Source organism: Calypte anna, chromosome 10, assembly GCF_003957555.1.
Source record: "Calypte anna isolate BGI_N300 chromosome 10, bCalAnn1_v1.p, whole genome shotgun sequence".
NCBI classification, from domain to species: Eukaryota; Metazoa; Chordata; class Aves; order Apodiformes; family Trochilidae; genus Calypte; species Calypte anna.
This window is the reverse complement of record NC_044256.1, coordinates 13,787,649-13,845,193: the sequence shown is the minus strand read 5'-3', so window position 1 is coordinate 13,845,193 and position 57,545 is coordinate 13,787,649. Positions and strand designations below refer to the sequence as shown.

The 57,545-nt window shown below is 50.9% G+C and overlaps 2 protein-coding genes and 1 non-coding gene across 3 annotated transcripts; 2 read left to right on the top strand and 1 right to left on the bottom strand.

Annotated features, from left to right (window-relative positions):
- Nucleotides 1-2,877: 2,877 nt before the first annotated feature.
- Nucleotides 2,878-26,165, top strand: FANCI (FA complementation group I). Its single transcript, XM_008491968.2, has 37 exons — nt 2,878-2,961; nt 3,062-3,134; nt 3,689-3,819; nt 4,202-4,358; nt 4,439-4,496; nt 4,935-4,976; nt 5,427-5,550; nt 6,457-6,542; nt 6,719-6,851; nt 7,118-7,210; nt 7,695-7,831; nt 8,651-8,831; nt 9,394-9,481; nt 10,046-10,176; nt 10,820-10,890; nt 11,799-11,913; nt 12,295-12,417; nt 13,529-13,597; nt 14,844-14,945; nt 15,735-15,917; nt 16,013-16,134; nt 16,532-16,696; nt 17,200-17,379; nt 18,685-18,848; nt 19,263-19,339; nt 19,795-19,911; nt 20,647-20,698; nt 20,942-21,069; nt 21,195-21,263; nt 21,392-21,479; nt 21,767-21,951; nt 22,569-22,625; nt 22,706-22,765; nt 23,468-23,554; nt 24,565-24,660; nt 25,216-25,341; nt 26,100-26,165. Exons 1-37 carry the CDS (start codon nt 2,878-2,880, stop codon nt 26,163-26,165), a joined length of 4,020 nt encoding a protein of 1,339 aa, XP_008490190.2.
- Nucleotides 25,808-36,485, bottom strand: POLG (DNA polymerase gamma, catalytic subunit). Its single transcript, XM_030456933.1, has 23 exons — nt 36,437-36,485; nt 35,355-35,994; nt 34,871-35,066; nt 34,261-34,428; nt 33,850-33,996; nt 33,548-33,627; nt 32,905-33,087; nt 32,626-32,792; nt 32,295-32,418; nt 32,000-32,224; nt 31,746-31,866; nt 31,492-31,563; nt 31,261-31,395; nt 30,836-30,996; nt 30,666-30,719; nt 30,452-30,569; nt 29,889-30,024; nt 29,559-29,805; nt 29,357-29,479; nt 28,938-29,115; nt 28,469-28,677; nt 27,332-27,492; nt 25,808-26,600 (listed from the first exon to the last, which is right to left on the bottom strand). Exons 2-23 carry the CDS (start codon nt 35,933-35,935, stop codon nt 26,539-26,541), a joined length of 3,648 nt encoding a protein of 1,215 aa, XP_030312793.1. The 5' UTR covers nt 35,936-35,994; nt 36,437-36,485; the 3' UTR covers nt 25,808-26,538.
- A 136-nt stretch (nt 36,486-36,621) lies between these two features.
- TRNAR-UCG lies at nt 36,622-36,694 on the top strand. Its single transcript has one exon. It is a non-coding gene; the product is annotated as a tRNA-Arg (tRNA).
- The last annotated feature ends 20,851 nt before the right edge of the window (nt 36,695-57,545 follow it).

Below are 57,545 nucleotides of genomic sequence, written 5' to 3'. Positions count from 1 at the left end.
TTTCAGCTGAGGTCCAGGGGCATGAGCTCACCCAGTGCTATTTCCTCTCAGACCATTCCCATCCAGGCAGAGGCAATGCCCAGATTTGGCCAGGTGGGCAGCAGCCAGCTCTTGCTCTTACTGCGCTTTATTTCAACTGCTCCACTATCCACAAGGTGTTTCCCAAACCTTGGATCCCTGCTTCTCCAGCCCAGTCCCTGTTGCTGGCTACAGTGCTGAACCACAAGCCTCTCAGCATCTTTCTCTCCTCTCAGCATCATCTGGGTGAAACACCTTATTCCCATGCATGAGGAGGAGGAAGCCTGCCTTCATCCACTCTCCAGTACCTCACACTACCCCTGACAGGTGGTAGCACCATGTTCAAGCTCAGGCTGGCCAAGAGATGCTTGGGTCCAGTTTAGCCACTTCCCAGGATTATCCTTCTCCCCACCAGCTCCCAGGGAAGTAGTGGGCATCCTCTTTTTCCAGGCACAAAAAGCAATCCCAGACTCAGATGTGCTCAGTTAAGGGAAGGCTGGATGGTGGTCCACAGTGCAGTTATTTCAAGTGGAAAAAGTCCCAGATACTCACCAGGGAGAGGAAAAGCTGAACTGTCCACAGAGGGTGAGTGCACGGGGCTGAGATGGACACACAGATGGCGAGGCCGGAGTGGAGCAGTAGGAAAGCCAGGCAAAAGCTTTGTAGAGTCACCGGGTTGGGATTAGACCGTCACAAGGCATTAACTCAGTGCAGCTTTGTAATTAAATAAGCACAACACAGGCAAGAAACCCCATTAAAACATTACAAAAGACAGCTGAGGAGAGGGAAGGAGGGAACCAGGGCTCTACTGGCCAGCTGAAGCATGCGTGGAAGGGTGGGCTGGGATGCCGGACCCGATTAACAAAGTATAAAAGCTTCTCGTTGTGTAACTCACTCATTAGCAGGGAGCAGGGGCAGGCGGGCAGCCTGCCATCCCAGCCTGCTCCCCGTGGAGAATGGGACAGGTCTATTCCCTTGTTTCCACCCCAAAAAGCCTGGCAAGGTCGCATTGTGAATGTGGCCATGTGGGCAGGGTCCAGCTGCAGGAATATGTCCATAGCAAAGGATGGTCCTGAGGTTGGTCCTACCTGGGACTCTCCAACTCCTCCCCAGTGAAGTCACCCAAAGCAGTGTCCAGGCAGGTGCACTTCCAGCTTTTCAAATAAAAAGCCATGGGCAGATATTTTTTGTTTTATGATGCCCCCAAGTGATGAGAGTGATGGTTGCCCACTTGAAGCCTTGGGAACTGGAGCCCAGACTGCCCCTGGGTTGATGCTGCAGACCCGCAAGGGAAACCCCAGGATGCAACAGGGACTGCTCTGAGCCCACACGTGAGTGCAGCAGGACCACAAAATGAGGGGATTTGGACACCCACATCCCAGCATGCTGAAGCTGCATGGGTCAGGGGAGCCCTTGCAGCTTTGACTCGTTTTGGGGCAGGGTCTCCAGGAGCTGGGTGAGGATGTGGTAAGGATGGGGCTGTGGGAAGCTCAGTCTCCCAGCACGGGAAAGGAGCTCAGCTGGGCTCTAACTGTAATGGGGATTTTGGGGAGGTGGTGGGACCAGGCTAAGCACCAGCACAGGACTGAAGGGGCTTACACAAGGCATGTTTTGTAATGCCACCAGGATTTAAGGATTTCATTTCCATGGGGCTGCCCTGCAAACGGAGCTGAGACCCTGCTGCGAGGGAGGGAGGGGGAAGAAGGCACAAGACTCCAGATGAAGGGAAGGGGGGAGTGGGAAGGGAAAACCCATTCCCGTGCCAAGACCCTGAGCAATGCCCCCATGGCCAGGGGCTCCATGTGCTGCTCTCCATGGCAGACCTCCCACCCTCCCTGTCCCCTTCCCACCCCATCCCTGGCACAAGGCCTCATTGTGTCCCCCTTAGTGCCTCCTAGAGATCATTGGGCATTTGTCCAGAAAGCAAGATGGTGTGTGATGAAGGGACGCTGTCAGCCTGTCCCAAACAGGCCAAATATCCTGTGTGGCAGTAAGAGAGGGGACCTGCGTTCCCGTGGTCATCATACTCATCTCAGATGAAATAATTTTGCAGACTCATGCACAACCCCTGGCACTATCGAGTGGGTGCTTTGTCCTGGATAAAAGGTGTCTTGGGAAGGGGTGGCAGCCCCCAGGGGGATCCATCTCCCAAGGGGAACCCACCCCAAAAGGAACCACATCCAGATCCCTTGGGGAAGTTCTTGGCCAGGTCACGTTATCCCCCACCCCGTGTCCCCTGGTGAACCCGCTCTCCCTCGCTCAGCACCATCAGTCCCTGCTCCCCGTGAGCACGGGGTTTGGGAAAGCTCCCACGCTGAGCTGGCACCGGATCCTGGGGCTAAATCCCACTGCTTACGGGCGGGCTAAACCTCCTTGTGCACCCATGGCCACCCCTCGTGCCCCCCAGAATTAAGGGGTTTACTCAAAGGGATCCACACTCCACGTGGGTGGCACGCGTGGGGGGCTAAGCTCTGCTGCTGCCGGGGGTGGCCCTGAATGGTCACTTTATGCCAAGGGACGCAGTTCCACCCATTCCCCTCCACCTCCTCGGCTCCTCACCCCATGTGCCTGCACCCCACACTTCCTCATGACACCCTGCACCCCCTGCTGCACCCCAAACGCCTGCGTACTACACAACCCCGCACCCCACGCTGCTCTTTACCCGACGTGGGTGCACCCCACGCTGCCCGTACCAGGCGGGACTCGAACCCGCGGCCCCCGGGGGTGGCGGGCGCGGCCGATGGCGGGGACGGGAAGCGCCTGCCGGGGGCGGGCGCCGTTGCCCTGGTGACGGGACCGGCACTTCCGGGCGGGAATTTCGGGGTGGCGGCCGGGGGTGTCCAGCGGCAGCGCAGCCCCATGGCCCAGCGCATCCTGGCCCTGGCGGCCGAGGAGGCCCCGGAACGGCTCCAGGAGGCTTTGCAGAGCCTGGAGGAGGGCGAGGTGCGCGGTGTCCCGCGTTCTGGGCCCTTAGGGGAGGGGAGGACGCCCCGGAGGGCCCTGTTGGGTGGGTGAAGCTCACAGCGTCTCCTTCTTTTCGCAGCTGGGCGAGATGGTGACAAGGCAGGCCCTGAAGGGGAGGGAGACGGGTGCTTTGCTAAGAGCGATCTTCAAAGGTGAGTTGCGTTTTGGGGGAGTGGGGTGGGGAGGGGGGCTGTGGCCCCAGCCCCACTGATTGCCATGGGTGGGTTCCGGGTGGGTGGTGTCAGTGGTCAGCAGCACAGAGAGGTGTCACTGTGGGTAGGAACCAGCCAGTCAGGGAAACGGGACGTATGAAAGTAGATAGGGGACATGTGAAACCCGACGTGATTCATCTGTCATACGTGGGCTTTACCTTTGGGTACCTTGGGGTAGACCTGGGCTGGACAGCTGAGACTTAATTGCCAAGCTGGTTCTTCTCAGCTTTTTGACAATTCCTGGTCTCTGGCAGCAGGTTGAGTGAACCACAGGGTGCCACGTCAGGGCTGAGTGCTTCGGCTGTTTTATTCAAGAGATTCTCATTTCCTGTGCTCTGCTTTTATCTGATTTGCCAGACAGATTAAAAAAACACAGGGAGCTGCAATCAAGTGATGGTTTAGCCGTGCTAGTTTCCTGTTGTTCAGCAACTTGTTACTTACATGCTTTTTCCCCCCGAATTCTTTATTTGTTGTCTTTCTTTTCTCATTTTAAGGCTCCCCTTGCTCCCAGCAAAGTGGTGTTCTCAGGAGGATTCAGGTTTACAAGCACTGTATCCCCCTTGTGGAGTCAGGGGACCTGCATTTGAGCAAGGTGTCTGAAATCATAGGACTGCTGATGCTGGAGGTAGAAGCTCATTTGGGTTGGCTTTTCTGGGGTCTGCTGGGTATAGTTTCTTATGTAGATGGAGATACTTCTCAAGGCCTCCAAGGAAAGTGATATGTTTCCTTTCCACTGATCTGCCCTGGTGTTGGAATTTGCTGTGTTGTGTGAGTGTGGTTATCTTTGGGTATTTAGACTTCAAACTCCAAACCTGTAATTCCATCAGCTTGCTCTGTTCTGTAAAGGACTGTATGAAATAGAGTTCTGTGACATGGATTCTCCTTTTAGGGGAACATTCACTGTAAGAGATGTCATCCTTTGCTGGGTTTTGGCGATGATTTGGACATTTAGAGAGGATTTTCCTGTCCATCCCCTCAAGGCTGTTTTACATTGTATCTTCTCCCAGGCTCGCCAGCTGCCCAGCCGTGCCTTGGCTGAGCTCGCCACCCTCTTTGTTGATGTTATTAAAGGTGGCAATCTGGCTAATGGGAAATCCTTGGAGCTGTTCTCCACTGTTCTCACTGCACTGGCCAGTTCGAAGGAGAACCTGGCTTATGGGCAAGGTAACCCCTCTCAGTTCCTTCTCCCCAGCCTGTCCTCCCTGCCCCTGGATTCATCTCTTAAAAGACACTGGCTTTTTCAGGTGAACTGAATGGGGAGGAGTTTAAGAAACAGCTGATAAATACCCTCTGCTCCAGCAAGTATGTACATATCTGCCATGATGTGGCAAAATAGCATGCTTCATGTTGTGCTCTGAAAAAAACATCATGATGAGCTCTATGTCACTGTCTGTGCCCTGTTTGGCTATCTTGGAACCTGTGGTAGCATGTTCTTTGTCTGGGAAGGCAAGGGAACACCCTGGTCCCCCATCTTGCCAATAAAGATGCACTAACTGGTCTCAAGAAGTGCTTGTTTTTACTCCCTTCTTGGTGCTTGTTATTGTGGGGACCGGAGGAGTTCAGAACCATGATAAGCCTGTGTGGTTGGGGTGACAGTGGTGATTCCTGGTGGAAATCTGGCTTCTAATATAAGAAGGTAACAGGGAAGTGGTGATATTGAATACTTGTGTATGAGGAGGGAAGGGATAAGCAATAAATTCTGCTCGTTTTCAGTTTTCTGACGTGTGCTTGTTTTACCAGGTGGGATCCTCAGTGTGCAATACACCTTGCCAACATGTTCAGGTAATTCTTTTTCCTTTCAACATCAGCACTGTGCTATGGCCATGTCTGTGTCCTGTTTCACATAATGTTTTGGCCAAATAGAAGTGGGAGGCCTGACCATAGCTTGAGCTGATGAACAACCACTCCAGATCCATTTGGATGCAAAACACATCTGGGCAGGTGTGCCCCAAACACTGGGCATGGCATTGTGGTTTTTATTCCATGTATGATGAGTGAGCCTTGGCAAATTAACAATGCATTAATGGGGGAGATCCAAGCAGTGAAAGCTGAAGAATATACTGGGACAGTAGGAGGGTATTGAGGGATCTGTGGCAACTGGTGAGGACTTTGGGAGCACTCGCTGCCTGTCTGTAGTGCATTGGGACCCTTTGTCTAGTTACATGTTTAATCTGCTGTGGGCTTCTTAAGAAAATCAGTGAAAATTATTAGGCTGCATATTTCATTCAACAGGGATATTCCACTGTCAGGAGAGGAGCTGCAGTTTGTGGTGGAAAAGGTCCTTAGGATGTTCTCCAAATTAGACCTGCAGGAAATTCCCCCTCTGGTCTATCAGCTGCTGCTGCTTTCTGCAAAGGTAAAAGCTCGTGGGAGTTGGCCTTCCCTAAGCATGTACCATGAGAAAATAATAGGTACAGGCTCAGTTTTGGCAGGGATTGTGATTGTTTCCAAACTGCTGTGGGGTTGTTTGGTTTGGTTTGGTTTCTTTCTGTAAGTCCCTCTAGCCTGAAGAAGCTGAATGTTCAGAGGAAGATACAACCTTGATCTTTGTGGGGGAAGAAGGAAATCTTTGGGAATTAAGGGATGAGCACAGACCTAGCAGACAGCAAAATGGACTGGGATTTTTCAGTGTTATAAAGTGTGTTTTTACTCACTCTCTGGTCTGTGTGCTGTAATGATAGCTTATGCACTGTGATTGTCTTGTGACTGTAGACTGTCTTGTACTGGAAATGTCTCATTTATTGTGCTCTTCCTGCAAGCAGAGGCTACCAGTGACATCTCTCCCTTTGACAGGGTGATCTGCCACTTTTGCTTGCTTCATTTGTGGCTGAGTCAATGCCAGAATGATCCAGTCAAAGACAAATTACATGTGTGTTGTAAGAGGTCATTTGAGACCACTGGCCAAAATGTGGTGACAGATTTAAGCCTAGGAGTTTGAAAGTTCCCTTGATTGTTTATTACAATTCCTCTCTAATTAATAATAACTTCAAACCAAACCAAACAAACAAAACCAACAAAGAAACAAACCAAAAAGCTGAGAGCTTCAGCTTCTTCCAGCTCTTCAATAAATAAGTGCTGTCAAAAGAAATATGCAAAGTAAATCAGAGTCACCCTAGCTGGAAATGAACTGCACAGGAGTCTCCTCTCCCATCTCAGTGATTTAAGAAGGGAAATGACATTTGTAATTGGTGTAGGAATAGAGTGTAGTTCTCTGGGATACTGCAGACCTGGCAGTAGCTTAATGTAATGTCTTGCCTTGCAGGGCAGTAAGAAGTTTGTTTTAGAAGGAATCATCAGTTTTTTCAATCAGTTGGATAAGAGACAGAAGGAAGAACAGAAGGTTCCACAGTAAGTTCTTTCTGTGTCTTCCCCTTTCTTTACTGCCTGAGTATTTGTAGTCACCTTGGTCCAGCCTTGTGTTCCTTCAGTGTAAACTATCAAACTTTGTGCAAGTCTTCTTTAATGCATAAGAAATGATTTATGCATTGGATGGCTTGTTTTTGTTTTTCTTATAAATCTTACAGGTCAGTGGACCTCGAGGTAGCCACAACACCCCTAGACCAGCTTCGCCACGTGGAAGGCACTGTTATTCTCCATATTGTTTCTGTTATCAACCTGGATCAGGACCTAGGAGAGGAGCTAATCAGGCATCTAAAGGTACCACTAAGATGGAACAGGCACTGTTCTGGAAGGTGTTGAAGCAGGGTTTTAAAAATCATCTTAATTGCTTATCTTTAGAAGGGATTTAATAATTTTTATGGTCACAGTCCCGTTCACTTTGGCAGGTGCTATGATATGTTTGAAGAGACATTTCTTTCTCTGCCACAACAGCAGTGTGATACGGGCCTGACAGCTTCCCCAAGCTTGCTGTATTCTGCAGCTGAAAGTCACAAGCTTTCTGACTGTTCCTTGCTGTTTTCCAGGCTGAGCAACAGAAGGACCCTGCTAGAGCCCTGTGTCCCTTCAGTGTGGCACTTTTGCTGTCGGTTGCAGTGAAACACAGACTGCAGGAGCAGGTATGTGGGTGGTAAGTTTGCAGAGAACTTCCATGGGGATGGACACTGCACTTCTTGTAAAGGAGAAGGGTGCATGGTTAAGTCATAGTTCCACCAGAATTAGACTTGAAATGGTCTCAGGATGCTCATGGGGAGGCAGTTAGATCATTGGTATGCCATGGTTTAGTGAACACTGTAAAAGAGCGATGTCAGAATTTGCCAGATTTGTGGTTCCTGTGGGCTGGTATTGTGGGGTGAGAAGAAAAGCCATGTCATTTTTTTGTTTGTTTTAATACTTTGGCTCTGTGATGGCCACCTGGCAGTGAGTTACCCTCCTTGAGGCATTTAATGAGGCTGGTGTATTTGTCCTGAGAAAGAGGTTAAGATTTTTGGCAGGCTGTACTGGAACCTGTGCTCTGGCTGGTGATCTTACTGGAATATACCCAAGACGATACAGGTCCCATTTCAAAGATAATTTCCTCACACCAATGATTTCATGTTCCAGATATTTGATTTCTTAAAAACATCAATCACAAGAAGCTGCAAGGACCTGCAGTTACTTCAGGCCTCCAAGTTTCTGCAGGATTTGTTTCCTCAACAATATGATGTAACTGCTGTAATTCTGGAAGTGGTGGAAAATAGGTAAGTTGTTGCCATGTGCTGCAGAACACTCTGTGAGCTTTGGGAGAGGGAGAGTTTCAGCCTTGCTAGAGTGCTGTGGGATTCTAAATAGTGCTGACCAGGTTCTGGCAGGGAACAGTGTCAAAATCCAGGTATTTTATCCCAGTTTTATACTGGTGAATTTAAAAAGAAGCGAACCAACAAAATGCAGTTGTATAAATCTACCCCCTCTACCTCAGATCTCAGCATCTGGTGGTACAAAGGACTAAATTGCTCAGGACCCTGTTTCTTACTGGGAAAGCAGCTGATAGCATGAGTCATGGTGCCAGCTGTAGTTTGTGTTTTGATCAAGGGTTAAGTGATGGGTTCACTATTTTTTTCCCTCCCATAGTTAGTCCTTTCAACATCCTATGGGATCTCTCTGACCTATCACCAGCTGTCCTTCAGTTTGATGCCAGGCATTCTTCTGTCTTCTTCCCTGACTTGAAGAACTCAGGGTCAGTAGGGTGTTTGTGCATCCTGACTGTAGCCTACAGTCATGTTCAGATCACACCTGAGCACACATCATTCCCTGTAGTGAGGAAACCTTTGGGCTGGAAAGAGAGTCTGATGGTTGGAGAACCAGGACTGCAGGAAGTGTTGTGCTGAGCACCTATCCCTCAGGCTAAAGACAGTCATGGGATTATGAGGAATGTCATCTTCCCTGGTGGGATCAAGCATCTCACTGCTGCTTTGGACCCTGGAATGACTGCCAGAGAATTTGCTTTAAACTTCTCTGTTCTAAACCTTTTCTGTGACTTAAGTTGTTTCTTTCCTGGTCTGTTTTAATGTTTTCCCCAGTGCTTTTGGCTGGGACCATGTTACTCAGGGCCTGGTGGACCTTGGCTTCAGCTTAATGGAATCATATGAACCAAAAAAGCCCTTTGGAGGAAAAGCTTCTGATGCCAGTTATGGTCTTTCAAAAATTCCAGCCCAGCAGGCTTGCAAACTGGGAGCAAGTATCCTGCTGGAAACTTTTAAGGTAGTGTATGTTTAGGAGAGGGTGGGGGTTTTTTTGAGTGTGAAGGTATTTTCTTATTCTCTCTTGGTAAATCGTGTCAAAACCTTGCCTGCTGTATCCATCATGAGTGTTTTACAAGCAGTGCTAGATTTAGTCTTTTATTTTCCCCTATCCAGTTGGAAGAAGCCATCCTCATAAAGACCTAACCCTAATCTGTTCCAGCTACCAGGATAAGTGTGTAATCCCTTTCATAGTTTCCAAGGAACTGTAGGGAAAGTAGAGAAAATCATAGGTACAAAGGAAATCTGGCAGAGGTGGGATTGAAACAGCAACTTCACTAAAGTGAACCCATAATGTTCAAGTGTACACTGTGTGTGTTTCTCGTGCTGGTGCTGATTGGACTGGGATGAAATCTGAATCTCTCTGTGTGAATTTAGTTGAAAAGGGCTTCTAGCAACCAGTCCTACCTTACCTATCAGCTCTGGATTTGCTTTGTACTGCACAATGCTTGTTCTCTGAAGTGCAGGAATATCTTAAATTTATGTAGGTTTTGATTTTTAGTTATTGTCCTTTCTCATTTCAGGTTCATGAGCCCATCAAAAGTGATATTCTTGAGCAGGTCCTGAACAGAGTCCTCACAAAAGCAGCATCTCCAGTCAGCCACTTCATAGGTAACAGGAAAGAGAGAAATATGTCCTGCTCTGTGGACACTCAGAACCTGTTTGTTCTGCTTCTCAGAATGAGTTCCTGCTAAAGTGACCAAAAGCCAAGAAAATCAGTTGTTCCTTCTCCTCTTACTGAGGTGTCAGCTGCATCAGATTACCATGCATTCATCTCAGGTGAAAAATATGTTTGCAGGCAGTTGCCATGGAACAGCTGACGTACAGAAAGTTGGTATCCATCAGTCAGTACCTTGTTACACGTCCCTAGCCTTGCCTTCCTCTTCGTCCTTGGGCAGGTGCTTGGGAGGCTCTGGGGCTGCCGAGCTGCCTGTGCTGCACCCTGTTCTCTTGTACCTCAGTGCCCTCTGGTGGGTGAGGCCCTGCAGCCGGGCTGACTGTTTCACAATTTGTGCCTGCAGCAGAGCTCAGCTTTTCATTGCTCATCCTATGACGACCTCTCTGTGTAATGGAAGGGCTTTGATTATTCTGTAATTGTTAGCTTTATAGACATCTTTTACTCTGACTTTTCTGCCCCCTTGGGAGCACTGCTTATTTTGTAATTTTATTTTTCAGACTTGCTGTCCAATATTGTTGTGTCTGCTCCTCTTGTACTTCAGACTTCATCCTCCAAAGTCATGGAGACCTTTGACAATTTGTCCTTTCTGCCCATTGACACAGTGCAAGGGCTTCTCCGGGCAGTACAGGTAAAGCTTTGGATTTCTCCACAAATATCCTTGCTACTTTAGTTCCAGTGACAGCTCTAGGCAACAATTATATGCATGATCTAATAACCTTTCTTGTAAAATAAGCCTTCATGATCTGCTGTAGGTTGTTCAGTGTAGCATGGAACTGTTCTTCAAGCATGGATTTGCATGTGCCCTGGAGCAAAAGCCATATGGTGTGCTCTGGCACAGTCCTGAAACTGCTCTGTGCTGACCTTTCATCTGGAAGATGCCCAGATGCTGCACAGTGTAGAAAACCCAGTATACAGTATTTAGCTAAACAGCTGTAGCTGTCAGGTTGATTTTTCTCCTTCCAAACTCCATGTCAGTATTTCTCTTTGCTTTGCCCTGGTGTTAAACTTTTACCTACTTTATCCATTCCAGGAATAACAGTTCCTGTCCCAAACCCTTGCCCTGTGTCCTCACTTAACCTGCTAAGGTATCTCACTGCTACAGCTCTCTGCATTTAATTTTATACTGTTTGAAAATGTTTTGGTTCTCCTACTGTACTGATGACAGTATTGGAAATGCAGGGCCAGATGGGCCTGAGGAAGATGAGCTCATATGCCCCACAGGCTTGGCATTCCTTAGTGCTTTTCTCTCCAAAGCTTATCTTCCTTTCCAGCCTCTGCTCAAAGTCAGCATGTCAGTGAGGGACTCCCTGATCCTTGTTCTCCAGAAAGCTATCTTTTCCAGGTAAGATGAGATGGGGATTCTTTGAAAAGATTTTTAAAACTCATTTATGTTTTTGGAGCAGAAGTATTTTTTTGCTTATTTTGGCCAAATGTCTTCTTAGCATGTTCTTCCCATAACTAGATGGTGACACTCCCTACCCCTTTAGCCTGGTACTGTAGTATATTCACAGCTCCCAAATGAATGGGCTTTGAAAATTCAGAAAGCTGTTGGTAACTCCAAATAAGCAGGCAAAATTAAAACTGATTCCAACATGTGTCTACACTGCTGAGTGCATCTGGGTGCTAGGGAGATCTGGAAGGAACCACTAATCAAAATGCTGAGCTACCACCTTCCCTCTGATCCCTTACAATGTGGTAGAGAAGCAGACTTTTGTCTTGGTAATGCTTTGAGCAAACCATCCTGCTGTCTTCATAATGCTGTGATTGTAGCCTGGATTTACTTGGGCAGTTATGAATACAGTTCTGGTTATGAATACAGAATTAATAATTTAGGATTATTATTCAAGGCAAGGGAAAGACCCTTGGGATCTTGGGAAAGGCCCAGGTTTTTGGTGACCAAAGCAGAACACCAGCTTTTTGTGAGGAATTTTCCAGCTCTGAGAAGAGCTCTTTGACACTCTTCAGTTTTCAGGGGACATTTAATCCATGGGTCTTGGCCTGGGACTCTCCCTGAGTGTGAACATCACATCAGAGAGAAAATTGAGTTTTGTGAGAATGTAGAGTGAAGGATTTAAGACCAAGCTCTTAAATACTTGGGACTGTGCTGCTCTCTTGGAGAACACAGTTCCATTGGGCACAGTCAGTTTCTATTTGTGGGCCTTTTTTCATTGATGAATTGATCTTGTGTTTACTTCTTAGGTTCTTGCTTCAATTTTCCTTATGCTTCTCTTTTCTTTCCCTGGCTCACAGGCAGCTTGATGCTCGTAAAGCAGCAGTTGCTGGCTTTTTGCTTCTGTTAAGGAACTTCAAGGTTCTGGGTAGCTTGTCCTCTTCCCAGTGCAGCCAGGCCATTGGTGCCACTCAGGTAAGTGCTGTTCTGCAGTCACTGGTGTGGACATATGAGACAATCTTGTGTCTAATATGCACTATTTGAAAAACTTGTGAGTGGAGTGTTTCCACCAAATGGAAAAAAAAACCCAACCCTTTAATAAGGATTAGTCCTGGAAGGAAAGCTTTGCAAAATGCAAAGTGCAAGAAGAAGCTGTACACAGTGGCAGTATTCTGGGGAGCATTCACACTGCTCCATGATGATGATGATGATGATGATGATGATGATAAAGATCCTGGCAGCAAACTAAGGACTATTTCAGTGCTTGTTCATGAGCTGGGCCCCTTATCACCTTGTTTTGGTGCTGTGATATTTGAGAATTGTAACCAGTATAACATGACTAATATTCCCTCTCAGGTCCAGGCAGATGTTCATGCCTGCTATAATTCAGCAGCTAATGAGGCCTTCTGCCTTGAAATCCTGGGCAGCCTGAGGCGATGTTTGAGCCAGCAAGCGGATGTTCGACTCATGTTATACGAGGTAAACGTGGGTTCTTCAATCTCCTTTTAAACAGCCACTTCTGTAATCTGGTTGTACTGTAGCCCCAGGTAAATAATGATCACATTATTGTGGGAAACAACCTATCAGCTCAGTTATGTTCTTCATGGGACATATGTACCAAGGACTGTATTTTTTTTTTTTCCAATCCTGCTTCTTTTTATTTTGGACTATTGTAAGGCCAGAGACACCCTGATGTATCATCCTCATCTCATGGGCTGTTTGAGAGCAGAAATGCACCAATGTTTCTCTTCCTGTGGTGTGGCCTGGGAAATGGAAAGCATGTTTGATGCACAGTGAAAAGAAGTGCTATAGGAGGCATCAGATGGATGCAGAGTTGCTGAGGGTTAATGAAGGGCCCCAAAGAAAATCCTGGCTAGAGAGTATGTAAAAACTTCTTTAGAGACTGCATCAGGGATTTATCTTTTCTTCTCTTCCTTTTGCAAGTTTCTATAAAGGCTTGTCTGTCCTTTAGATTTCTTGTGACAAATGGCCTTATCTAAAAAGCCACTTTCGGGTGCATATCTTAGCTCCCAAAGTAACCATGGGGTGCCACCTTGGGGGGAAAGAAAACCTTTAGGTCAGAGATTTTGTTTCCTTCTTGCCTTGATTGGACTGACTTTTGGTGAGCTGCAAGTTCTGTGTGTAACCATCACTGTTGCTAAAAGAGTTGTGCTTGCTTTATCCATCCACTGAGTTTTCTCAGTCTGAAGTATTTTTGTCTCCTACAGTTTTCCCACTGTCTTGTTTTGCCTTTGAAGCAGGATTTCACAGTTTGAAGTTGGATCTAGTGCTAGTGTTAAATAGCAGTGAAAGTCACTCTGGGCTTGATGCCATTGCTGCTAGGGAGATCTAGCTTGTGAGGGGGCCCTGTGAGGAAATTCATACTCTTTCTGATTCATACCTTCTTTTTGTGGTGCCTTTGCTTTGCCAGGTATGGGGTTTTACACTGAGCACATTGTTACTTCCTCATGGTTCCTTGCGGTGCCAAAGGGTGGTTGCTGTCTTATGATGCCAACTGATGCATGTGGTTAATTTTATTTTTTTTTTAAGTTGTTGTGTGAGTCAACTTGTCCTTCCTTCCTGTCTTCAGGGTTTTTATGATGTCCTTCGCAGGAACTCCCAGCTGGCCAGCTCTATAATGGAAACACTCTTGTCCCAGGTAAAGGACTGCTGCATGGCCTGGCTGCAGATGACTCTTAAGATGATGCACTGCAACCAGCGTAGCAAGCAATTCAGGTTAAATATTGGGAAAATAGTTCTCCCTTACAATGGAAACATCTTTTAAGTGCTGTGGCACTTCCCTAAGGAGCTGTTCAAATCCCTTCTATGTTAAGAGAGCAGATTGGGAAACATTTGGAGACTCGTTCATATTCTGTCACAGGGCAAAAGAGAAAAGATGTCATGGAGCCCTTTCCAACCCTTCAGTTCTGAGATGCTGTGAGAAGTGTGATGCCCAGAGAAGGGCTTTGTGTGCTCCCTGTTCCTTAGCAGTGCACAGCAGTCACCCTCCCATACTTCCCCAAGGATGTGTGCTGACACAATAATTATTATTGTGTCCTCCCATCAGAAGAATACCCAAGTCCATGTAAGATCTGGGAGGATTAACTCATCCCCCAACAGTGTTGCTCATGGCAACAAGACAATCACATTTCCTCAATCCATTGGACAGGCTGTGCTTTCTTTGAGACAAGTAATTTTCTTCCCTTTAATTATCCGTAGAGTTCATGCTGACTAATTCCAGCTTTCCCATGACAGTATAGAGTCTGAGAAGGGAACAAGAACAGCCAAGGCAGCTTTTGGGAAGAGAGCAGAGGGCACTTAATGAGAACTTCATGTAAATGCATAAAATATTATAACATCATTACATATATAACTTTCCCTATTTGGTTGTGATCCTATATCAGTAGTTGGAGCATATCTCCTTCTAGTGGTGTGCCAAAAAGCCCAGAATTGATGCAGTCAGGGTCTGTCATGTATTTCTTTTAGTCCCAAGGAGTAGCCTCCATTACTGCCTGCACCCCGAGGTCAGGAAGCTGGGTGCCACAGCAGGGCCAGGTGTTCAGCAGGGGTGATGGGCAGCGGAAGCAGTTACTGTTCCTCACTGTGTAAAGGATGGGCACACAGCAGGTGATGTTGCATGTTGAGGCAAGAGCAAGTGGTCAGGTAAACTTGTTTGAGGGCAGTGACATGTCCTGGCTGAGAGGTACATAAGGAACTCAAGAAGGGATTTTAATTACTAACAGAGCAGATGATGTGGCTCATGAACATGTACAGTCCCATTATTATACTGCCAGTTTTTGCTCTGTAGAGTGGAATACAAAGATTATCGTATTCTGTTTTAAAACAACCTAAGAGGCTCAGTTACCAAGTAACTGGTTATTTTTATTCCTTGTTTTCTGTGACAGATAAAGCAATATTACTTGCCCCAGCCAGACCTCCTGCCTCCACTGAAACTAGAGGGATGTATTATGGCTCAAGGAGATCAAATCTTTCTGCAAGAACCACTGGTAGGAGCAAAAACCTCTGGGTGGCCACAGCTGCAAACTCAACTGTTCTGTAGCATTTTAGTTGTGCTGCTACATGAGCTCAATACCTTGTATATCTTCAGCCTCTTGGAGCTTGGAGAAATTCTTTTAATGACAATAGATCTGGGCATCTCACCTCTGCCTCAGGCTATCTACTAGAGCTCTGCTAGCATAGTGGTATAGGGACCCTGTGTGAAAAATGCTCAAAGAATAGTGTGGTTCTGTTACTCTCTATTGAGCTAACCCTGTGTGTTTTTTCCCTCCTTCAGCTTAATTCCACATAAAATAGTTTGGCAGTGTGTGTGTAGCAGGGGAAAGAATCTCCCCTTTGGTTTTGCACCTTTGAAATTGTTTGAGTTGAGACCTTAATGATTCATTGGATTTCTGAGAGAACAAATTCAAATTAATCACTTTGTTTTCCCCTAAGGAAGCTTCCATGCTGGGCTGCAGTAGCACACCCAGGAAGGGAGCAAACACTTCAGCTTGAGTGAGAGCCCTTTTAGAATTTCCCTTTCCATCTCCTTCAGAAGCTGAGGTAGCTGAACTGAGGGAGCAGGGGGAGTTAAGTTTTTACAACCTGTATAGACAATGTAGTCTGAAGCTAGGACTGAGTGTGTAGAATTATGGATGCCCTTAATCTAGGGGATCCTTGAGGCTTATCCTTGAGACTCACGTGAACCTCTGAGGCAGGTACGGCTCTTTGCATCCAACTGGAGCAGTCTGGCCTGTGTTCACTTCTGCTGTGTGTGAGTGTGTGGCTTCTTCCTTCAGGCCCATCTGCTCTGCTGTATCCAGCACTGCCTTGCCTGGTATAAGAACACCGTGCGTCCGTGCCAAGGAGCTGAAAATGACGATGAGGAGGAGGAGGATGTGGGATTTGAGCAAAACTTTGAAGACTTGCTAGAATCTGTCACACGACGAATGATTAAGAGTGAGTTGGAAGACTTTGAGCTGGTAAATCAGATTTTCATTTTGACTCAGTTGAAGAAGACACTGAATTCTTGTCAGGTTTTGTTAAGATTTTTTCACTTGGTTCTTTTACCTCTTAGGATAAGTCGGCAGATTTTTCTCTGTCATCTGGTGTTGGTGTAAAGAATAACATCTATGCCATCCAGGTGATGGGAATTTGTGAGGTCCTGATTGAGTACAATTTCATCATAGGGAATTTCAGGTAAAATGTCAAATCTTTCCCTCCAGCACTAGATGTGCTATCCTGTACCTCACTCTTGGAGTACAGGCTCATTGCAAGCACAAGGTAATAGTGCCAACACAGAATCAGATTGATGTTTTTGAGCATGTGTGCCTTGTGGCATAGACATTCACAGAGCCTTGGGGAGTGTCTTCCTCTTGAATGTCATGTGTTGTGGGAGAGATGCTGTGACATTTTGGAGAAGAGCAGGTCAAGGAGGACTGGATGAGGTGTACCCTGTCAGGGAGGCTGGGAGATGTCATATGTCAAGGTTTTATCATTTAGAAAGTGTCATTGTGTAGTTTGGGAACTGAAGCTTCAAATGGGAAACTATAAGACTGGATTTTCTCAGTTAATACTTTCTACTACTTTATTGCAGTAAGAACAAGTTTGAGGATGTCCTAGGCTTGTTTACATGTTACAACAAACTCTCTGAAATCCTGAAGGAGAAAGCTGGAAAGAACAAATCTACCTTGGGCAACAAAACTACACGGAGCTTCCTATCTATGGGTTTTGTATCTACTCTGCTCACAGCTCTGTTCAGGTGAGAGGCTGTCACATCTGGAGTAGCTCCAAGGTCTGTTCATAAGCTGCTTTGGAGGTGCCTGCATGCTGGCTGCCTTGTGCACTGCATGTACCATGCAGGCAGTTTCCTTTCTGTACAAAGCATGCATGGTAACAGCACTTGCTGGTCTGGAGAGCATCATAGTCCAGACATGAACCACAGCTGTGTAACTCTTGATATTGGAAAATCAGCTTTCCTGGACCTTGCTTATGACTTGTAAGACCTTAAGGAGTCTCTGCTCTTCCAATACTGGTCCATTCCCCAGACAACAAACTTGAGTGTTTGAGTTCCAGTCCTCTATGGAGCAAAGCCAGACATTGATTCAAACCATGTCTGTTACTGTATTTGGAAAGGCTGGTGGAGCTCTATCCCCTGCATGTTCACTACAAGCTACCAAAACAAAGGGTCTTTCCCTTTGTAAATGGATGTTTATATTTTTTCAGTACATCCTCAGTTCTCTGACAGTGCTCTTGACTCTTCAGGGACAATGCCCAAAGCCATGAGGAGAGCTTAGCAGTTCTGCGCTCCAGCATGGAGTTCCTGCGCTACGCTGTCAGTGTAGCTCTGCAGAAGGTGCAGCAGCTGGAGGAGACAGGACAAACTGATGGACCAGATGGACAAAATCCTGAGAAAGTGTTTCAGAACCTCTGCAAGATCACACGGTGAGTCAATGTAGCACGTGAAGACATTAGGCCTAAAACAGAAGCAGCGACTTCCAGGGATTTCTGATTCTCAGGTAGGGTTTTGAAAGAAGAGTGCAGACTGTAACTGTTTCAGTTATTATTACTGGGTTGAGATCATTGCCTTTCTTTGCTCCTGAGAAATCAAGTGGAGGCACTACTGTTTCTGTGCCAGAGTGAATAATGGAGCTCTAATAACAGTACTTGGCCTGGAAGAACCAAATGCCATCAAACTCTCATTTTCAGCCTCTTTCTGACTCTTGGTTCATCATTCATTGTCACAGAGGAGGTAGGACGTGGATTCTTAAGGCCTCTGGGTTGCAATTAAATTGAAATTCACTTCTAGCTACAGTATAAAACAGATGTAAGAGGGACACAAGCTTTAGAAAACATTTGGTTACGACTTTTGCAAGATGCTTGAAGACATTCATGCATCTAACCCTTTGGAAATCCAGGAATGTTAAGCATCTAAATGTCTTTTGTGATCTAGGTCATATCTGCATGGGGTCTTTTCAGACCCCAGTCAGCAGAGAGCACAAAATGCAAATTACCCTACCATGAATAATGCCTGTTTTGTGTCTCGTCCCAAATAATTGAGGCTATTTTTCTTGCAGTCATTAGGACTACATGTGAGTTACATGTTTTGTGTGATTGGACATTGAAATAGAATAAGATCATCTGTGCAGGCGACAGAACTAATGAGAAGAAAGGAGAGGGAACAAAAAAGGAAATAAGTGGGCTTAGGGGAGCAGGAAAAAGATGTTTGTCTACAAATAGAAGTTCCTTTTGGGACAAACAACTTTGCTTTCTTGAAAGCTTTTCACTTCGCTTTGCCTGCCTTTACCTTTCTGATTTTATTTATATAGAGCCCTATAGAGATACCTGACATTTCACAGATTCAACCTGCCAAGAGCAAAGCACTTTTGTCACTAGTTTATTTGATGCCAGTGGTCAGTATTTGGGTAGCCTGAGACTGAAGAAAAGCCGATGGAAGAAATGAGTGTATAAGTGTGGACTTGAAATGGGATTGGAAGGTCCCTTGGCACCTGCAAATAATTAAATTATTTAGCTGTGCAGTAAGAATGCAGTAGCATTCTGACACTGAAACAAGATCTTAAAAATGGATCTCTTCTCCCTCCGCTTTCTTATAGGAAAAAAAACCTTCCAATTTAGTTATATTAAAAATATGGTCCTAAGAGGAAAATGTGATTAGCTCTGTTCTAGTTCTTGCACTGTGCAGCCAGCTTTACTGGAGCATGTGATGTTAACTCATCTCCCATCCCCTAGGGTCCTGCTTTGGAGGTACACTTCAATTCCCACTGTCGTTGAGGAGTCAGGGAAGAAGAAGGGCAAAACCATTTCACTTCTGTGCCTGGAAGGTTTGCTGCGGATTTTCAACGCGGTGCAGCAGCTGTATGCTGCCAGGATACCCCAGTTTCTACAAGCCCTGGGTAGGCACATGGTACAATTTTGGTCTGTTTTTCAGGCTTTGTGTTCCAGCCCATGTGTGAGCAATTAGGGAATTGGTGCCCTTTATCCATAAGTAGAGAGAGAGGGGTCTGGTCCTTGCCTCTCAGTAACAAGGTGAGCTTAGCAGCAAGGATTTTCAGGGCAGAGGCAAGCTCCAGAGATATCTTTACCTGCTTTTATATAGCTCTCAGTCTGTCAGCAGAGGATAGTTTGGGTCTGATATAGCACTTGTCTATTTGAAGTTTGCCTTTAACACATTTTTGTGCTCACCACAGTTTTTGCAGTCTGTATGCCTCCTCTAGCTGTGAGCAGTTGCAGTCTTTCCCACTTTTGGAAATAAATCCTGTATTCTGCTCTTGGCATTTAGCTTTTTTCTTTCTCTCTTTCCATGCCAGATATTACTGATGGTGACGCAGAAGAAACGGATATTAATGTCACAGAGAAAGCCTCCTTCCAGATCCGACAGTTTCAGGTAAGGACCACTGTGTGCTGCAAATGTTCCAAAGCTCTGGTAATTCTGGCAGAAAACACTGCCAGCTCTCTGTTATTCGACCACAGGACTGAGTTATGTGATAGTCAATGTGACACTGATTCACTGACAGTTCAGAAAAGTTTATGATCCCTAAGGAAAGCTTCTTAAGGACACTGTGCAGAGCTGGATTGAAGCACACATGTATTTTACAGAGCTATAATGTCCTTCAGTGCAGCATAAACTTACCTGAGTGTTGTAAAAGTCACACTGAATCCTATGTGGGCCTTTGTGCAAGCTCTCCTAACAAAATCCAGCACTTGCTCTTTAGAAGAATCTTCTCTCTGTCTTTGTCATTCTCCTTGTTGTTGATTCCTTTATTTGCCACAGCTTCTGATTATTTACTTCTTAAAATGGTCCTGCAACAAGCATGCACACTCTTTCCTTCCCATGATCAGAGGTCTCTGGTGAACCAGTTCAGCAGTGCTGAAGATGACTTCAATGCCAAAGAAACACAGTTGCTCATCACAGTTCTCTCCACTTTGTCCAAACTCCTGGATCCAGCCTCTCAGCAGGTACTCCACAGCCTTGGTGGGCTGGCAAGAATGTGTGTGGTAGCCATAGGTGTGGGAGGAAGATTATCAGACTGGGTTGACATCTGAGGCCTTTGCCATGTGTGCATGTTCTGCCTTCTCCTGCAGACATGGCAGAGTGACAGTGGTTAAGTTATCAGATGGCTGTAAGGACAGCTAAGAACAAGTTGTCTTCCCACCCCATTTCTGCATTTTCTGACCCTGCCCTTAGGCACCTGGAGTCTGAATGACTTGTTCTCCTGAACAGGGACTCCTTACAGAACCTGGATGTGGGATGGCTTCCATGTGGGATTAGAGCCAGAAAAGGGGCAGCCAGTCCAAACTGGCTGAGTGCCCAATTCCTTCCATGCTAGGAGGCATTTTCTAAAGTGGGCTAGAGGTGCACTACTTTCACAAGCTAGAGACTGTACCTAAAGTGTGCCAGAAGTCTGGAGTCATCATTTACCTTAAATTAAATGGAGCTGTTGCCCTGTCCAAGGGAATGTACAGCCATTCCCCTGTCCTGGATCTCAACTTTTCACTTGTTAGTACTTGTAATGTCCTTATGGAGCTTCAGAGACTATGACTTTCTGCCAGAAGGGGACTCTACTGATCTCCAATTTGTGTTTTATTTTGGTTTTGTGGGTTTTTTTGTTGTGTGTTTTTTTTTTAATAATTATTAGGTTTATGCTTTGAATTCTGTTTCAAAGCCATAATACTTGCTCCCCTTTTGTGCAGTTCCTTCAGTTCCTGACTTGGACAGTCAAAATTTGCAAAGAAAATGCTCTTGGTAAGTAAGCTTTGGGGAGCATGTTTAGATGTGGTGTACCAAGTCCAATATTAGACCCTTAGGTGCTCTGCTCTTGTCTGTCCTTTTTTTTAGCTCTTTGTTGCAGATATATTTAGGTACCATTCTGTGGCAGATCGCAGACTGTGAAATCGATACCGAATCTGTGACTTTCTTTCACTGGATGTCTGATATTCTTAAATAGCTAGGGAAGCTCTGTGATGTTTTCTTTTCTTTCCCCTACAGAAGATATCACTTGCTGCAGAGGTTTGCTGTCTCTGCTCTTCAGTCTCCATGTTCTGTACAAGAGTCCTGTCAGTCTGATGCGTGAACTTGCACAAGACATCCATGCTTGCCTGGGAGATATAGATCAGGTATCACGCAGACGCAGTCTCACTCTTCATCACTTGTTGCTATCAGGGCAGAAGTGAGTCCACCTCTGGTGCAAACTGTGTGACAGCAGCTAAGTTTTACTCACCAGAATTCTCTCCTTGACCAGGATGTAGAAGTGGAGAGTCAGTCCCATTTTGCCATAGTGAATACCAAGACTGCAGCCCCTACTGTCACTGTGAGTCAAAATACTCTGCATGGAATAATCTGTACTGTACAGGGCTACTCTGCTGTAAGTAGCTGTAGATGCCCATTGTGCCAAACTCCTCCAAAAATTCTGTTTTGTTATTGGTGTTTCTGTCCTAGCTGCTGGTTCTGGGTCAGGCAGATAAGGTCCTTGAAGAGGTGGATTGGCTTATCAAGAAACTCACCAGTCTGGGATCAGACACGTCAGGTATTTAAAGTGGTCCACTTCTTACTGTTACACCTTTGTCAAAACCAGATGAAAATAGAAAGCAAAATAATATTTGGGGTGCTTGAGGTACCATCAAGTCTCCCTTCAGCTGTTTCCACATGAACAGTGGAAGACAGAGAGCGTGGTCACAAAATCCTTTCAGTAATTATTTTCCCTGTGCCACTCTGGTGCTTTTTGCACCAGACACAAAGGTCTTTTGTGGCTCCCACAGGCACAACTGGATTCATTAGACACATGTTCACCAGGAATTCATCTCTTTCTTCTAGAAGACTCTTCTCAGGCATCAAACCAAACCCAGGCTCTGGAGAAAGGTGTAATTCTGCAGCTGGGGACTCTGCTGACAGTTTATCATGAGCTGGTACAGACAGCACTCCCTGCAGGGAGCTGTGTGGACACACTGCTGAGAAGCCTTAGCAAGACATACGCAATTCTCACCTCCCTCATCAAACATGTGAGTGCTGCTCTGCTGACAGGGGGATGGATAGGATCTAAAAACTTTTTCCCCATCTGCTACAGCGAGCTCACAGTGACCCCTGCAGCAGCTATGCTCAGTACTGGGCTGTTGATTTCTTGCAGTTCTTAGTCTGTTGGCTTTCATGCTCTCAATTTCATGACCTTTCTGAGCAGTGAGAGTTTGTAGGAGCAAAGATAAGGGAAAGCTGCTCTCCAGCTGAAGTTCGCTGCGTGTGGCTTGGAGTGGCTTTTTCCAGGGCATCTTGTAGGTTCCTCTGTATGCCACAGTGAACAACAACACCAGCAGTGTTGTCACAGTGCTCAGCAGTCCTGCCCTGGCCACTCAGTCCCATCTGAGGCTTGAAGCATCAGAGGTGGGGCCATGAAAGCAGGCTAGCAGAGCTAGTTTGAGACAATGTGGTGGATACTCCAGCACTGTCTCACAGCTCTGGAATGCAGGCATGGCATTTGCGACATAGCAAGTCTCTGGGGCAGATAGTTCTTACAGATCCTGCCCTCCCCACTGGACCACTGGATGAGCTGCTTTGAGCCCTGCCTGGAAGTACAGGTTGCAGGGTGGGGAACAGAAGAAAATCTCTCCTGTTTTCCTTGCAGTATATTCAAGCGTGTCGCAGCGCCTCGAATGCAATTCCAGGAAGGCTGGAAAAGCTGGTGAGTGTGAGCCCACTGCTGGAGGGAAGGGACTGTTGCCTTGAGTTAGGAGAAACACCAATCTCTCTGCTTCTCTGCAGGTGAAGCTCTCGGGTTCCCATTTGACCCCACAGTGTTACTCATTCATTACTTATGTACAGGTAAGGCCTAAACTAAGTGGCAAAATCACAGGCTGCGTATCTGAAGCTGAGAGGTGCATCACCTGCAGCATGTGGGCACCTTTGGGGATTATTAAGCTTCTTGACAAGACTTGATTTGCTTATTGTTCAAGCTTTAGTGTGTCAAGTAATAGTATAAGCACTTCAGCACCAGTGGGACCAAGCATGCTGACTTTTTGCTTGAGCAGGGAAGGAAGAGTGAGGAGCCGGTGTTTAGTTGGCTTTTTTTTTTTCCCCTCTATTTGTGTGGATTTTTTGGGGTAAGATTAATACTGCTGTTAACCACAATGGCAAATAAAGGTCAACAACACTGCAGTCATCACAGTGTAAAGTGATGTGGCTGCCAAAACCTGCAGTGGGATTTAGCTGCTTGGAGAGGAATTAGGTGCTTGAGTGAGGACTGCAGGATCTGTACAACAGACGTGGCATACTGGGGAAGGTGGAGTGGGGTGCAGAGGTACTGCTGCTAGGGACTTTTCTCACAGACATATTTCTGAATCTACAAATCATCAAATAAGTTTTTCTTTCCTTCTTTTTTTGAAATTCTCCCATTTCCATCTTTCTTGTATCACTGTCTTTCTGTCTTGCTGCTAATGCAGTTAGCTGGCCAGAGCAAAGACTACTTGGCGGGCCTTTCTTCTCTGCTTAGCCTCTAATTCCATATCTTTTGGCATTCTCCTTCAGAACATCCACAGTGAGAGCTTAAGCTTTGCAGAAGAGAAGAAAAAGAAGAAGAAAGAGGATGAAGCTGCTGCAGTCTCCACAGTCATGGTAAGACTGACTCATTCTCTATTAGAATGTGGGCTGTATTTGAACCTGGTTGGGATCATCCATCAAGGTTTCTGTTATCTGGTGCCTTCCAAGGGGAATTATCATTTGGGTCTGTAAGTAAAAATTTAATTTACCTTAACTTCAGAGAAAAGTCTGGAAAACCCACAAACAAGTAAGTTTGGAAAAAAAAAAGAAAAAAAAGCAACCTTCACTAAATGCAGCCAAAAAGCTCACAGACATGAAACAAAGGTCAAGTCTGGACAGTCTGTCTTGTCTGGTATTTTATCATGTGGGGTAAGCTATGGAATTGCAGAAATGGCCTGCACTTTTTAAGTGTTTCTTAATTCTATCAGTACATTTATAGATGAAATAGTGGATTCCACTAAAGTAAAGCAGTTGAGAGTAACATGACCATTTGGTTGGGAGCAAGTGAGCAGGCTGGCAAGTTCTTGGTCTTTCATGTCCTTTTATTTGTGCTCTCACCCAGACAGAATTTCCTCTGTCTCATCAGTTGTCCAGACATTCCTCTGATGTTAAGGGTTTAAAAGCCTCAAGCATGATCTTTCCAGTTGTTTCCTGAGTGTATGGAAATGGACTGAAATGCTGCATGTCCTTTTACCACTCTCATCACAGAGAACAAACATCAGTGGTGGTAAATAAATAGGGTAAAAAAAATTGGTGAAACAGCAATATGCTTCTTGCCTGAGAGGTGTGTATAGCTTGTGATGGCTTTGTAGAGCTGGAGCAAAGGAACCTTTGCTCTGATGGCTGTTGGGTGCAATCAGGACTGTGGCCTGCCCACAGAATACACAACAGTTCCTCCCTGCAGAACTGCTGTGGGAATCAAGTCAAAATCATAGCAAAGCTGGCAGGGCTTGCAGGAGGAGGACTGGTATGGAGCAAGCATAGTGGAAACACTTCTAAACCAGGAGTGTTGTGGTCTTCTTGTCATGCCACAGTGTCATGTTCACTTCCAGGTCTGACCTCTCACTCTTCTTTCTGTGTTTCAGGCTAAGGTGCTTCGGGAGACCAAGCCAATCCCAAACCTGATTTTTTCAATAGAGCAATATGAGAAGTTCCTTATCCATCTCTCCAAGAAATCAAAGGTAATATAAAGCAGAGCTCTTCTGTGACCTGAACTCAGTGGAACAATGAAATCAATGGCATGGTAGAGAGCTTATTGCTTTTCCACCTTTGGAAGTCTTTGGGCTCAAATTAAGAAGGTAGAAGTACCTTGCACCTCTTTCAGCCTCTGCCCAAGCTCCTGGCCCAACACTGCTGAACTGCTGTCACTGACAGCAGCAGTTGGCAGTGGCAGCAGCACCTGTGACCTAACCACATGGTTTCTGGTTGAGCAGAAACTTACACACCCAATTCCAGCTTTCCTCTCCACTCCCTGTGTGTTTCATAAGCAGGAGGGAAATGTTACCCCCCTGAGGTACTATATGAGAGTGAGAGTAACTGATAATCACTTGGCTTTTAAGAAAACATAAACAGGCCTCTGGCTGGTATGGGGGCACATACTTTTTCACCAACCTTTTGTTTCAGTCCTGCATTATTACTGTGATGGGCTCAGTCCCAGTGCTGCACAAAGGACTAGGCAGTGTAGAAAAACAAGATGCTAATGAGTTTTCCCTCTGGTTTCACCTTGGTTGCTGCAGGTGAACTTAATGCAATACATGAAGCTAAGCACTTCCCGGGACTTCCGCATCAACGCGTCCATGCTCAACAGTGCCTTGCAGGAGCATAACACAGAGGATGCTGAAAATGAGCCAGACAACAACCAGGTCAGAACTCATTTAGATACTTTTACCAATAGGTTCCCCCCTCTTTTCAACCAAACCTGTTTGTGACCAGGTGTTATGTGAAATTAGGGCAGTTTGTCTTTCCTGGGGTGCCTCTCACTTTATGCTGACAGGAAGGAGCTAACAGCCCCTCTACTCCAGCCCTCTGCCTTGAGCCACCTTTATTGCCAACTATCTGAATCTCTGATCATAGGGAAGTGAGACTGCTTCTTAGAGCCTTGTTGTTTGCCATGGCAAGCAGAGAGATCTGTTACCTCTGAGGACCTACTGGATGGCCAGGATCAGACCTTTACAGCATGGTGGTTTTCTATGCAGGTTACTTTTTTATAGAAACAGCTGCAGGGAAAACTGCAAATATCACTCTCCTTAGAACCATCTCTACTAGATGGTGCCAGTGAAGGTAGCACAACTCGTGTTGGAAAAAAAAAACAAAAACCAAACAATTTGATGATTGTCCAGGTTTTTATTGGTGCTTCTGCCCATATTTTCCTGAGTGTTTCAACAAGCCAAAACCCAGAACAAGCAGTCCCCTGGTCTGTTCCAGTATGAACTGGGGGGATCCACAAGGAACGTCTCAGTGGGTGAGAGGAGTCCCACATTAAGGTCACTTTGTTTAGGGAGGAAAAAGAAATCATAGAAATACTGTTCTGCACATCTAGTTTCTTGCTTTAAGTAAACATTAACACAAAACTAATCACACAAAACCAATCACACTGTACTGCTACGTTCTCCCTCTCCAGAGCAATGCAGCAGAGCAGACAGATGAGAACCAGGAACCTAAAAAGAAGAGACAGCGAAAAAAATAAACACAGGGTTGCCACTGCTCCCTCCTCCCACAGTGCCTGTTCTGTGGCAGATTCGCCTTGGAGATCTGGGTATGGAGAAAATGGTTTGGTTTTCCTCTTGCCAAATAGCTTTGACTTCTTCCTTTGTGTCCATGGGCATGCAGGCAGTGACTCCAGCCCCTGCCTCAAGTTTTACAGCTGGCTGCTGCCCTTGGAAGCACCTCTGCTATTGTGATGTGCTGCTATCAAGGTCTTCCCCAGGAACATCCCCCTTCTTGCAGCAAAAAGGAAACAGAGTGACCAGGATCAGTCCTGCCAAAAGATCTCTTTTTGAAAGGACAGCAAGGCTCCGGCATGCTCTCTGGACAACTGTCATTCTGGCACTTGAGCATCATCATTTCTTCTCCAGAGAACCTTTGGTTATTTCAATTAGCTGATATATATCCAGTGCCTCTCCTGGAAGACAATGGGACAATCAGTTCCTTACATTCTGCAGTACACCCAGAGACTGTGTAACATGAGTGTGATGGTCATGATTCACTTCAGCTCAGAGCATGTCCCACAGAAAGCCCTAAATTTGTTCAAACTTCTGTTCTGTGTGGTGGTGTGAAAGCAGAAACCAGCACCAGTAGGAAGCTGGAAACATGAGCTGTTTCCCCTGAGCTGAAGCTTGCTGCTGCTGCAAGCTCCTGAGAACAGAGAGGTGACAGCTTCCTCTGGCAAGACTGGTTTTGCTGTTATGTTTTTACTGTGCTGCACTTGTTTAATTTGCCTTGTTCTTGGTGAGAAGTACCCTTTTTTTTGCCCACAGAGCACACATCTTCCTTGTAAAAGCACCCTTTGCACACTCCAAATAAATGTTACCTAGGGGTGGAGTGTCTGGTGCGTTGAACAAACCCAAGGGCAGGTTCTTCTCCTTCTCTGGCATAATGGTGCCACAGATGGAGGAGGAGGAGCTGTTAAAGCACCTACCAGCCAAGAGTTTAAATGTGATGTTGAGTGCAGTCAGAGGTGACTGCAGACCCTGGGAGGGTGGGCGAAAAACACAGCAATGCCAAGGTGGTTCTCTGAAAAGAGGTGGGATGGGCTGAGGGACAATAAAGGGGGGAAGAAAGCACTGAAGGCTGGAAAAATTTGTGTGTGGAGGGGATTATGAAGGGGGTTTATCTTGCACAGACACCACTTACCTTGAGGGATCCCATATTTCTTCTCCATGCCAGTTGGATTTGATGGTGTCACACAGTTCATGGTCACCTCTTTCCTTAAGCACTGGTCAACATCCACTGCACTGAAGAAAGCCACTGACTGTGGCAGATCCTGGATGCCCAGTTTGTAGGCAAACATGCACCTGGAGGAATAAGAGCCCAGCCTCAGCAAACACTGGCCAGACATCACCAACAGGCACCCACATCACTTGGTGGCTGCAAAACAAGGTGCTTGTTAAGCAGTGGGTAGCAGGAGGGTGCAGCATTGCTAACATGGGAGAAACAGAAACAGGGTATGTTGAGCCTCCTCAAAGAAAGGAAGGACCCAGCCCTTTGCTGCTGGCTAATCCTCCCGGGCACAGCAGACACTGGATTTTCCCAGCAGGAAGCCCTATGCTCAGGAGCTGGCACAAACGTCAGGGCACTGCCCTGCTGCCCCAGCACAGAAAGGCTTTGCTCCACCCAAGAAACCAGCTCAGCTCTGGCTGGCTCCTGTATAACCACATCCACCCCACAGTGCCAGGGAGGATTTGGCAGAGCTGGATGTGACAGAGCTGGATGGAAAGGAGCCCTTCGAGGGCAGGAACCCTCCAGGCTGAGCACAACCTTGCAGGGGGCTGGGAGGCATCAGGAATATCCCACGCTGTGGAAAGGGCAGCATTGCTGGTGCTTGCACCACAGCCAACAAATCATGTATCTCATTGTCCCCTGGAGAGAGGGAGATGAGGGACAGGGACAGGCTCCCAGCTGCTCAATCAAGCTCAAGGACTGCTGCCACATGATGATTGCATACCTGAAGGGAGCAGGAGGCAATGTGCTTGCATCCCAACAGAATGGAATGATCGACCCTATCTCTGCAGAAGCCAAAAGCTGACAATATCCCCCTCTTGCAGCACATTATCCCCAGAAATCAAAGCTGAGCTCCATTTATAGCCATGAGTGAAGGAACCCAAACTGCCCCAGCACTGCCTGTTTCCCTTGAGCAGACAAAAACTGTTGGGCAGGGCAGCAGCTTGATGTGGATAAAGCTGACCCCTCTGCTGTCACCCTAGTCCCACGGAGGGGGCCTGGAGGGGCTGGCACTTGTTCCCAGGAGACACCACAGCCACCACATCTCACCGTGTGAGCAGGTTGGTGATCTGCAGGGCCAGGGCTGCCCGGTAGCGATCCTGCTCCTGCACCAGGTAGCGCACTTCGTCGTGGATGCTGATGCAGAAGCGGCCGTTGATGTCAAACTCCTCAAAGAGCCACTTCATGGCAACCAGCATGAGGTGGAGGTAGTCAACAGCTGAGCTCTGGACCACCCAGTTCACTCTGCTGGTCAGAAACTGGTGGAAAGAAAACACAGATGGATGCATCAGGGTCTAGAGCCTGATACTGATACAGGAGAGCTCCCAGGAGAAGCCTGACAAATTCAGGGTTGTTGGGTTTTCTTGATGGCGTGCAGGTAAAGAATAGGGGCAGTGGGTTTCTTCATGGCTCCCACAGCCTACTGGTTCTCCACAGCCTAAGAAGAGCTAACCCTGGGGTTACCATTTTGCAGAGACAAGCAAAGCCAAGAGCTCACAGCACACACCCCTGTCCTTACCTCCCCCTTGGCCACAGCAGGTTCCAGGGCCCTACTGATGTGACAGCCCAGCACCGGGGTCTGTGGTGAGGGGGATAAGGCAATGCTCTCCAGCTTGTTGAACATCTCTGACTCGGTGCCTCCAGCCCACACTCTGTGCTGCACCACGTTCCACTTCTTCTTTGTTTTCCTGGGGGACCTAGTGGAGCAGAGGGGAGGTTTGCTGAAGTGTGGGACGAGGCTGCAAGTTGCATCTAAGAGCCTCAAATGGTTTAGGGCAGAGTTGCTGCCAGTTGTTCACTGGGACAGAGTGGGAGCGTCCAGATCAAACAGACCCAGCCCTGGGAAGGCAGGGAGGAAGGATCAGGACCATCTGACTGCAGTACCCTCTGCCTCACAGCCTATTGCCACCAGAACCATGTAGGGTTGGAGCATCTCACCTTTTTGTGGCTTCTCTCTGGAGCTGACAGACATCCTGGGCTGACACTGATCCATCCTCTGCCCTGTCCACAGTCAGCTCCAACTTCTTCACCAGCCACTCCCCCTCCTCGGAGAGATGAAACCTGGAGGAGAGAGTGATCCAGACTTAGGTCCTACAGGACACTGCCCTGCTCACCCTCCACCTCCCCAGTCGGCACCCACCTCCGGACACCCTTGGTGACAGCGTACATCTGCTGAGCCTTCTCCCGGGCCTGCTGCTGGGTCAGTCTGTGGTTGAACTGCATCAGCAGCCGCTCGGCAAAGGGCTGCCCGGCCCCGTAGATGCGCCCGTAGTTGAAGATCTTGGCGTGCTCCCGGCTGATGCCCACCGTGGCAGCCGTCTTGCTGTGCAGGTCTGTGGCATTGCTCTTCTTCCCCTGCAGGGTCATCCAGCCAAAAGCCGTGCAGCCTGCCCAGGAGGGGAGCAGAGTTTGGGCACCCAGCAGGATGGAGCTGGGGAGGTCACCCCACCACCCAGCAGCCCCAGCTCACCATGCATGCCAGCAAAGTGTGCCTCGCCCAGGATGGCAGCGATCCACAGCTCCTGAGAGTCCACGTCTGCACCCACCAGGGAGTAACCAGGTGGCACCTGGACCATGGCTTTCAGCTCGCTGCCCACCCGGTCAGCCTGTGGGACACAATGACCAGCTCAGCACAAGCCCTGCATCTCCCTCTCCTCCTCAGCCTTCCTCCCACAGCTGTGGTGTGCCAGCACGGCCCTCCCCATGCCCTAAGGCCAGCCATGATGGTCAAAAATGGCTTTAACACACACGTGGGGCATCCATCACTTGGTTATTCACCCCAGTGCAGAGGAAGGGGAGCTTGGGGAGGGACAGGAACTGGTGCTTGAGTGTTTTCTTCTTTCACCAAATTTTGAAGCTCAGGATCCTCTACTTCCCCTCTCCCAGCGTCATAGCACATCAGCAGCCCTGACACCTCAAACCCTAGCACCCAGCCCCACCTCCTATTTCCAACCCTATTTCCAACTGCTCCTACCAGTCCAAAACACACAAAGGGGGTTCCAAAACACGCCAAGGACCCAAGTGAGGCTGTACCCGGGCATTGCTGGCTGTCAGCCACGTGGGTTCCACCGCCCGGCGGGTGATGGTGCCTGCGGTCACCACCTGCGGCAGGATGGCTCCGTAATCATCATCCTCGTTATAGTCAGGGTGCCTGGGACAGAGGTGAAGGTGAGCATCATCCTGCAAGGGCTCTTCTAGAGTGGCACAATTGGGATGGTGATCTTGTCTGGGGCTGTTCCTCCCCTACCTGGTCACCACACGAGGTAGCTCCCCCTTCTTCAGCCACACCACCATCTGGGAACTAGAGGGTGAGACACAAGATCACGCTGAGCACCTCCGTCTGCACCAACATCCCCAGGACACACCATAGCCTCCACCCACAGGGATGTCTTGATCCAGATGAAGGTGGCTGCTCACCTGATTCGCTTGTGAGCGTTCCTCCAAAACGAGATCATTTTATTGATCTCAAGGGCTCTGGTCCCGTGGGTGCGGCCCACAGCTGCCCGCAGGGTGCCATCCTCCATCCGGGGTAGGAAATCCTTGGCAAAAGGGCTTCCCACGTTGTTATCGTTCCCATCCTTTAGTGACAAAAGAGGTGCCAAGGTTCAGCACACCACTGCTTGACATCAGTAAAGCTCTGTGCATCCTCCTGCCCTGGCTAGAGATGTCTTTCCACCATCCTGTCCCATGGGACAAGATCACACAAGGTGGCAGGAGTCCTGCAGCACCAGGGTGACTGGCAAGGTGACAAGGTGACATGGCCACGCATCAGGATGAGGGGAGTTGGGATATGGAGGTGGCTGGGAAGCCCCTAAGAAGAGCTGTAGGAGCAGCCAACTTGCCTTGTGAGGCAGCTTGAAGAACCAGCACCCGGGGATATTGACATCGTTGTAGGGACCATTCCCGTGGTGGAATGAGGGCTGGCTGTTAGCCTTCAACAAATCAAACTGATGTGGAAATTCTGTGACCATCTCCTCCTGTGAGTGGCAATGCAAGGTGATGTCAGCAGGAGGGGCAGATCAAGGAAACAGAGACAGATCCACCACCCCATCCCACAGGAAACCCCCTCCCACCTGTGCCAGGTCCTCCTCTGCTCTGCCTGTTTTCTCCTCCATGTCCACCTCGAGCTGATTCAGCTCTTCCACCTAAGGCAGAGAGGGACCAAGAGGATCAAACACAACTTCTCCAGTGATTTAGCACTTACTAAATAAAATCTCTGACTTCCAGCCCCCAGAGCCATGCACAAAGTTGGTGTTCACATGCACATGGGAAGAAGCCCATCCCCACATCTCCCTCCCACCAAGGGACCCTCCATCCCTTCCTTCACCGTCTGCCACATTGTGCTGTCAACCATCACCAGCAGCTCCTCCTTCATGGCAGCCTCCAGCTCCAGGGGCTGCTCCTTGCCTTTCTCCAGGCAGTGCTGCCTGTACAGGTACTCGATCACCCTGTCAGGGAGAGAGCAAGGCTCAGGCACCCACGATGGGGACCAAGGCTCCAGGGCAGCACCTGTGCAGGGGCCTCTCAAGCTCCCAAATCCCACCATGGGGCAGCTCAGCACCCCACTTACATCCCCCTCACCTGTGAGGGCAGGAAGGACCTTCTGCCTCTGAGGGGACTGCTGGCAAATTGTCCTGCCTCCCTGGCACCAGGTAGCCCCAGCCATGCTTCTCTGAGTAGTGGAGGGGGAAGCCATCCCAGGCCAGGCGCATCAGCTTCGGGGTCACCCTCATCTGCAGGCTGATGAGACTGGGTCCTGGCACCCACCCTGCATCCTCCAGGCGTGGGCAGAGCTTGCGGTACCAACTGAGGAGCAGCAGAGATGGGTCAGAGAGTGCAGAGTAACCCCCTGGGACACCCAGGGTCCCCAACTCACCCTGGGTGGCCCGGCAGGTGCTGGAGTCTCTTGGGTTGCAGCACGACCGTCTCCTTCAGACGCTCCAGACAGACCCGGCTCGCAGGGGCTTTCAGCTCCTCATCCTCACTGGGGGGACCAGGGTCTGGTAGGGCAAGAAGGACAGGACTCTGTGCCACCCCACCAGGGATGGGGACCTCAAACCAGCCACCACCACCTGCCCCAGCCAGCCCAGGGACACAGGTCAATGAAGCTTCACCCTGCTGGCACCAAATACCCACATCCCTCCCCTGGGCACCAGCAGGAAGATGTCTCTTGAGTACCCCTTGTCCCCAGGGCCACCTGCACTCACCTTCCTGCCACTCCTCTGTGGACCCATCTGCACCCACTGCTGCTGCAGGGGCTGTGCTCTCCCCATCCTGATCCTTCTTCTTCTTCTTCTTTTTCACCGGGATCTTCTTCTGCTTAAACTCCTGTGTGTCCCACTCGAGATCCCACAACCAGGGGTCATCCTTATACCTGCCAACACACTACTGTCACACCACAGCTTTGGTCCTGTCCCCAGCACCCATGCACAGCCCCCCACAGACCACCCAACTGTCTGGTCTCTGTCCTGCAAGCCCATGGGTACCTGTCCTCATGCAGCAGCTGGCAGGCATCATTGGCCAGGTTCATCAGGGACTTCTTCATCTCCTTCTGCAGCTCCTCATAGATGTTCTGAGCATCATCCACATACCTCTTCCAATTTCCATTGACCGGCAGGTAGGACACTCCCATCTCCAGCATCCCTGCAAATGTCACAGGGTGGGGGCACCTAGAGCCCAAAGCAGTGAGGGATCAGGTATCTGTTGGAGGGGGTTAGCCCTGGAAGCACTAGACTACAACAGACATGAACTTGGCTCACTTAGTTTTTCCACCCTGTGCAATGCTGAATGCTCTTCTCCTAAAGCCTGGATTCCTGTATCTTCTGCCTGCTTGCATAAACTGCTGCCCTAAAACCAGCCCTGTGCACTAACCCCAAAGCTGTGTCACTCCAATCTGCATCAGGATGTCTGTTCACCCCCTCCAGCCACGCTCTACTGTCATTTATTCCTTCCCATCTGCAGAGGAGGGGCCCAAGGTTCCTCCTGAAACAGGGGCTCATGGCCCTCCAAAACCTCTCACTGCCACCCCCAAAGACAAAAGGAGCTGCACCCCAGCCCCGTGGTCCTTCCCACTGCCAACCAAAACCTCAGCCCCTCAGCCAACACCAGCCACAGCTTGGTGGCTCTCACCTCTCCATGAAGAGCGGCAGCTGCTCCTGAAACACCTCATGGGTGGCCTGGACATCACGGGCACAGTAAGACATCAGGTCCTGGGGATAGGGGCAGATGAGATCAGACAAAGCAGCCATGCTTCTGCCAGCACAGGGCAAAGCCCCGGGGCTGCAGGAGGATGGGGGACATCACAGCTCCCCAGAACATCACAGCACACCCAAAGCCCTCGCAGGAAAGGGGAGCAAAATGAAAACTACCCCAGCCACTGTTCCCACCCTGCTCCCAGCTCCCTGTCAGGCTGCTGGGATGGCTGCCCATACCTGGAAGTTGCTCCTGATGTCAGCCATGGTCCCCTTTACAAAGAGCTCCCGCGCCTCCTTCTCCAGCGGCTGCCCCCCAACATACAGGGCGTGCACGTCAGCCAGGTTGTTGATGCTGCTGACATGCACCCAGTCCCACGAGGTGATCTGCAGACAACAGGGTGGTCAGGTAGTGCAGGAGGAGGACTGGCAGTAGCCAGGACCGGGAGAGGTGAAGGGTGCTGCTACTCCATTCTAAACCAAGGGCACTTCACCTGGAAGGCACTTCAGGCAGCAGAGCTGCTCCAACAGCTCCTGCTCTGTAAGGCCAGGAGCAGATGGCCCCAGTACAGGAGCAAACAGTCACAACTACAGGATCAAACAGACTCCTGCAACCCACACCCCAGCCAGTGGCTCAGCTCCCTTACTCACAGCTGGTCCCTCCATTTTGCTTCTCGTTTTCTTCATGTGCTCCTTGACCTCCTGCAGCCCCTTCCTCTTGCCATGCTTGGCAGCCATCCACAGGCTGCGCTGGAAGCCTGTCAGCCCCGAGATGGCCATGTGCATGCTCATGGTGTCCAGGAAACGCACCTTGGAACCCTGGGACATGCCAGGAGAGGAGAAAAGAAATGATCTGGGACATGCTGGAGAAAGCATGTGCTGCCAAACATTCTGCAGCTGCCAGCAAGGACTGCCCTGTGGTACAGAGCTGCAAGTCCTCTGCTCAGGATGGTTTTGTCAAGACAAAGCTTTGCTTCCCAGCACCCCTCTTCTAGAGCCAAGGGCATCCTGGCCACAGTCTGGCAGCTGCTCAAAGGCTCCTGCCATGTCCCCAGCTGCAACCTCACATTCTTCAGCAACCTGATGGGGTGCAAGAACACCTTCCCCTAGAGGAAGCCAACCTCAACCTGTTCTGCAGAGCAGGACAAGCACAATCCTGGGGTACCTGTGCAAAAGAACATCTGCAAAAATAACCCTGAAAAGCCAGCAGCCCTGTAACAAACCACAGCTGCCAGCAAAAAGTGATGGCACTCTGGGTTACCTGGATGAGGTACTGCTCCTTGATGAATGCCCGGTCAAATGCTACGTTGTGCCCCACCACCACTCTCTCCAGCCAGTCCTGTTTGCCAGCACAGCTGGCACCTGCTGGGCTCTCCAGGGGAATGAGGTCAGCCAGGGTGAGGTGACTGGACCAGGAGTAGCGCTGCTCCAGCAGCCGCTTGCTGCACCACGAGTACCTGCAGAGAGAGGGCACGTGGCACCACGCAGACATCAAAAACTAAGTAGGGGCTCCCAGAACCCAAAGCACCTTCCATGCCATGCAGTGGGGTGCTGAGCAGGATTCCACCTGACTGACCCTGGGGAGCACTGCACTTGCCAAACAGGACACACATCCTGGGCTTGTTTTCCCTGCAAGCCAGCCATGGTTTACAGGAAGGGACTCCACTCGGGAGCATCCCCATCCCTCCCAAAACTCTCCCCCCCTCCACCACAACCCCAGGATCACTGCTGGGACCACATCTCACCAGGCATGCGGTGACACAGCCACAGCCAGTGTGGGGCAATGGCCGTCAGTCACGCACACCTCCACGTCCAACACCACCGCCCGCTCCTCAGGGAAGTCCACAGCTTCTGCTTGCCCATCAGGGCCATAGCGGGTCCAGCCCAGCTGCCAAGCCCACTGGGCAGGCATGGGGGGCAGCTCGCATTGCAGCAGCTCGTTGGCTGCCTCCAGGTAAGGCAAGCTCTGCTTCTGTGCCAAGAGGCGAAAATGCTCATCGATGTTGTCCCCATACATTCGGGGCAGCTGCAGGTCCACATCGGGCAGCGTGGAGGTCTCCTTGCCCCACAGGTCATGGTGCTGCAGGTGCTTCACACTCCTCTGGATCTCCTCTGCCGAGTAGTGTACCTGGGCCCCCCGGAAGATCTGCTCATGGAGGGTCCTGGAGAGCATCTGGATGTTGAGGGGGTTCATGCGCTGCTGCCCCTTGTCAGGCTCAGAGCTGGGGGTCCCAGGCAGTGGGCAGCTGGCAGAGGAGCTGGAGGCACATCTCCGGGGCTTGGTGCTGCAGACCCTCACCGACCTCCTGCAGAGCCAGCGCCGCATCTCCTCCCGCTCTGGGGATGCCCCCTCCAGCGGGGCTGCTCCCCCCCGGCCGGCCGGAGCTGCGGGGAGAGAGGAACAGTGAGGAGGAGTTCGGCACCGCCCGCCCGGCACGGAGCTGCCCCGGGCACCACCCTGTCGGGGGAGGACACCTTGGGCTGCACCCCCTGCAAGTATGTAAACACACGCCCCGCAGACACGCACACCCTATACACCCGTGTACCCCCCTATACACCCGTGTACCCCCCTATACACCCGTGCACCCCTCAATACAGCCATGCACCCGCCTATACATCTGTGCACCCCTCTATACACCCGTGCACACCCTCTCGCAGGCGTGCACAGCCCCCATAAGTACGCACGCACACACACACAGCCGTCCACCCCGCTATACAACGGCGGAACACACCCCGCTCCCATACACACACTCCCTATACAGCCCCGTACCCCCGTTACACCCTCGTACCCCCGTTACACCCTCGTACCACCCGGTACCGCCCTTACCTCTCCCCTGCCCTCGCCTCCCGGCCCTGCGCCGGAGGGCGGATCTAAACCGCGGCGCCCGGGGGAGCTTCCGGCCGCGCTGACGTCCGGTCCCGTGTCCTTTCCCCCCCCTGCCCCTCAGTGCACATGGTACAGTCCGCTGCCGGTAGGGTCAGGATGCTGCGCGGCAAAACGCCTTCCAGTGCGGCCGCGTGGCCTAATGGATAAGGCGTCTGACTTCGGATCAGAAGATTGCAGGTTCGAGTCCTGCCGCGGTCGGCGGTGAGCGCCGAAAGGCTGCTGCCCCTTTTGTTCTGTTTCTGGCTGGAGCCCGGTGCTGCCCGAGCTCACGGGTGCTGTGGAGGAGCCCGCGCGATCCAAGCGTAGTACTTTTTTCTTTTTCCATTAGCCAGAGATAAGGGAAAAGGAGGAGCGCGTCTTTGAGCGTGGAGTCTGACACAGCGCCTCGAACACGAGTGTCGTTGGGCCATGCCAGGGTACGGCAGTGGACAGCAAGCGGAGGAAGTCACTCTGTCACTCACGGTGTCACTCTGGTACTGCGGCTGCACAGGCCTGGTCCCGCTGCCCAGCTCCCCCTCTGGCTTCAGGGGATGTCATGACCCGAGGTGGCAGGGACAGCAGCCGTGGCCCTGCTGTCCATCCTCCGCTGTTCCTCATCCACTGACTGCTTGCTCTCTCTCCTCTGCTGTCCAACCATCCATCCATCCATCCATCCATCCATCCTCTGTTCCACTGCCCACTACCCACTCTCTATTGCCCCCCCTTCTCCCATCTATCCCCTGCTCCCTGCAGCCAGACCTGTGTTCATGTCACTTACTTACAGAACTCCTTATAGCAATGTTCAACAGGAGCCAGGCATCCACCCGCACTCCAAAACCTCCCACCTTAAAGCTCCCAGGCCTCAGAGTAGCTTTGAGCAGGCAGTGGGATCCAGGGTCCCCTCGCCCGGCCCAGTTGGAACAGCAGATGTGTGCCGGGAGCTGGGCATGGGATGTGTGACACGGATGGGGTCAGCCCGGTGTCTGAGGGAGCTGGAGAGCTCAGGGTGACCACAGCATGAAGGGACAGGACTGCAGGGGTCAGAGAAGGCTTTGTAGGGTGAAGGAAAGAGGCTATAGGGTGCAGGAGTAAGGAACTGCCAGGGTCCCAGCAGGTGGGTGCAGGCTCCCTGTGTCCCATAGGGGTTCTTTTAGCCTGGGAGGTGGTTCCTGACAGAGGCCAACCTGTCCTTGGCATTGCAGGGTGCCGTGCCCAGCCGGTGCCAGCCCGTGCCGTGCCGTACCGATCCGCCAGGAGGAGCTGCGGGCCCGCCGGTACTGGCCGCACCTTCCGCTTTCCAGCGGGTACCGCTCCCGGACCATCCCGTTCTGAGCTCCCGATGGGGAACCGGGCGGCGGCTCCTGGGCACTGGGAACTCCTTCCCCGGCCTCTGTAGAGCTCCAAACCCGTGGTGCACTGCCCTCCCTTCCAACCCTGCACCCCCCCAGGCCGCACAGGTCTCTCCTCTCAGGGTAGCAGGATTGGAGGGGGGGGGGAACAGCTATGCCTCTCCTGTTCAAAAGGGCTGCACCAGCATGTGGGGGTGAACAATACACTTCACACGCACTCCTCGAGCAGCTGTTTTCTGCGGATTTAAATGCATTTTAAAGCTTCCTCAAAATACCTGCTGCCCGCACCACCATCCTGGGATTCGATCTGGGGGAGCAGTGCTTCACCCCCTTTCACCCAGCAGCGGAGGGCACCCGGTGCCTTCGCCTGGAGGGATTTGTTCCTGAGGGGGATGTCCGTACTCAGCACTTCACCCTCCCCCTAAAAAACAAAACAAAACAAAAAAAAACACCACAAAAAAGGGGGGGCTTGAGGTTTCCCGGCATTTCCGCGGGAACGGTGCGGAGCTAGGGGTGCAGAGTCGATGGGGAGGGATGCTCTGGGTCTTGCTGTGGGAGCGAGGGAAGATCTGTGAATTGATCTGGAGCGAAGCAAGGAAAGGTTTCGGTACCCTCTGCTACGAGGTGGCTCTGGGAAAGGAGCTGGCTGCGGTGCACTTGTTCTCCCCTCGGTGCATTATGTTAACGCGGATTTCTTCTTACTTGGAAGCTTTGATCTACTTATTTTTATCGTGCTCGGAAAAAACAAAAACAAAAATCCATCCCACAAAAAAAAAATCCCTCTCCTTCAAGCGGAAAATAAATAAATGAATAAATAAATATATCTCGAGGAATTTATTCTCTCCCCTGATTCCTGAAGTCCTCTCGGGCGGCATTGCCATGAAGAGGGTCGATCGCAACCATCCCTGCCCCTTTGCCCGCAGGCAGGACCGGGCCGGAGCTACCTGTACTTCACCCAGGTATAGTCAGGAAGGTTCGGAAAGGTGTGGTGCCGGTAGAAGAAAACTCCACCAAACCAACACGAAATAAAATCAAAACCCTGCCGTTTCAGCAGGGCTGGTTGCATAAGTCGGGATAGGGTGGGTAAGGTCTTTTTTTTTTTTTTTTTGTCCCCTAGACTCTCTGTCTGCCGGGGAAAGCATCCCCAACCCTGTACGCCCCGTCGGGGTCAGGTCCGGGCGATGGGAGATGTGACATACACACCCCGCCTCTACCGTCCTTGGAGACCCCGCTCTCCGCCGGGGACTCGATGCTGTCGTTACGGTGGGACTTTGTTTAACCTCTTTGCCCCCGGAGCCAGGGGTCAAGGGCTTCCTCTTCCCCCGGGTCACGGCCGAGAGGCTGCCGGTCGCACAGGGAGGACCCCGCAAACTCCTATCACCCTCTCGCACCGAGAGGATGAGAATGGCGCCGGGTGGGTGTTTTGGAGGTTCAAGCGGTGGCTAAACATCAGCCCAGACCAGGAGGGAGGGATGCGAAGGAGCAACCCCTACCCTCCAGCATCTCCCAGCTCTGCATTCCCCTCCCAGATGGAGAAAGCCTATTTTAACGGGGTGCCGGATTTAACGGGGTTTTAACCCCCCACCCCAGCAAGCAGAGGTGTCTCAGCTTTTCCCTTCGGAAGCCAAGAAACGCGAGAAACGGACAATTTTTATAGGTAACGTACGGGGTGGGCTTACAAGAGAATCGGTGCCCAGCACCTGTCTTTGAGCTTTTTTTTTTTTTTTTTTTTTTTTTTTCCCCTTCTAAAATAACACTTTCCGCAATTTCTAGCTCGGACCCCCTTTTCCAAGCTGGAGGGGGGGCGGGAGGTGGAAGGGGGGGAAGCCGGGAGGCGGGGAAGAAAAAGGAAAAGAAAAGCCCCCCGCATCCCTCTATATTCCTGCTCGGGAGACGATCCCCAGAGCTCCTAAAATGCGCGATGGAGCGGGCGAAAGGAGGCAGGCGGGAGCCGTCTCCGAGGTGGAGGGGTCGGGGGTGAGATGGAGGGTGCAGGAAGGACCCTTCTTTTCGGGATGAAGGGAGAACCAGCGAGGGAGGGAGGCTGGCGACACGGTGGGCATCCGAGGTAAGTAATTTCCTGCCCGCAGTCGTGGTACCAGAGCCCAGGACTTGCGGTACCGGAGCTGCAGGGAGAGGGTGGGAGTGGGGAATGATTTGGAGGTGTAAAAAGAGCCCGATCCTGGGGGTATCCAAGCCCGGAGCTGCTCCATGCCCACCTGGGCCGGGCTCCTGCGGGGCCGGAGCTGCTTTGGCGGCTTCAGTTCTTGTGAAGATGGGTCAGGGTTACTCCGGCCCGAGGGCTGCAGGCAGCCCCTGCCCGCTCCCTCGGGGCTGAGCCGGGGTCCTTTCGGGCGGAGCAGAGCATGGAGCCCGCTCCCAGCCCTCGGGGCTGCTCCCGTGTGTGTCTCAATTCGCTCAGGCTTGACTTGGCAATAAGCTCTCTCAATAGGGTGACAATAGAGCCCCGGTGGGAGCCGAACAAAGAATTAGAAAGTAGTTAAATTGCTGGACACGTCCATCGCCTGGGTGCTTGAATTAAAAAAAAAAAAAAAAAAAATCGGAGAAAAGAAAAAGCAGAGAGACTTTTCTTTGGGCTGGTGAGAAAATGCTCAGGGTAAAAGTTGGTTTGGCATCTTCATTTCAGCGACAATGGAGCAGAGCTAATTCAATAGGAATCGCGGGGATTTTTTAATGAAAAGACCGCCAGGGTTACACCGAAGTTAAGCTCTTGTGAATTAATTATTAGGGCAAATAAACTGGGGGGGGGGGGGCAAGGAGGCAGGGGGAGAGAGAAGAGTGCTCGTGAGGGAGTGTTGCAATTTTTTAATATTCTCCTTTTCGTGTTTAACGACAATGCCATTAGGTTTTCGACTCTAGGTGAGCTAAAGGATTTCTTACACTCCCCGGGAAGAGAAGACGCTTTTTTTTTTTTTTTTTTTTTTTAATGGTGCTACTTAAATTATTTTAAAATAAAATACTACGGAATTTGGCAACGAGCTCCGGTTTCTGCTGGCGGTGGCATTTGGGGTTATATTCCCTTTCGTGGCAACTCGCAGATGCAAAAAGGAAAATAACAGGGGAATTTAAAAACACGAATGTAAAGGAGAGGCAGCGTGTTCGGCTGTTGCAGATCTCTCGGGCTCGATCGGTTTATTTTTTTCTACATAGAAAAACCTGTCTGGGGATCCCTGTGTGTTCATCGGGGTGGCCAGAGACTCCCCAGAGCCGCTCCGGGGCATCGGTGGAGTGAATCGGAGATAAAAAATAGGAACCAGGTTACACGCAGGAAGGAAGAGGAGAGGTCAGATGCGGAGTAAAGGTGTGCCAGGAGGGGTTTGGGGCTGGCAGGGGTTGGTGGGGGGTTCTGTGGGGCATTTTTTGCCTCACTGCAAGGGCTGCAGGCGAAGCAGTATGTGTGCAATTTTATGAAGAAGATAAGGGAGATGGGAATGGAGGGAGAGCAGAGGAGGGAAGCGCAGGCAGTACCTGCTGTGCCCGCTCCCCTGCTCGAGCTGGCTGCGGCTGTCGGGGCGAAGCCATCTCCGAAGCTGGGCCTGGCCCTCGGCGTGGTGGTGGTGGTGGTAGGGATGGCCGTCGAGGTGGGACTCCCAACCTCCGGGACCGCAGCTGCAGCCGGTGCCCAGGTTCTGACCGACAGCCGGAGCGGGCTGGGCCGGGCTGGGCCCGGGGAACGCGGGGACGTTCAGCATTTGGACAGCGGGACCGGGAGGGGCTGGGCAGGGAGGGGCCGGGGGTGGTGAGAGCTGCCCGGGGCAGCGGCGGACAGGGGATGGCTGCAGTCCTTTCCCTGGTCGCCTCGGGGTGAAGGGGGTCCTTGAGGCAATGGAGGTCACCTCCGAGGGGGCTTTGGCCGCGCCCTGCCCTGGATCTCTCCCCCACACACCCCTCGGAGAAGCGCCCTCCGGGCCCGGGGCAGAGCGGAGTGCCTGGTGGGGCGGCCAGGTGAGCGGCGGCTGAAGCGAGGGGCAGTGGGTCTCATCGGGGGGTGGGGGCACACACACAGCCCCTCTCCCTCATCAGCGGAGCATCATCCTCGGGGGGTAATTAAAGGGGTGAGGCGGAGGGGCTGCGCTTTCTGCTCTGCAGAGCCTGCCAGACACCAACCCCCGCCGCCACCGCCGCCTTCCTCCCGTCCTCCTTCTCGCCCCCTCCCTTCCCCCGCCTCCTCCCCTCCCCCTCTCCCTCCTCCTCCTCCTCTCCGCCATGGTTGGAGTGAATAGGAGGCTGCCGGGCTGACGTCAGTGCGGGCAGAGCCTGCCGGCGGCGGCAGCTCCTGGCCACCGATCAGAGCCGGCACCGGCAGCAGCCGGGAAGAAGCACGGAGCACAGGCAGAGCCGCCCCCACCTCCCCGCGCCCAGGGCTGGGGGCCGTGGGGACCGCTGCTGGGCCGGGGGCATCCCTGCCCGCCCCTCTGCCCGCCCGCCCGCCCGGGGAAGGGGGGGGCAGCCCCCGCAGCCCGCTTCTCCCGGGGACCGCCGTCCTGCCCTCGGCACGGCTACCAGAGTGAGTGTCGCGGCCGGGCATCGCCGCCCCGGCGGGGCGGCCCCGGGGAGGCGGGGGGGACTTTTCCCTTGGGGGGTGGGGGTGCTCATCGGCTGCCGACGGGGGGAGGGCTGGAGGGAGGGGGAGATCGGGGAGACAGAGTTGGACTGGTCCCCGTCGGGACGCTGGGCGTCTCCAGGTGCCGGCACCACGCGGGACCGGGACCGCCCTGCTCCGCTCCTCGGCTCCGGCCCACCCGTCACGGGGGATGAGTGGGAGACACGGGGGACGTTTTTCTGCCGGGGACGCGTTTGCTCCGGCAGCCTCTCCCCGGCGGCCGGGACGATGCAGCTCGGCAGCGGGATCTGGGAGTGCTAAACCCGGACGGGACGGCGGGGAGTAGGGGACAAGCGCTACCTGGGGTGGGGGCCGCTGAGTTGCCCCTAAATGTCCTCGCTTGCCGGTAGTACCGGACAAAACACCGCTACGAGGCCGAGTCTGCCCGGGCAACCAGGCTTTAGGCCGCGGGAAAAATCCGGGCTCCCGGAGAAGTGCTTCCTCCCGGTGCAGCGGGGGCTGCTGCGGGGCCTCGTTTTGCTGCGGTGGGCACCGGGGCACCCCGCTCCCTTGCTCGGATTTACTGATGAGGAGCAGAAGCGGGGCCTTTGCTTCCCGTACCCCGATCAGCCACAGGCTTCTGATGCTGGAGGATTTTATTTTTCAGTTGCTGTATCTCTTTTTTTTTTATTGCTTTATTTTATTTCATAATTTTCCCTTTCCCTCCGTAATTTTTTTTATTTATTTCTCTCTTTTTGTTGTTTAATTATTTTCTTTTTAGCTTTTTCCATTTTGTTTCTCCCCTTCATTTTTTCTTTCTGCTGCTTCCTACCTTTGAATCCTTATTTACTTGGGGTTTGGTTTTTGGTGTGTGTGTCTTTTTGTGGTGTGTGTTTGTTGGGTTTTTTGTTTATTTTTTTGGGTTTTTTTTTTGTTTGGTTTGTTTGGGTTTTTTTGTTTTTTTTGTTTGCTTTTTGTGTGTGTGTGTGTGTATGTGGTTTTTTTGTTGTTGTTGTTTGTTTTTTCCTTTGTATCTCCCTGGAAGTAAAACGCATTTTAGGCCTCAGCCGTAAGGAGACCGGAATCATAGCTGTGCAGATGGCCTGAGAGCCTGCACCTTGCCGGATCCCCTCGACGTGCCACTACCCCCGACCCCCGGCCCGCAGCATCTCTCCCTGCCGAGCGAGGAGGGTCCGGGACCGTAGCGTCCTGTGGGTCTCGGCCCCCCGGTTGCCGGAAAGAAAGAAAGAAAGAAAGAAAGAAAGAAAAAAAAAAAAAAAAAAGAGCATTCGAGGGCTGGGACGCTGCTGCTTTGCCTTTTCAGCGCCGGGGCTTGCTGAGAGGTGTTTTTTAATTGCTAAACAAAGCAACGCGTTCCCTTCGCTCCCGTCGGGCGCTGCCGCTTGTGCGCGAAGCCCCGGTTATGGGAGGAAAAGAAAAACAAACAAACAAAGAAAACAAACCAACCCCAAAAAACAATCAAGAGAAGATGCAGCTCAAGGCGGGGAGGCACGGGGGGTTACTTCAGGTTGTCTAAAAATAACTTCTCCTAATTAAAGAAAAGTGACGTCAGACGTGCAGGACGTAGAAGAGGGGAAGGCAGCGGACTCATTACAGGGCGATCACGTTAAATAATTGAGGGGCGGCCCGGTGACCGAGCGGGAGCTGGGTAGCGGGGTTCTTTCCCCGAGCTGTCGGCGGGGCCACCTGCCCTGCCCATGCCGGAGTCACCCGAGGCGGGAGTGGGCAGCGGGACCAGTCCTGGTCCGGGTCCCTGTCCCGGGCGGGAGGTGCAGCACCATGGCCAGGGCCCCGCCGGCCATCCCCGTCCCGTCGGGCCGCCCGCCGACGCCCGTTGTTTCCTCTCCTGGGTGGATGCAGGGGAAGGGCGGTCCCAAGGTGAGGCGGGACGAGGGCTGCCTCCGAGCGCTGCCCGCTGAGGCTTCTGGTGCCCTGGCAGCCCCCGCCGATCTCTCTCAGGATGCTCACTGGTGCTTTGCGCTATGCCAAAGGAGCCATTTTGTACGTATCCTACTAAAATTGTGCCAAAATACCCCCTAGCCCTAACCCTCTTAAAAAAACCTCAAAAGAACAGCAAAAATTCAAAATAAATCCAACGCCTAAAAATGCCTCAAAACACCCCAAGCGCAAGGTGCAATTTTCTCCCAGGTGCTGGGCTTCTGCCTGCACGGAGCTGATTGAGGCTGGGGCTCCGAGCAGAGCAAGGCATACCGGAAAAGGAGCAGAGGGGAAAAAAAATAATATAATATATATTCCTGTCAAGAAAATCCTCCTTTGCCCGGCGCAGAGAGGAGATCCCGTCCCCAGCCCCGAGCAGCCCTGCGAGGTGTGGTGTTTCCCCTGCAGCATCCTCGCCCCAGTGTAACGGCGGCCGGGGGGCTCGGCACGGCGGGCGGGAGACCCCGCACGGCGGCTGCCGGGCAGATCTGGCTGTGCCCGTCCGGGCCCCTTCGCAGCTGCCGCAGGGACGGCGGGGCCGGAGCGGGGCCGGATCACCGCCGCCGCAACTGCCCCGGGCACAGGGGAGGCTGCTGCGGCGCCTCACGCTGCTCCCCTCGGCCTGGGCCCCGCGGTGAGTAACGAGGCCTCCCGCTCGTGTGGGGAAACTGAGGCCGGGCCGTGGCCGAGGCCAGATCCCCGTGTCGCCTTGTCCCTCGGCACCGCCGTCGCCGCACCCCCGGGCTGCCCCTCGCAGGCGGCGGGGCGGGTGGCCGCCTTCTCCCGCCCCAGCCGGAGAGCACACAGGCAGCGATCACCCTCACAGTGACAGCCATAAATTAGGAGAAAATCCAGGGCTGAAAAATTAAGGAGATCCGATTCGTGACTTTTTTTTTTTTTTTTCATCTCCCCTTCTCTACGGGGCAAACTAAAATAAACCCCGGCCAAGCCCCCTTCCCGAGCAGGTCCGGGCCGTGGGGAAAGCATGGAGGGGCTGGGGACAGAGCGAAGATTTCTCTCCACCCTCCGCAGCACCGTCGGCGCGGTCGGGGCACCCCTGAGCCCGTTTCTCGTTAGGCAGGAGGAGGGAGGGAAGCGCCGGTTCCCGGGCAGGGCGGCCGGGCTCGTCCGGGCACCAAGCGCAGCAGTCCTTCAGTTCTTAGCCTTATTGATCTCGTAGATTTTATTTATTTGATTTCTAATTTTTAGTTTTAGGTTTTTTAAGAGGATGGAGGGGAGGAGGGAGGAGAGGAGAGAAAGAAATAAAAAAACCGAGTGGCTCTCGCCGAGACGGAGCAGGCGGGACCGGCAGAGCTGCACTCAGCCGCGGCTGCTCCCTCCGCGATCGCTTCGTTTCGAGGCTCCCTCGTTTTGCAGTAGGTCACATTTTACTCTCGCCCCGGATTTAAAAGAAGGCGGGGATTAAATTTTTTTTTTTAATTTTTTTTAATGCGGTATAGGTCAGATAAGCACCCCAGATAATCATACTTGCCTCTTAGCATTTTATTATAATCATTATTATTATTGTTGTGGTTATTTTCCGTGCCGGATTCGCCGTTACACGCATATGGCGTTAGGAAGCTATGCGGGAAATAGCATAACCTGGAAGGGAAATAATGAAAATAAGGGGGCAGAGAGGATGGGTGCGGGGTCGCGGGTGCGTTCCCAGCCCCCGGGTGAGTCTCGGGCCCCGCGTCTGGCTGCGGGGAAAGGGACTGATTCTCTGGGCTGTCGCCGGGAGCAGAAGCGTTTCGGGGGGAGGAGAAGGTGTGAGAGGAGTGCGCTGGATGGGTGGGCATGCTGTGGGGGAGACCAGGGAAAGGCAGAAGGGGACGGGGGAAAGGAGAGGAAAATGGACGAAAAAGGAAAAGGAGGGGGGAGAGGAAAGGTCGGAGAGAGAGGAAAGGCAAGAGGGAAAGAGGAGCGAGAGAAGGAAGAGGGAAAGGGGAGAGAGAAAGGGGAAAGGGAATACGGAGAAGGAAAAGGGAGAGGGAAAACGGAGAAGTGAAGACAAGAGAGGGGAAGGGGAGAGGGGAAAGAGAGAGACAGAAAACAGAGAGGGGAAGGAGAGAGAGGGGAAGGGACAGAGACAGAAGTGAGAGAGAGAAAAAGGAGAGAGGAAAAAGGGAGGGTGGGGAGTGCCAAGGACAGGGAAGTTAGTTGCAGGTGTCTCCCCGCTCGGGCGGTGCAGGGGTTGCTGCTGCCTCTCTCCCCTCCCTGCCGGCCCAGCCGAGCTGCCGCGGAGGCAGGGCGGGGCGGGCGGAGGGCAGCCGGTGGCGGGACGCAGCACGGGTCGGTATCTCCCGGTGCCGGTCCAGTCCGGTCCAGTCCAGAGAGGTCCGCCCTATCCATCCCGGGGGCTCCCCGCCGCTCCTCTCCCGCTCGGTCCGGGGCTGGAAAGCGCGGGAAAGGGGGCGCTAATTTAAATGTGGGGTCGGGGATTGGCTGTGCTCGGCGTGACGTCACTTCCCAAAGGGGGCGATTACCATGCGAGGGGAGTAGAAGTTGGGCAGCGGGGCGGGAGCGCGAGTGCCGCTCGCCCGGGCCGGTACCGCGGCAGCTGCCACGGCTCAGCACGGCTCGGCTCGGCCCCCTCGGCTCGGTACAGCCCGGCCCGGCTCGGTACGGCGCGGTTCAGCTCTCAGCAGCCCGCCCTGAGCCCCTGTGGCAGCCCCGCAGCCGGCGGTGCCTTGCGCCCGTGGCTCAGCCCCGGCTCGTCCTCTCTGCCTTGTATTTATCTTTTTCTCTTTTTTTTTCCCTCTCTCTCTCTCTTTTTTTTTTTTCCCCTCTCTTTTTTTCTTTCTTTTCTTTCTCTTTTCTTAATTTTTTCTTTCTTTTTTTTTTTTTTTTTTTTTTTTTTTTTTTTTTTTTTTTTTTTCTTATACATATATATGTGTGTATGTGGTTCCCGGTGGCAGCTCCCGGCCGCCCTGCCCCGGCCGTGCCCGCATCCTGGAGCGGACGGACGGACGGATGGACGGATGGCCGGCATCCCCGACGGAGGGATGTTTCTGTCTTTGGTTATCTAGCTGTATGAGTGTTGTGGAGCCATCATAAAGCTAGATAACCGAAAGTAGAAATGACTTCCAGACCTGCTCGTCCGGGGGAAGCGGCCGCACCAGGACCGGTGGTGCAGAGGCGACCCGACCCGCCGCCCTCGAGGCTCCAGGTAAGGGTTGCGGCTCCGTGCCCTCCCCTTCGGGAGGTTCCCCGGGGCTCCGCGGCAGCATGCGGGATGGCCGGAGAGAGGGAGGCGAGCCCTGCGCGAATGCTTTCAGTGCCAAAGAAATCCGGGGTTTAAGTCTGCGTTAAACGCACCTCAACACATACTCCTAGGCTGCTGGGTGTCGCGGCTGTGGGAGGATGGAGGGAGCGAGAGCGCCCTCCCCAAATAAATTCTCCCCTCCGTGTCTTAGCCTGCGAGTTAGACCTTGAACCAGCTTTTGGATGTTTTCCCTTTTCTCCTCTTTTCCTTCTTACCTTCATTTTTTCGGCTTTGGATCGCGGCCTCTTGGAAGGTCAAGTTGGTGATAATGTGATCACTTTTCTTGTGCGGTGGCTGTTGCTTCTGTCCGTAGCTGGAGGGGAGGATATCCTCCAGGAAGGGGGATGCCCAAGGAAGGGGTCCTGCTATGGGGTGCACCCCTCCAGCGTTCAGCTGCCGGCCTTGGAGCTTCTTTAGGAGCTGAGCTCTTGGTAAGGCATGAAGCCTCCCTCACCTCCCCTGCAAGCCCGAACAGTTGAAACATAATATGTATTACAATGTCTGGCAAATAATAAAATAAATAAATAAATAAATAAAATATAAAAAAAGAAAAAAAAAAAAAAAAAAAGAAAAAAGAAAGAAAGGGGGGAAAAAAAAGCAATTGGCAAATCTGCATTCCGTTCCCATGGCGACACAAAGCACCGCGCTCTCTGCCGAGCCTCCCCAGCACGTTTTCCCAGCTGGCGTGGGGCGAGCACCCCTGGCCAGGACCGGGCCCCCCCCAGACCTCCCCAGCACCCCGGGGCAGTGTGTGGGGGGCATCACCTACAGCCCCTCGCTTGGCAGTTCTCATCCCGCAGGGATGGTCCCCGCCAACCCACACGGGCCCTGACAGCTCCAGGGAGGCTGCCGAGAAAAAGCTTCCAGTGGCGGGGGTGGCCAGTGAGCTATTTGCCAGCTCCCTGCCCCCCGGGGGTGCTGCGGGAGATGGGGAGGGTGGGGACAGGTGCTGCCGCACTCCAGGAGGGTGAACACCCTGCTCCATCCTTTGCAGCTGGGCATCCCTCGCCAAAGAGACAGGGTAAGACTGCAGGAATGAGCCCCCTGCACCCACCAGCGTGCAGGGAGGTGAGAGGTGGGACCCCCACACACCTCGGAGTCAGGTTTTCCACCTTCCCTTGCACGGGGTAATGGCGTCAGATGCCACGTAGGCCCGCAAAGCTAAATATGCCTGTGCACCCTTCCAGGGCCAGCAAAGCACCGCCATAACCACTGTAAGGAAAAAGGATCTCAGCCTGAATTTGGCTATACCGGGAGAAAGAAAAGTTCTGAGGAGCTGTTGTTATTATATATTCTAATGAGAAGTCATTGGAGAAATTAAAAAGGGCAGAGAAAGACGAAGACGCCAGCACTAATTCCGCGGGAAGCCTCCCAGGGAAAAGGCTGTGTGAGTGTGAACGCTGAAAAGCATGAAGGCCTGGAATTAGACTATCATTTAGAAAGCGTTACTAATCCGAAGTTACAGCAGTAATTCCATGATTTGCTGGGTCCCACACGCAGCGCCAGAATTAAAGATACGGATTTTCTAGAAATGTAACTCAACTGTGGCATCGAGTCTCGGCGAGATCCGAATGAATCATTCATTCCAAAGGCAGCGAAAGACGTGTCATTAAGATCCAACCTCCTTCTCTCCAGCCCATCTGGAATATGTATGCTCGATGCAATCCCAGAAATTATGGAAGAGATCGGAGGTGGGGAGGAGGGAATGTAGTCCTTTCCCCCCTTTATTATGTTGGTTATTTTTAAGAAATAATTTTCCAATTATTTCCACTATATTGTGAGTGGCACTCAATTCTTCTCCTATTTATATTATTTTTCCCCCTTCCATACACTAGCATCGAGTCAGGTGCAAACAGTTTCAGTGGAGATGCTTTAAAACTAGACTGAACAAAGCAGGAGGGAACTGAGCAAGGTGGTTGATGAATACATTTATTCCGAAGTAATGATTTGATGGGGGATGGAGGAAAGAAACATTCAAATTCCTAATGAATATAATTCAGTAGGAATCATTCGACCAGCCTGTTAGTGAAAATCTGTTTGGTGGGAGTGTTTCTGCACTGGCAGAACCCAAGAGGTATTTCTGTCCCTGGCTTTTGTAATTGCAAAAGGTGAAAATATAAAAAGGAGGACCTGAGGAAAAAAAATATATACACACATATAATAAATGTCTTTGCATGTGTGTATATAAATGCAGGTATACATATAATTTTATGAAATAAAATGCATGTGTGGAAATCCTTGTCTACATGTGAACTCTTACAAAGGATCAGTGCAAGCTTTTTTTACCTTGCTATTGGATCAACTGGTCAGAAAACACTCTTGACTCCTGATTTATTTTTTTTTTCTTCCCAAAATTTCCTATTCTGAGCTGGTTTTTTTCAGGTAATTTTTTAGTCCATGGGCTTGGTTTGCTTATTCTGGAACAGTTCCCCCTCCAAATGGGATTGAGACAGGGACTGAGCAATTTGGCCTTTACTTTCCAGGAGAGAGAAACAGCAGTTGAATTTTTACTGGCACTTAAATTCTTTCTTTTTGCCCCTGTTGTCGGTATGAACCCGTGCGTGTATGGGGGAGGTGTGGAGGTGTCCCCTGCCATTAACCAGGGAGATGGCACTGAGTGGTGGAGGATGGTGGTAGAAGCAACCTCAGCTTCTGTGCATGTGTGTGTGGGGCTAGAAAGTGGGTGAAGCCCCCCAGTAAATCCCTGCTTGTGAAATACCCGCTGCGTATAGAGCATCCCTGGTAGCATGCCTTCAGGTCTCTGCTTTCTGTCCTTTTTTATTTTTTAAGTGCCATGGTGGAAGGAGAGTCACCAAGGGTCTGTCTTTGGACCAGGAATGGATTTTGGCTACACACAAGTCCCTTTATGGCTTTCCCCTTTGCTCTCCATATAGCTGTTGGTTTTGGCTGGATTTTTTTCCTGCGCAGCCCAAACCCAGAAGGGAAGGCATCATTTTGGCTATGCAGGAAGAAGAGTCCAAGTCCTGGCACTCATGGTCCTTGCTGCTGGGTTTCTCTTCTTGGTAGGACTCTCCTGGCAGAGCAATAGGATGCAATGTAAGCCAGACATGGGTGAGGTTCCTGGAGCTGGGCCGTGATGTCTTTGTTCTTCAGGCAGAGCTGGGGATGGGCAGAGGGAGCCAGAAACGGAAGAATTGTCATGTGCTGTTGGGGGATGAATGGAAAATATAATTTGTGGGTATCACCTTGGGGAAATGATGCCCCAGGGCATCTCATGTTCCAACTCATTATTTCCCGTCTTTTCCTAAAACTTGCCCGCAGCGCAGTAGGTTTGGCTCAAGGCACGAGATGAAGGGGGTTTGTACCAGATATTCAGGGAAGCCAAACCCACCTGGGCATGGGGTTAGGTGGAGAAGGAACTGTTTGGTCCTTGAAGACCATTTGAAGGAACCTGACTGTCCAAGCCCTCCCGCTTGGTAATGGATGAAATCCCATCAATGGGCATTTTTGTGGAGTCACCTGGCAATGGCGGGTTTGATGCCTGAAGCTGGTCTGGACCATGTCTTCTCTTTCTCTCAGCTCTCACTCTGTCCCTGCACCCTGGACGGTGCCTCCCTTTACCTGCTGCTCTGCCCTGTCTTTGTCCTTGCCGCTAGAGAAGGGACAGAGCTCAGAGTTTTGGAGTGTCCATCCTGCCTGTGGCTGTGGATCGGTCCTGCTCATGCTCCAGGGAGGGATCGCGGCTTGGGGCTGGGAACACATTTTCTTACACCTCGCTGGAGGGAAGGTGCTAATTTGGCATCTGTGCAAGCGATTGGAATTTCTCCCAGCTGCGAATGCCAAGGTGCTGGCACCTGGCACGTGGTGGTGCACGCATGCTGCTTGTGGCATGGGTACTCTGTGTCACCCCTGCCACCGGCGCTGCTGCATTGCTGTCCCTCAGTCACCCCGAACCTCTGGAAGGTCTTGGGGACCACAAGCATAAGATGGCTGCGTGGCTGCCCGCACTGTCTTCCCCACCACATGATTCCAGGAGTCACTCTTTCTAGGTTAGGAATTTTTGCATTTTGTGCCCATGATCCCGGTCGCCTCAGGAAGGCATTTGCTAAGAGCCTGGCTGGAAAAGCATCACCTTGGGCTGCTCAGCCTCTCTCCGACCCTCTGAGCACACATGTTCAGAACCAGAGCTTTGGTGGTACGGTGCTGAGCCATCATGCTTCCCATGGCAGGGCTCCCAGCATCTGCAAAGAGTCAGGACAGGGTTCTGGCTTTCGTGTTTTTCAGGTGCTGTCGAATATTTATTCAGGGGCTCAGGTTTGGTTAGGAGCGTTTGCCTCGAAAGCCCAGGAGTGGGGGTAAAAAAAAGAAAATGGGGGGGAGCAAAAGAACACAATCTCCGGCAGTTAGCTGTCTCTTGGAAACTCGGCTTGCTGTTCCTATAGAGGCTTTCTCTTTTCCTTCACCCTGGTCTGGCCTTAAGTACCACTTTAAGTGGGCTTTGCTCATTCACATCCAGGCTCCTTAGAGCAATTGAGCCCGCGGGGGTTTGAAAAGAAGGGACAGTCCTTCAATGGCAGGACCTTGGGCCAGGCTAATTGGTTTTGGTTCAAGGGGATACTGGATTTGTGAAAAGCCCAAAGACATCTTTCCCACGCCAAATCCCAGCTCTTCAGAGGGGGAAGTGAGGGGTGCCGGGTGGGGAAGGGAGCTGAACGAAAGATGGTTTAGTTGAGGAACCTTCATAACAGCCTGAGCGCCCACCAGCCCCATCAGGGATGGGTGCAGCAGGGAGCTGTGCCCAGGGTTCCATGGCAGCTGGGGACAGGGTCCTTCCTCGGGCAGGTGGCTGGCGGTGTCCAGCTCCCGGTGGCACGCTGGCAGCAGTGGCCTGGTTTCATTAAAACCAGGATTTTTCTGTGCATGCCAGATTCCCGTGGAGATGCTAGGAGCGAAGGAAGGATGGGATCTGGGTCCAGAAACCAAATCATTTCTGTGGTTTGCATGTGCAGCTGTGGGGGGAATTTGCTGAGGTCTCTTGTATCTCGTTTTGATTTAGGAATTTATTTATTTTTAAACATTGACTCTCTCTGGCACCATTCCAGCGGTCCTGCGACCTTTTACTCTCTCCAGTCCATAAAAATCACTTAATTATTGGGCCAAAAATCAAGGCTTGGAAACAAAGCCAGATCACGGGACCATCATTTCTTGATATATTTCCTGAGACGACATATTTCTGGGCACCTTCAGAGCAGAGCACGCAGCTTGTTGGATATGAGATATCAAGGCATTATTTATTGAGGAAGTCTTCACACTCCCTCATCTGTTATAATTAACTGATGACATTTTTTTCTTAGGTTCAAAATATGGTGAAAAAGTATAATTAGCACGAAGCTGAGGCACTGCATTAAAATGTCTCCTATAGTTAATGTAGGATAGTCCTGCTATTTATTATAGGAGGAGCTGGCTCTGACCTCTCTGTTGCTTAACACTTTTTATTGTAAAGATTCTTGAACTTTTTTTTTTTCCTTTTTGAGCACCTCTGACACTCCCATTGTTTGTTGTGGGCCCTTGAAATTCGGCCAGGGGCAAGCTCTTTGGCTTGAGAAATGTCTATTCTTTGTCCCTTAAATTCTTTTCAGGTTTAGCTGAATTATGAATTGTTCGGAGTCATGATTTCCCTTCTGTTGCTTTAGGGGAGGGTGAGCAGAATTTAAAATTTATTATTTCCCTGGAATAATAATAATAACAGACCATGAGGAGGGTGAATCCCTGGACTGCCACCACTGTATTGCAAGAGCCCTAGACCAGGCAGGGAAGGTGGGAGGACAGTCATAGCCAACTCCACCACCCCCTTCCACCTCAAGCTCATATTATTCCAGCATGGCCCCATCTCCTGGGAGAAAATTCCTCTGGGTCCTGGTGCTGGGAGGAAAAAACATAGGGGGTTGTGGGTGCATTGGCCTGGGCACTGCCAGCCCCAGCAGTCCCCCTTGCCCGCTGGCCCTGGGAGAGCAGCCTTCTGCCGCTGCCAGATAACATTAGTCCTGTGTTTCATAGTGGCAGAAATCTGTGCCGAGGCTCGGGGCTTGAAATCGTTCTGCCAGAGCAGGATGAAGGCAGGGATGGGTGTGGGGTGGAGGGAGGGGAATTTGTTACACTTGCCTACAATTGTTTTTCTTTTTTTTTTTTTTGCTTATATAAACAATCTATTATTTATTAGCTATAAATAATGCATTTTTCTGTATGTTTAGAATGCACGTGATTTCTGTACATTAAAAATGTACGGGCTTGAAGGCGCCAAAGCAAGCAGTGGCAAGTCAGGGGGTGCCCAATCTGGGTTTGACCATGAGACATTAATTCAGCCTCTCCCTGCCCGTGTCCTTATGAGGCTATAATGACACGGTCACAGCCTATTTTTAGCTCACTCCCTCTTTCCCTGGCCAGGGTGGCTGCACAGCGAGGTGGAATTAAGGTTGCATGGACAGCCATAAATTGGACACTTCCTAACTTTGAAGTGCTTGACCACACAGTCTAAACGAGGGCTCTTCAGGGCAGTATTTCTGCATGTGGCATTAACTGCATTGGTTGGGGACAGTAAATACGGGGGTAGAGAAGCTGTAGAGCAGAAAAGACCTACCCGAGTATTGAAAGTGCTCGTTTGAATAGCTGGGGGAGTCAACAGAGCCTACACTTGATCTGAACTAAACAGCCAAGGAGATGTCTCCAAGCTGAGAGGGGGAAGCCTTTGTTCCTTCAGCCCCAGCCCTGATGTTTTCTTTGCCTTTGGTTTTGCCACATTCGCTGCTGGGGTGGTTTGGGCTCCTGCTCCTGAGGAACCTTGGGCTTGCATAATGAATTTGTGTGCTTGTGACAGCAAGGGTGTCCCTGGGAATGTGCACATAGGCACACACTCCTGTCATTGCACCAGCAGACATGTGCTACCAGCTTGTAGATGCAGACACCACTTGGTGTCCTTGCCTTGCCTTGCACACTCCCTCTTCCCCGTGTCACTGACGGGAGCTGTTGCACGTGTTGGAGGGGAAGGCGAGGCCTTTGTGTGTTACACAGGAGATCTCATATCTTCTTTTAACTGCTGGGGTGTATTACGTAGGAGATCTAATATATTTTTTTAACTGCTGGAAGAATTACTTTGGAGGTGATTACATGCAATGCGGATTTATCTTTGCTTGAAATGGCTTGGGTTTATTTTTCTTTGTTTACCGAAGGGGTTCCTCCTTTCTGGATTGTGATAAGACATTTAGTTGTCTCTGGTTTCAGGCAGAGTGGACTCTGGTTGAGCAAACCTGGGGAAGTAAGCAGTCCTTCGTTTTACTTTCCTGAGTGTAATCCAGTCATGGCCCCATGCCCACACTTTGTGCTTATACTGATGCATTTTCCCCTGGCCAGCAGTTTATTCTCTCTAGTTTATAGTATATAACCTCGTGGTTCTGTCTTGTGGACTCCTCAAGTCCTCCTTGAGCTATTCCCAAGTCAGCAGAGGTGTCTGAGTGTCCTAGGTTTGGGTTTTCATTGTGTGGCTATAGGCTTGTGTTTCACAAGCATCTTTTTCATAACTTTCCCCCTTTCTCCTGCATCTCAGTTCAGCAAAGGGCCCATCTATCTGGATGCAGGCAATAAATGTCTGTTCTCACCTTGACTTCTGTTAATGAGATAGAGACAGGTAAGCATCACACATACCAACTTTCCTGCTCTCAGCAACATCAAGGAAATGGTGACAAGCTATTAATGGAAAGTGATGGTCTGGGTGCTAATTAGTGCTTCCTTTTCAACTTTTACCTACATATCTGCTGAGATGCCCATCCCAGCCTCCCATCTCTCATTGCATCCCTTTGTTTCCAGCATGCTCCTTGTTCTCCATGCACATCCCATGTCGAAGAAGCACCCCTATCTTTTTGTTCTACCAATCGCTTTCTGCATCTCCTTATTCCCTTTTTGTGCCTGTTTCCCCCAGGTAATTGCCATCTAAACCCTCATTCTCCTGTTGTTGCTCCCAGCAAAGAATAAGCTCAGTATTGTAGTGGGATCCAAAAGGTTGAGGATGGAGCACATGAAGTTGGTCAGGAGTTTCTCATCTTCATCACCAGGTTGCAATATTCACTTGTGGCACCAGTGCACGGGGTCAAATTACACTGGGGTTAGGAGGTCAGAGATCTGTCCCCTCTTCCCTCAGGTACTGCTGTAGGGAGACTCCCAGCAGCTCACAGGTCTTGGTCATGGAGCAATTAGTATTTAAAGCAGATATGCTGGTGATGCCCAGAGACCAAGTAGGATGGGCCTCTGTGGTCTGAGCCTGTTGAAGATGACAGGTCTTGCCCCAGAGAGCTCATGGTCTCAACTCTAAATGCTTTTGCTCTCCACCAGACCCCATTAACGTCTGTTTTTTCAGATCCATCCCAATTTATGCTGCTGCAGCAACATGATGCCTCATCTTGGTTGGTGCCCAGTCCCTCCTGCTTCTCTTTCTCCTGGCCCCAGGGCTCTGCCCCCTCACAAAGGACAGTTATCGTCCCCTCCTCGCTTTTTTACACGGGCTGTGGGTTTCTGGCTGCCAGGTTTGTGTCCCAAGGAGCTGCCTAATCTGCCCCAGTTATTCCCAGTCACAGGCTCTGCACACACGGCAGCTTTATGGGGGATGCTTGCAGGGCAGTGGGAAGAGGCAGCCATGGTTTGCACATTAGCTAATTAATTTTCATGACTGAATGATGCTGCCTGGTCTCTTGTTTATACTCCTCGCCGCTCCCTTTCTCCCCCTCCTCACTGACACACACACACAAGACGACACATCTCCTACCAACGTCAGCAACCTTCCACAGCCTTGAGAGGAGAGCAGTTATTCTGTTGGCTTGTCAGACGTGGGTTTCCCTGCTTCATGGTACACAGGGGCCCCCTGTTTCACATTTGCTGATTCTTATTAGACCCAGCACGCCAGGGCCCTGTCTCTCCCCGCAAAGCAACGCGCCGCATCCCATCCATAAATCCAACCCTGGAACAAAGCCTCCTCTACCCTGCCCCATATTTCTACCCAGCCTGCCCGCTTTCCCCTTTCTCTCTCTCTCTCTCTCTCTCTCCCCCTCTTCCGTGCTGAAGGTTTCCTAGTGCCAGGGAGATATGATAATTCTTGTGAAGAGAGCATGAAATGCCTCTGCTCTTTGTGTCTGTTTAATTCAATGAGAATCCCAGCCCCAGATGTCATGAATGGTGGGCTTTGTGCTGGCCCTTCCTAAGCCCTAACCGCCAGCCCTGCTCTCTGTCTTTCTTGTTTCCCACCACTGGATACTGATTAACAAACTAAATTATTTTTCCTCCCTAATGATGTTTTCCCACTTTGCCCACCAGGCTGGAAGAAGCCATGGGGAGGAAAGAGTTTGTGCAAAGGATGAGATAGCCAGGGAGAAAATTAAAGAGACAGTGTTGCTCTCTGGGCTCTGGCAACACAGGTCCACTCAGCTTTATTTCCTTATTAGAGAATGGGGTCGTGTCTGGCTGTATTTTACAGAGCTGGGTGTATTTCCTCCAAGGGGATGGGCTTGAAAGCATCTGCACAAGGTATGCTCTGAAGCATGCCAAGGTCTGTAACTCACTTGCAATTGTGTGTGTGAGTTTGCACGGTCCCAAATTTAAAGTCTCCTTTGCAGCTGTGAGTGACATTCAGTAATTACTTGACATCCGTCCATGCATATGGGAGCCTCTTTCTAATTGAGACAAATTCTCTTTTCCTTAATCAGACTTGACTGCGAGTTCACGGATTGGGATGCCTTGGGAAGGGCTGGGACATCTCCACTTGAGCAAGGAGAGGTGAGTCCCTGGGAGTCTTGTTGAAGGATCGAGTCCAACTCGTGCACAGGAGACCAACTTTTTCACCTGATCCCTCCTCCTTCCCTTCTGTAGCCAATTTTCCCAGCCAGAGTTGAAACGGGGCCAGTTGTTAGCTGTTGCTAGAGAAGGCCAGCA

Excerpts from the sequence above, each read along its gene's own strand:
- FANCI (XM_008491968.2), top strand. The coding sequence starts at position 2,878 with ATGGCCCAGCGCATCCTGGCCCTGGCGGCCGAGGAGGCCCCGGAACGG. Across the intron at positions 13,598-14,843 it reads TGGAAACACTCTTGTCCCAG|ATAAAGCAATATTACTTGCC; the intron begins GTAAAGGACTGC and ends TTTCTGTGACAG. Across the intron at positions 25,342-26,099 it reads ATGAGCCAGACAACAACCAG|AGCAATGCAGCAGAGCAGAC; the intron begins GTCAGAACTCAT and ends CTCCCTCTCCAG.
- POLG (XM_030456933.1), bottom strand. The coding sequence starts at position 35,935 with ATGCGGCGCTGGCTCTGCAGGAGGTCGGTGAGGGTCTGCAGCACCAAG. Across the intron at positions 32,793-32,904 it reads CAGCTGCTGCATGAGGACAG|GTATAAGGATGACCCCTGGT; the intron begins GTACCCATGGGC and ends GTGTGTTGGCAG. Across the intron at positions 29,480-29,558 it reads GTCACCAAGGGTGTCCGGAG|GTTTCATCTCTCCGAGGAGG; the intron begins GTGGGTGCCGAC and ends TCTCTCCTCCAG.